Source organism: Paramormyrops kingsleyae, chromosome 6 (assembly GCF_048594095.1).
Source record: "Paramormyrops kingsleyae isolate MSU_618 chromosome 6, PKINGS_0.4, whole genome shotgun sequence".
Classification (NCBI taxonomy): Eukaryota; Metazoa; Chordata; class Actinopteri; order Osteoglossiformes; family Mormyridae; genus Paramormyrops; species Paramormyrops kingsleyae.
The window spans coordinates 40,962,810-41,034,898 of NC_132802.1; the positions used below are offsets into that span (position 1 = coordinate 40,962,810).

General features: G+C 43.9%; 2 protein-coding genes across 4 annotated transcripts; both read left to right on the top strand.

Annotated features, from left to right (window-relative positions):
• Positions 1 to 28,166: 28,166 nt before the first annotated feature.
• On the top strand, positions 28,167 to 30,574 carry LOC140591842 (zinc finger protein basonuclin-2-like). Its single transcript, XM_072713272.1, is given in 4 exon segments — positions 28,167 to 28,172; positions 28,642 to 28,696; positions 28,699 to 30,280; positions 30,376 to 30,574. Coding segments are annotated over 4 exon segments (1,842 nt in total).
• A 2,316-nt stretch (positions 30,575 to 32,890) lies between these two features.
• Positions 32,891 to 39,557, top strand: LOC140591728 (uncharacterized). 3 transcript variants are annotated; one of them, XM_072713200.1, is made up of 10 exons: positions 32,891 to 33,031; positions 34,044 to 34,167; positions 34,248 to 34,385; positions 34,519 to 34,664; positions 35,277 to 35,413; positions 35,514 to 35,607; positions 35,743 to 36,072; positions 36,185 to 36,371; positions 36,462 to 36,603; positions 36,734 to 39,557. In XM_072713200.1, exons 2-9 carry the CDS (start codon positions 34,086 to 34,088, stop codon positions 36,590 to 36,592), a joined length of 1,245 nt encoding a protein of 414 aa, XP_072569301.1. In that variant the 5' UTR covers positions 32,891 to 33,031; positions 34,044 to 34,085; the 3' UTR covers positions 36,593 to 36,603; positions 36,734 to 39,557. The 3 variants fall into 3 exon arrangements, with proteins under 3 accessions (XP_072569301.1, XP_072569302.1, XP_072569303.1); XM_072713201.1 differs by having other exon boundaries at positions 32,892 to 33,031; positions 36,543 to 36,603; XM_072713202.1 differs by lacking the exon at positions 34,248 to 34,385 and having other exon boundaries at positions 32,892 to 33,031.
• The last annotated feature ends 32,532 nt before the right edge of the window (positions 39,558 to 72,089 follow it).

The window sequence follows — 72,089 nt, forward strand, 5'->3', positions numbered from 1 at the left end:
ACGGCTTTTTCTCATTTTTAAAAACTTGGGCTAAAGTAGTTGTGCTTGTTTCACACTTTCTCTTGTTTCGCTTGGGTATGCCTCTACTTAAATATTGTGTCTCTAGTTAAAAGTTTTGGACCTGTGTCTCATTCACATAGGCTTTCACATATGCAAATTGCCACCCCTCTTCTGGGCTAATGCCGTACGCTCATTTTGACAACGAATTACCAGCGTTATTCGTTGATTTTTTTTGTCTAAAATGTTTATTATTCACATTGGTAGAAAAGTGCTTCAATACTTTAAAAAAAGGTCATGGTTTATTTGAAATAACTGGGCACTCCGTTTGTTGCTGCCATATTTTGAAATGGGTTGTCTAAGGAATCCTTATTCTTTGTTTGATGCCCGGTTTCGGGTAAACATCCGCGACGGTTTATGACTACACCACATGGCCAAAGTGGCCTGCGAACGGACGATCACCCTGATAACAAAATACAACTAAATACATCTTTGTCAGGATGTGGGGGGGGGGGAGGTCTATGACATTCGGGCTAAATGGGGGCAATAGCTTGGGGAGCCAGCCTATCTCAAAGCCTGTGGCCTGTTTGATTCTACCCCATGTTTCCTCCGTGTATGTCCGCTGTGATATGCTTAACAGACACGTTTGATGGCATTATTCTAACATAGCATGTTGCTAAATACCGCTCACTAGTTCCTACAGCTATTAAATGTATTTAAATGAAATCGGGGCATCTTGTTTAGAATAAAACTAAGAAAATACAGGAGATCGATCTTTCGCGTGTGTTGCTGCCGCCGCCATTTTGAAAGGCGCGTCTGCGTCACTGCGCATGCGCAAGCTTCGCATCCCATAAGGCAGTTATTTCGCCCGCATTGTTCAAACGGGTGGCACGCGCCTGGCCCTGCTCCTTGGATAATGGCAGCCTAGATCACGCTAGCTTTGTGCTACACTGACGGGACCCAGAGCCGCTATGGATGGATCTTCGCCTTTGGTGAAGTGTTTTTTTTTCTCTTTGACATTGAAATAAAACTGTTAAACTGATTACGGCTTTTTCTCATTTTTAAAAACTTGGGCTAAAGTAGTTGTGCTTGTTTCACACTTTCTCTTGTTTCGCTTGGGTATGCCTCTACTTAAATATTGTGTCTCTAGTTAAAATTTCCGGACTTGAAATGCCCTTAGATTCAGAACATGAGAAGGGTAACACATTGAATAGACTAAAATGAAATTTGAATAAATAAATCATGTATATATGTTTTGTTTTAGGGCGTAACACTAGAAAACGCAGACGGTACGTTTTGCTGCTAGGTTGTTTCTCTTTTGTTTCAGGGACCGCAGGTCTGGGCCTTATGTCCTAAAAATTATATGACAATATTGCAAAATATTTATCACAAATGCATATGTAGAAAACAGACTACGACAGGTGCTTTTGAGTTTTTCTGATTATGATGACCGAATTGTTTTATTAAGAGTTATGGAGTATGTGACCGATATATTATTAAATTACACCAACAACCTCAATGGTATTTATGTAAAAATAGTATATTATGATTGTTAATTATGCAGATGTTTAGGCTATATTATGATGCTCAGGATACTCAAGTTAATGCTGATGATATGAATGCTCTATAAGATATTTTATCGATATCACAGCCTGATAACCTTACAAGCTGCATTACTTCTGCATGCATGTTATGTTGTTAGAATGAGCGTGCACCTCAGAGTAACAGTAAGTTTACACAATGTTTTATTGTTTATGTTTTAAAGCATCCAACGCATTTACAGGCCAGTCCTGATGCAACATGGTTTTGCCTAGACGGTGTGTTCAGATGCCCATGCTGCACTTATGCAACTGACCAACAATTCAAATTTACAACACACATTCAGAGCCACGTGAGACATGCAGTACAGCATAGAGGTAATTCCTAATGATGTTTATTGGTCTATTGATTTTGGTGGTTTTAAAACATACACATGCTTAAATGTAGAATGCACTTCTTACAATCAAGATAGACAAAATGATGTGGAGTTCCTTAGTGGGAGTCCCTGAAGTCATGTGAATATTGGTAAGCTAATTTACCTATGTTTGTGTTTTGTTTGACACTGTAACTTTCTGATCAGCTACTCCTGACCTCACTCCCCCAGTCCCGTTCTGTGTATACCTTTCTTTTCTGTTGATAGCTTTGGTCTTCATGTTGCCGTCTTGCAGGTTTCTTCATCAGCAAATGCAACAATTATTGCAGACCCACAGGACACTTTCATTGTCTTTATTGCAGCCAAACAATAATACGCAAAGACCAGTTTAAACATCATGTATCCCAATGCATCAGTGAAACCAAGCCAACCACAACGGAAGCGCATCAGTCACCTCCCGCCTCTCCTGCTCCCTCCTTTACTGCTTCTGAAGCTGCATGTCCCCCTCCCCCAGTCCCCATCCTCCACCCCTCACTTTATTCATGTTCCTCTGATCCTGGCTCCTCAGCAGCACCAGCACTACCACCCTCTCACCCAAAGAAAGCAGAAAACAGTGAAGTGTACTAGCTGTGGCCTAATCCTTAATAGACGGAACCTACGGATACATCTTCGAAGACGTCACACTCCCATCAAAATGGACATTACGGCACAGAACCACCTCAGTGCTCAGTGTGTTGATTACACAAATGGAGTGTTTGCAGTAGCAAAGTCTTTTATAGCACCCAGCACACCAGTACGTGTCATTAAAAGGACATGGGGTCCTGAACAAAAAACAATGTGTGAGCTGGATATCTGCAGAATTAATGCAGAGTTTGCAGAGAGGTCAAACCTTCGTCCATTTGAGTGCCACCACATTCAGTCCCTCGTGTACTGCCCTCCAGCCAGAATGGACACTCCATCACTTACAGAGGATGTTTTGCAGGTGATGGTACATGACAAGTGGTTTGGGGAAGACAAAAAGGAAAGGTGTTTGGTACGTCAGAGAGAAGCAAATGATGCAGGAGTCCCGTTGTCCTGTCTGGTGACTGTGTGTGCACCCCCCTACAAAAAGCACATTTCTGTATACGAGTCAACTATCTCCTATTACAGCCGGCTTGGCAGAGTGGTGGTAAGGTACAATTCTAAAATCATTTCATGGCATTGTCCTTGCGCGAACCCAAGGCAGTCATGCATACCTAAATATGTTGCCAAGTGGCATTTATTTGAAACAGACCAGGCACTCTTCAGAAAAACCAGAAGTGTGGAGGAGAACATCACAGAACATTTTCCAATTGACATGGAAAGTTTTGACCTAGAAGAAGGAGCTCCATACTCACCTGAAGGCAAAAATCTGTCGCGGATGGTTCAATACATTTTTCATAAGAAGAAACTGCCTGCGATTTTCCCCTCAGACGTGGTCAAGACCATTCATTTCCCTGTGCACTTCATACCATCAGAAACCTTTTGCTCAGAATGTTTAGAGCCCACTCCTCTAAGCGAACCTGTGCTGATTACATCTAAGGCTAAAATCCTAACAATCACTGATGTCATAGAAGGTATGTTCTCTCTTTATTTAAATATTTATTATCGATATTTTAACATTTCATTACTCACTACATGTACTGTAAATGTCAGTGTAGCCATGACTTCCACTATCAGCAGCTTAGCCTCCTTCCCAGCAATTCACACTTGTATGCTTACTGAGATAATTTCATACACTGGCTTTTAGTACTGTGCAAAGTATAGAGACATGTCACAGTGTAAAATGGTGAAAGATAAATGTGTAACATTTACTGGTGCTTGTGTCCATTAGGAATTTCAGTGTACAGAAAATGGTGCTACAGGTGTGGTATGGCATATCGATACCAGGAGTGGACTGATGGTGTCCACAATTTCGATGACCACACACTTCTGTCCATATACATGTGCCATTTTCTACGCAATACACTTCAGGTAGGAACCATGTTCTGTTGTTTTAATCATTTAAAACAATTACGAATACTTTATCAAAATAATATATTGTAAAGCCTTTAAATGTCATACATCAATTTCACAGACTCATCAGGCAGTAGGGAGTGCCATGGATGTGTTGGAGAAGACCTCTGGTAAAACCTATCCATCCAGGGAAAGGGTCCTGCAGGCTTATTTAAGCTTTGAAGCACTGTCAGACCTCGGTTACACATATGCTTGTGTATCGTGTGGTTATCATCCAGTATCTGTTGTGATGGACCTTCATGAGAAGGGCGTTTTTAGCATGCCTGGTAAGTGAACACATTTATTCATTTTCTTAGTCTTACATTGTTTCAAGCACCACATATCCAGCTATGACTGTTTGGAACATGCTTACTTAAGTCTTGCTTTCCTTAGTGAGCAGCATTGAGGAACCATCTCAGACTTTTGATGGAAAGGTAAGTGTTGAAAATTTCTGGGAGATGGTTTCCCTTGAAATGATCAGCCGTGGGTTGGTCCCAAGTAAGTACAGTCCGCACAATGTTCTAGGTGGGATGACAGTATTCTAGCATTTACTTTGTTTATCGTGGAATAATGTACTGTTATGTTAATAATATTTTCTAACATCATTTAAAGGCAACAAGTCAAACCCATTTGTCGTCCATCCCAGTTACCATAGTTGGGCTCCGTGGATTGGTCCTCACACAAGAGATAGGGATGTTGTACTCAACACTGAATACAAAGAAGTGTATTCTGCTTGTAGTGCAAAGGAGGAATCTGAGTTTAACCTCACAGAGGACCGACTGACTGATGAACTTCTTAAGCTCAAGGTACTGAACTTAAGTCAATTTTTGTCAGTTTTGTCAAAGATGTGTGTTTTTGAACCACGCCAGACCAACTATACTAATGTTCATTATAGATGGAAGCTGTGCGTGCTCTGTGCCGACAGTGTGGCATAGACCCCAAAGGCTCACGGATGGACCTGGTAACGAGACTTCAACAAGAAATGAAGAACAGAGCGAGCTATGATAAGGTGTTTTCACAGATCTGGGGAGCTTCTGGTAAGTTGTGTTCTATTACTGAGAGACCGTTTTTACAGACAGTTCTTAGTTTCATTACTTGGAATGGTTGCACTCTGATTTACAGTTTCCTTAAACAGGTGGATGGGCTGTGGTCACCTGTCCTTGTGCTGTGGTGTATGGTGTTAAGTTCAACATAAGGGCTGAGAGCCCCCGGGACTTTGCTGACCTTTTATTGTCGATGAAACATTTTCCAAACATTGTATTATATGATTTTGCGAGAGGGTTGGCAACACATACCAACCTAAGAGATCCAGAATCATTACCCTTCAAACCTCATGGGGGTAGGTTACTTGAGCCTACTGAAGATAACATCAGATGTGCCACTACTGGACAGATAAAAGTGAGCTTGCCATGGCTAGTCACCAAGAAGCCAGTTCCTGATGAAAATGGCCACCCTATAACTGGATCGTCTGAGCATTATGCTCTTTATGATAGATTTCATGAGGCAAACTCAAAAGATGCCAGGGATGTCTTGCGAAAGGTGGAACTGGTCCCAGAGTTACGTGGTTGGATCAACAGCCCGTGTGCTGAACAGCTCTTTGCTGGAATGAGGAAAAACAATCATTTTCTCAACATGATGACTCCCTCATCGCATGTCTTTTTGATGCGAAATATTTTGTGTCACTACAACAATGCTAGAAATTCAAGAACCATAGAAAGCATGAAGAAGAGATTGGGCAAAGGAGTGGACATACAGTTAAATTCCAATGGTCAGACAGTTTTGGGTATGTATTCCACCCTCATTCTAAATTATTAGTGGTAATGTCATGTTTATGTCATGTTTATGTAATTTTGCTGTCCGGTGCCGTGAAGTTATATTTGTCTTTTAATTGTAGGTGATTCCTCATGTTTATTTTGCAATTTGAAAGATCATAAAGCTATAACTTACAAATCTGTCAGAAATGCTAGACAGCATAGCGTTGATGAGAAATGCATGCAGTACAACCGATTTAACTCATTCTAAATCATTTGGTTTAAAATGTGCTTTTTTGCAGCACCAGCTGAAGCACCAGCCGAACAAGCACAAACAACAACAGCAGCACCAGCTCATGGTATGACAACTGCAGCATCCCCTGGTATGAAGACAATATATATTTTTTGAGGGCCTGGTTGTACAACTTAATAAAAACCTTAACACATCCATGTTTTTTAGAATATGTATACTTATGTATGTTTGCAGTGGGTACTTGATCTGCAGCTAAATGTATACCAACCTTCAGCCACCCTAAGAAAGTGTTATATGCTTCATAAGATGGCTCAGTATCACAGAAATGTGGTGAAACACTTATTTGGTTAATATTTTCATGCATGGTCTGATATGTATGACAGGAGATCTACCAGTGTGCAGTGATGACTGCTGGGGACTACCACATCTGGAGCACACAAGTGCCCGATCGGAAATCAGAGACTCAGAGGTGCATGTTTTATGTTTTGTTCCTCCGTATTTGTTTGTTTGTTTATATATTGATTGACTCATTTGATTGATTGCCGCATGGGCTCTCTTAGTCGCAAATTTGGAAACCATTTAACAATTGGCAACCATTTCATGTAATACAGTTGTCATTGTTTATGGGTGTTATAACTTTTAACATCTAATGTATCGGTTATTATATTATTTATAACTTGGAAACAAACTATTCATTAATCAGTAATACAATTCCTTTTGTGTCATACTTTTTAAATATTTTCTGTGATGCCTCGTAGTGCATGGCATATAAGTGAAGTGATTAGTTGTCATTGACACACCACAGCACACAGTGCACAACAACAAAATGTGTACTCTGCATTTAACCTATATGACACCATGACATTGCAGAGGAGAGCAGTGCTTGGGGGTGGTACCTTGCTCAGGGTACTTCAGTGGCACCTTTCGATTACAAGTGCACTTCCCTATCCATTAGGCCACCACTGACCCTATTACAAACAGCAGCATAATTTAATGGAGTCAGATTAATTGGTCTTAGTGATCTGATCTGAAGGTGGGGATTAGGGTTGTAACGGTATGAGATTTTCACGGTATGATAATCGTCTCAGAAAATATCACGGTTTCGTGGTATACGGTATTAAACTATCATTATTATTAGTATAATCATCAGCTACAATGACCCTTAAATGAATAAAAAGAGATATGGTTTTTGGATGAACATGGTTTATTGTAACAAACTTTTTTTTAATGAAAATAAAAAAAACTTATGGAAGTATGAGTCTAACTTTTGGGGGAAAAATAAATAAAATAAAGCTGCGCATCTCCCATTTGAACAAAATAAGGAATAAGTTATTTCTCTTTATATTAGACAAGAATAAATCAAACTGTCCTTCCTCTTTAACAGCATATATGGGAGAGCAATATGTGCAGGGTCATGTTTGTTAATATTTTCCTGAGATTATCATAGCAGCATGCATTTCTTTGCTTTTTTTCAGGTCAGATTATGATGAAGAAATGTAAGCATGTTGAGATTTTCAGGGCTCAATCTTGACCGCTGAGGTGAGAGAATGTGTCCACTTGTACTAAACACCTATGAGTTTTCAGTTAGTGTATTTGATGATTATTCTTTTAAATAAAATTATAAAATGATCATTAAGTGTTCTCTTGAGAGTAGCTCTGGATATGTTCATGTGTTCACGTCTTCACATAGTGAATGAGACAGCAGACGCTTTAAAAACCATGACCATCATGCAGTGGCGGTTTTAGGCATGGGCGAACGGGGCAGCCGCCCGGGGCGGCACTTTTTCATGTCACGTGGGGGGCGGCACACGAACTTGGAGGAAAACAAAAATAATCTAAATAAAGCGTTTTTCTAGAGGATGGGCGAGCGGGGACGATAAGGGATGAAGTTGGGAGGGCGCCGGGAGGGATTCTATGGGGGGCGGCACACGAACCTGGAGGACAAAATAATCATCTGTGCCGCTGTGTGTGTGTGTGTGTGTGTGTGTGGGGGGGGGGGGGGGGGGGTAGTTGGTTAATGAGCAAGCGGCAGCCTTTTTGCGCTGTATATTCACAGACGCACATCGCGATTTAATTTGCTGCACAGCTATATTTTGATTTATTCATCCATCTATCTATCAAATCGGACATTTTACGTGGCATCTGAATTATACTGTAATTGACTCCAATTACATGACTGGATTCCGGGATTCCCTCTGCATCACAGAAATAATACGGCTTTAAGTTATAAATGGAACTTACCTTTATCTTCACGGAGGGATGGTGTTCGCGAATATGGGAGAACATGTTCGACGTATTTCCTCCTTTTGCGGCCACTGTTCGTCCACATTTCTTGCAAACTGGATATCCACCCCACGATCATTTTTCGGATACCCAAAATATTCCCATACTGCAGATTTTAATTTTTTTTTCGGCGGGAAATAGAGATTAGAATTTGCAGCCACTATCGGACATTTTCGCCGCTGTGCATTTATGGGTGGAGTCTAAGCAGTAAAGCGGAAAGAAGTTGCATATACACAGCAGCGCAGGTGAGATCTGGTTTCTTTTTTTTTTTTCCAAACCGCGGATAGGCAAATGTGCATGATATGATAATCGTACATGTCAATATCACAATAAACCGCCATACCGGTATACCGTTACAACCCTAGTGGGGATTGATACACCTTACAAAGTTGATGCTGTAATATTTATCACTCTGATGCATTGTTCTGACCCATATGCATATAAGCCTTTCAGTCTGACAAGCTGGTAGTATCATGACTGCCTTTTTCCAGGTCTGGTGCCCAACGTGATCAAATTGTTTTACACCTGTGCCCTCAGGTGGAGTCAACTCTATGTGATACCATTACAATATGTCATAGTTTTACAATAGTTGTGACAATATAATTTCTTTTAGGAAAATTCAATGTGTTGAAAGCACAGATGGTAGAGGAGGAGGAATGGGTTCCATCTCCATTGAACAGGTATTTATGTAGCTGATCTTACAGCTGAACCTGCTGTTTTTCTCTTTTTTTCTCTGTGCTTACTGTGCTGTACCCTACAAAAATGTGAAAACAATGAGCTTCATTTTAAGCAGTTGGAGTTGGAATGTAGAAGTCATGCTATTTTTGTCTGTTTTTGTTATATTACAGAACTATTGTAAAATAATATTTGCGTGCTTGTATGATTTCTTTCACAGATCCCCCTCGACGTCCTGGAGGATATCCTTTTAGAAGTAGTCCTGTTCGAGGGTGACAAAGCTTTTTTAAAGCTGTCACTTGTTTGTCACCTTTTTTTGGGACTTAGTCGGAAGGGAAACATTCCGTGCCCGAGCGCATTTTCAGTGGCTTGACAGTAGGTATAAAACATATTATGATATTTGAATACCCTTTGAGTTAGGATGTTTGTATTCCCATTAACAAGGGATTTTACTCTAATGAATCATTCTTAAATTTGAAACCTACAGGTGTAGTCCCATGGAAACTGTACAGTGCGGCCTATCAAGCACAATTCCGACGATTGTATCGCCTGGAATGCTGCCAGCACTGTCTAGAGACTTATAAGAACAGCTTACCAGGTATGCATACTGTGTAAGAATGTTGACAATTGTTGCTGAAGTCAGTGGTTGCAAAAAGAAAGTCACCAGAACAATTTATTGTGTGTCAGGTCCTGAATATTTTCTTGAAAGTATGCAATGAAAAACATTGTTGCTCTGTTTTGATACTAAGTATGCTTGCTTATTATTTATTGTCCCATAGGCTACATTGGGCGTGGAAGACGAGGGGAACTTCACACAGCCTGGGTTCTGCAGCGAGTTCTGCAAACACCTTACGGAAGACTTGGGTGTGTGAATGGGTGGGTGGGTCAGTGAGTGAGTGAGTGAATGGGTGGGTATGTAAGGAAAATAGCAAATTGGATGACTTTGGAATAAAAAAATAACAGCTACTATGCCTCTGTTTCCTTGTCTACACACAGACTACACACATGACCGAACCACATTTTAAGTTTTATCAGCTTTTCATTAAAAAGCACAGTGGCACCCAATTGTGATGAGTTACTGTATGTGGAAATGAGTGGCACCTCTGTATCATTTGTGAATAATTTGTCATCTCATATCGACATTAAATCATAAGTTTATTTAATTTTAATGTTGGCACAGAAATAAGTTACAGTGCCTTTGGAAATGCAATAAAATGCTCATTTGGAAAACGTTTAACTATCCTTTGTAATTGAGTAAAATTATGATAACTGAATACTTTTATAAGGCACTGTATACTTGATTGCAATGGGTTTTATTACTTTCCGGCTATATTAATACACCAATCAATATGTTAACCAATCATCACAGACAAGCATTACATCGATATCGGATTGAAACTATATTATGGCCATCCTACAGCTACATAAACAAGGGTAAATAGTCCTACTTTCACTGTCCTGGAGAGAGAGAGCGAGAGAGACAGAGATGTAAACATGTAAGCAGCAGCAGAATAAAATAGAAATATGATTTCAGAATGTTTTACTTACTGTATGCAAATGTCATTTTCGAGAAATGTTTGGCTCGCATTATCACCAAATTGATGACAATATCACCATTTACTACAAAACTTTGAACTCAATAATTAACAAAATAATATATAAGAAATAAATTGAGAAACTAAATTTCCTGTTACAGACAATTTATCTTAAAATAGTTTGATGTTCAGAATGCTCCTCACTCCACTTCACGCAACTTTAAAACACGCAAGGACCATGTTAGGCCAAAAGCTGAACAATGTTTGTGGGCAACACTCTTGATTTCCCCAGGAGATCTAGACATAGCATATATGCTCACCTAAAGGATTATTAGGAACACCTGTTCAATTTCTCATTAATGCAATTATCTAATCAACCAATCACATGGCAGTTGCTTCAATGCATTTAGGGGTGTGGTCCTGGTCAAGACAATCTCCTGAACTCCAAACTGAATGTCAGAATGGGAAAGAAAGGTGATTTAAGCAATTTTGAGCGTGGCATAGTTGTTGGTGCCAGACGGGCCGGTCTGAGTATTTCACAATCTGCTCAGTTACTGGGATTTTCACGCACAACCATTTCTAGGGTTTACAAAGAATGGTGTGCAAAGGGAAAAACATCCAGTATGCGGCAGTCCCGTTGGGCGAAAATGCCTTGTTGATGCTAGAGGTCAGAGGAGAATGGTCCGACTGATTCAAGCTGATAGAAGAGCAACTTTGGCTGAAATAACCACTCGTTACAACCGAGGTATGCAGCAAAGCATTTGTGAAGCCACAACACGCACAACCTTGCGGCGGATGGGCTACAACAGCAGAAGACCCCACCGGGTACCACTCATCTCCACTACAAATAGGAAAAAGAGGCTACAATTTGCACGAGCTCACCAAAATTGGACAGTTGAAGACTGGAAAAATGTTGCCTGGTCTGATGAGTCTCGATTTCTGTTGAGACATTCAAATGGTAGAGTCAGAATTTGGCGTAAACAGAATGAGAACATGGATCCATCATGCCTTGTTACCACTGTGCAGGCTGCTGGTGGTGGTGTAATGGTGTGGGGGATGTTTTCTTGGCACACTTTAGGCCCCTTAGTGCCAATTGGGCATCGTTTAAATGCCACGGCCTACCTGAGCATTGTTTCTGACCATGTCCATCCCTTTATGACCACCATGTACCCATCCTCTGATGGCTACTTCCAGCAGGATAATGCACCATGTCACAAAGCTCGAATCATTTCAAATTGATTTCTTGAACATGACAATGAGTTCACTGTACTACAATGGCCCCAACAGTCACCAGATCTCAACCCAATAGAGCATCTTCGGGATGTGGTGGAACGGGAGCTTCGTGCCCTGGATGTGCATCCCACAAATCTCCATCAACTGCAAGATGCTATCCTATCAATATGGGCCAACATTTCTAAAGAATGCTTTCAGCACCTTGTTGAATCAATGCCACGTAGAATTAAGGCAGTTCTGAAGGCGAAAGGGGGTCAAACACCATATTAGTATGGTGTTCCTAATAATCCTTTAGGTGAGTGTATGTGTGTATGTGCACAATGAATGAATGGAATAAGCTGCTACAGTTACATTGAACCATGTGCTTGTGCTCATGTGCACAAGCACACACACACACACACACACACACGCCGATGGGCTTTAGAGTTTAACTTTAGGTCTGTGAAAGCAGACATAATTATTTCTGTCAGGACCTCGATGTGTATCCAAGCCCCCAAAACACACTAACTCAGGCGTTCACGCAACTTATCGCGAAAAACCAGACAGAAATAGACTTGAAAATTTTAAAGAAAAGACATTAGCGGTTTTTGTTAATGTTTAAAGGTATAAAAAACCTTTGCTGCCTTTCTTAAATGGCTAGAGAACATTGGCTCAACACTATTAATAGTTTATATGAGGATGGGGTCTTTGCAACAGTCACAATCCTATCAGTCAAGTATAGCCTGCCAAAGAAACATCTGTTTCATTTATTTCAAAGCAGACACTTTGTGCAAAAGCTGTTTCCTCATTTCCCTAACGGCAACCAGAATTGGAGGGTCCTTAAAGACCTTTCATAAGACTTGGGGCCCTATCCTGAGGTTTATCAAAGACCAGGTTCTAACACTAGCGGAGACTGTTGCTGTTTAAGTACTAGATGGGAAGACCCCAGCAATGAAATTCGTAACATTTCAAGATGTATAGGTCGTAAAACTGCTTGTATTTTATACTTTTAAAGACTATTGACCAGCTTTGGTGCCTCCTTTAAAATGTACATGTGGTGAGCCAATTTTTGCCCATTTATGAATGGCAGCTAAAGTTTTTTATACCCATAAATATTTACAAAATCAGTTAATATCTTTTCTTTAAAATTTACAAGTCTATTTCTGTCTGGTTTTTCGCGATAAGTTGCGTGAACGCCTGAGTTAGTGTGTTATGGGGCTTGGACATACATCGCGGTCCTGTACTTTCACAGACCTGAAGTTAAACTCTAAAGCCCTGATAACAAAATACAACTAAATACGTCTTTTAAGTTATTTACTCGTTTTGATTAGCTATCCGTTGGTGAAATTAGCTAAATGTTGCTAAACAGTCGGGAGTTGTGGTGTGAGTCTGACTTTTATTTAAATTAGAAATTGCCATCATTAAAATGATGGTCCTGCCTAAAATCAATTACTTGTTCTCAATGATCCCTAATAAACCCTCTATGGCTTGGTTTAAATCACTAGACTCAAGCATCTCGTCATTTTTATGGAAGAACAAACCATCATGGATAAGCTTGAAAACTCTGCAAAAAGCCAAAGGTAATGGTGGTCTAGAACTACCAAGTTTCTATCACTACTTCTTAGCCAACAGACTGCAGTATATATCAAATTGGATCAAATCAAGCCCGGTAGATAGTCCATGGATGGACTTAGATCAAGCAATCTGCAGAGAAGTAAAATTGTCTGATTTGCCTTTTATAAGTCCTACTATTAAGCGGTATAAATGTTTTAAGAGCCTTAGTATTACCACCTCATTAATAGCCTGGTGGGAATTTTTAAAAATTACTAGGTCTCCACTTATTCCCTGCAAACTAACACCCATTTGGAACAATCCAGATATTTGCCAAAAAAAGATAACATTGAACTTTCCCTTATGGCATGATAAAGGGATTAGAAATCTTGAACATGATATTCAAAACAGGAAATTTATTTCATTCGACGAACTAGTCTCAAAATACGGAATTAGCAACAGTAAATTTCTTGAGTACCAGCAACTGAAGTCCATTATTCAGGCAAGGTTCAATCTTAATCAGTTTAACTTAGAAATACCTCCATGGCTGCTAGAATTTTTAAATCTTTCTAGCCCCAAATTATTGACAAAAATGTATAAGTTATTGTCAAAAATGGATGACTCAATTTCCCTTCCAATCTCAAAATGGGAGAAAGATCTATCCATCGATTCAGATCAAAACTTTTGGAAAGAAATATGTTTAAACACCTTCAAAATGACTAAAAACCCAAACTTACAGCTTATACAATACAAAACTCTGCATAGAACTCATTATACAGGACAAAGGATGTTCCAAATGGGCCTTATCCACTCAAACCTATGCACCCACTGCTCAGGTGAATTTGCGGAGAACTACATGCATGCCATATGGTACTGCACCCCAGTTCAGAAGTTCTGGCAAAGGATATGTGAGGATCTATCAATTTGGTTTAATTGCTATATCCCAACCTCACCTACATTGTGCATTTTAGGTGATGCAAGTGTATTAGATATGGAAGAAAATAAAGTGCACATGATCCTTACTGCCTTAGGCATTGCAAAGAAAACTATCTTCATGAACTGGAAATCAAAAAATAATTTATGTGTTACTCAGTATAGAAATTTAATTCTAGACCACATAAGTCTGCAGAGAATGTCTGATTCCCTCCAAAAAAATCAATTGGGCAAATTGGATTCTCTCTGGTCCATTCTGACCAATTCCATTACATAGGGGGGGTGGTCGGCTGTGGTCTCGTCTCCTCGGGGTTCTGGCGGGTGGCGGGGTTGGGCCCCCGGGCTATGGGCGGCTAGTGGCTTCTTGGAGCTGGGGGGGCTGTGGCTGCCGTCCTGTGATGTCTGGTTGTCTGCCCTGGCTGGTGGTGGTGGGGGGGGCTTGGACGGGTGCTGCTCGGCAGTCATGGGGCGTGGGGTCTGGGGCGCCGGTGGTAGCGGGGGCTGGCCCTGGGATGGGTGGTTGGCCTCTTCGGTGCGGGCTTGGGTGGGGGGGTCTGGGGCTCTGGTGCCTGGGGCCTGGCCGTTTCCTCGGTGGGTGCCTTCCTGCGCGGGGGTGGCCTGTGGTCCCTCCGGGGCGCTGCCAGGGGGGGTGGGTCGGTCCATGTCTGGGGGGCCAGCCTGCGCTGTTTGGGGGGTGGCATGTCTCGAGCCCGGGCTGGTCTGCCACTTTTTTGTCGTCGAATGAGTGGGTGACTGAGTGCGGGCTGCCCTTCGGGGTGGGGGTGGGGGGGGGCTAGCTCTTGGCGTCGGCACTGCTCCGGGGCATTGTCGCCGGGGGCTCCGGGTCCGCTCCATCCCATGCCGCGGTGGGGGGCTGGGGTGCCTAATGAGCCAGCTGGTTAGCTGGCTCTCTTCTGCCAGGGGGTAGTAAGCTCCCCCCTGGTATCATGAATCCCAGCCCCTCTCCCCCCTCACTCACATAACATGCCACGCACACATGTAGGATCTCGGGGTGGGAATGTGCCGCGCACGCTGCGGTGAGGGGGCCATCCACATGGCCTTACTCGCTGTGCTGTGCGGCCCTCTGCCTCCCCTTGTTTTAATTGTACTTTAGTCACCACATATCAGTATACACACAGGGCCTTGGGGGGTGGGGGCACTACTCAGAGGTTGGTGGGTGGGGCCGCTTAGGTGGTCTCACTTACCTCTTCACTGCTGCCCGCCCCTCAATTTTACTTACACCATATACATTGAGGGTCTTGGCGGGTGGGGGGGGGGTAATGGGGAGGAGAGCTGTGTGCAAGCAGCGCTCCTCCTCGCTTCCCCCGTCAATTTTAAATCCATCTTAAGTTTCTCAACAGTCATACTCATCCGGTACACCACATACACTCACAATCACCAACACATGCATCCAACACTTCACCTCTCACACAGGGGAGGAGAGTGGGCGGGTCTTCCTACACCCCTGCTCCCTGCCCGCGATGGTGGGGGGGCACTCGGGTAGTCGTCCGGCTGGCGGCGCCCTGGGGTTGCGGCTGGCGCTGGGGGGTGGCATCCGTTCCCCCGCATGGCGGAGGGCGGTCCAGAGTGGATGGGCTTATGTCTTTTTGTCTCTGTGTATGTGTCTGTTGTGTGAGTGGGTGTATGGTCTATGTGTATGGCTGAGAAGTGTGTCTGCGAGGTGTCTGTGTGGGCGGTGTGGGCCTGGGTCCGGGGCTAGCTGCTCCTTCCTGGGCGCGGCTGCCTCCTTGGCATGGTTGCTGTCCCTCCTCCCCGGGTGGTGGCCTGGGGGGGGCTCGGGCCTCTCCGGCGCGGGTGGGGCTCTCTGCCGGGGGCCGGTCGGCTCCCAGCCGCCTGGGGTCCTGGCCCGTGCGGGAGCGGCCGTCACCCTCGCGGGGTCGGCTGCCTGTTGCCTATGGTTCTCTGGGGCTCGTGCCCTTTTGGCTGCGGGGGCTGTGCCTGGGTCCTCCCTCCTCCTCCTGCTGGGGTGGGGACCCGGATGTCGTGGGCACGTGGGGCCTTGGCTCTTCCGTGCTCATGGGGGGCTGCGGACGCCTTGGGTCTCCTGGGCCTGTCTCCGCCGGCCTCTGGTTCTTGTGGGGTGTGGTTGCGGCCCCCCACCCTCGCTATCAAGTGCATTCCATGGAGAATTTCACATGCACCCAACACACGAATACATGTTCAAACACCTCCCCAAAACAGATGAACACACATGCTCCCTTCCAAGCACATGCTACAATTTTGTATGTCTGTATATCTGTTTTATTTTCTTTATTTCTGGTTGTGTCTTTGTATTTATGCTTTTTTGGTTGTATTTCAAATGCGTTTTTTTTTTCTTTCTTTTTTTTCTTGCCTTATGTGCTTTTTACGTTACTCCTGCCTTTCTTAGCCTCTCTGTCCCACTGTTGTCTCCGCCTTTGTTCGTGTTTGTTCGTCCTTATGTTTTTTTTTTTGTTTTTTTTCTCTCTCTCTCTCTCTCTCTCTCTCTTTCCTTCTTTCTCTTTCATTTCTCTCCCTACCCCTTTTCTTCACTCATTTTCCTAATCTATCACTTCCTTCCGGGCAGCACGGCAACTGTAATATTTTACATGTATTAAATAAGATACAATGAAATATACGAATAAAAAGAAATTGACCAATATGAAGGGCCTATACAGAGTTTATAGAGCCCCTCATGGTAAAGCAAATATGTCTGACACAGCAGTGCATTCAGACCATTATTCTGCTTGCAAAAGCTGCCGGACAGGACACATTAAAAAAAAAAAAAAACATTTAATTATTATAATATATTTGCTTTACATGGTAAAGTCTAAATATGACCTCACTAAATAAGTCAATTCTGAAAGGGTTGCATGAAGAAATCAGATAACATTGCAGTAGAGTATTATAGAAAAAAATGATAATTTAGACATATTCAAAAAACAGTAAGGATAACAAGGTGTGCAACTCTAAACCCAAAAACCTTACCACATAATAACCACATCCTCTTGCCAGATTGATTAATTAAAAAGAACACGACGACAATATTGTTTCTGGAACCTTACTGGGTATTACTAATAGACGGAATCTGAGACCGAAGACTTGAAAAATACTCCAGGAAGGGCCCCCATACCTTCTGAAATTCTTTGGTGGTATCACTAATCGAGTAGCGTATCTTTTCGAGGCTTAAACAGGACATAAGGTCCCTCATCCATTGAGCATGGGTGGGTGGAGCAGCACCTTTCCATCTGAGTAAGACTGCACGTCTGGCTAGAAGGGAAGCAAATGATAGTGTCCGGCGTTTCACCGGGGTCAGACATGTATCAGCATCACTGAGGCCAAAGAGCGCGATCAAAGGGTCGGGGTGTATAGGCTGTTTGAGGACTAAGGACAGGGTTTGAAATATCCCCCTCCAGTATTCTTCAAGACTAGGACATGGCCAGTACATGTGAATAAGCGAAGCATCCTCATTTCCACACTTGTCACAGCGGGGATCCAGATTCGGGTAAATACGCGATAGTTTGACTTTGGACATATGAACTCTGTGCACAACTTTAAACTGTAAAAGACAATGGCGGGCACATAAAGATGTTGAATTAACCAACTTAAATATTGAGTCCCAAGTGTCCTCACTCAATGAGCAGTTTTGATTCTATTAATAGAAGGACATTTCATACCAGCCAGTTTGTCATAAATAACGGATATTAACCCTTTGCGCGTTGGTTGCAAAGTAAGAAACATATCAGCTGCATTCATAACTGGTGACTCAGGGAAAGTCCGAATTAGAGATTTGAGAAAGTGTCTAATCTGCATATATCTAAAAAAAATGAGTATTTGGGAGATCAAATTTATCAGAAAGTTGAGTAAAAGATGCGAAGCTATTGTTGAAAAACAAATCATTAAAACACACAATTCCCTTTCTATGCCAATCATAAAATACAGGGTCGGATAAAGAGGGCTGAAAAAGATGATTTGATAAAATTGGACTCAAAAGAGAAAAACCAGTTAAATTGAAGTGTTTTCTCATCTGAGCCCATACTCTCACAGTATGCCAGACAACCGGATTATCAATTGACTTGTTTCGGGCTAAAGGAAGTGAGGATCCAAGAAGTGCCAAAACAGAAGATTCTTTAGCTGAATTCAATTCCAATGACACCCAGGATGGACAATTATCTTTGTTTTGGGAATAGAACCAAAACGCAATACAGTGTATATTAGCTGCCCAATAGTAATAACAGAAATTAGGCAAAGCCAGGCCTCCATAACGCCTAGATTTCTGGAGATGAGCTTTATTCAAACGGGGATGCCTTCCTCTCCATATATAAGAGGATATATCTGAATCTAAAGAAACAAAAAAAGATTTAGGGAATAAAGGTAGGTATTGACTGGAACAGATACAAAAATTAAGGTAGTACGTTCATTTTAACAGAATTTATTCTCCCCACTAAAGATACTTTAAAATGTTTTTAAATGAAAAATTCATACAAATTCATAAGATGACAGGCAGACTACAGTCACTCAGTGTCTCCACCCTCCGTTACTGCTTTTCCGCTACAGGATGTTGGGGAGCCTGTAACTGGGAACTGTGTATGTTTGCGCTGAAACTGGGCACTGTGTGTGTCTATGTGTGTGCGCTGAAACTGGGCACTGTGTGTGTCTATGTGTGTGCGCTGAAACTGGGCACTGTGTGTGTCTATGTGTGTGCGCTGAAACTGGGCACTGTGTGTGTCTATGTGTGTGCGCTGAAACTGGGCACTGTAACAAACACTGGTTTGTTACCAGATGTCTGCAATTATACTCCTGTCCTCTAAGGGTCAGTATAATTTAATAGAGGACTATAAGGACCAAGAGCCTATATAAGGGCAAGGGCAGCCATGTTTGTTGAGGCTCAGAATAAAGGAAGTAAGTCCTTATTTGAGGAACGGGAAGCGTTCATGGCTCAATGTAAGATGATTTTCTGAATGATATGGATGTATTGTTTGTTAAATTTAGTAACAATTATTTGAATGATATACATGTGTATTTGTTGGGTTTAGCAAAAAGTGGGATGTATGATTTTTTATTTTCAGAAAGGCCTTTTTTTCCCCCCCTGATTTACTTGCAACTGCCAACCTTCTCTTTCCGACTTCACATCCTACCATTGTTTGGACCATCCTCACCTGGAAGAGGACGTTTGGTGTCCACTTTGGACTGTGCTATTCATTTCAGTTGTATGGTTATCCATCTCAACACCAGTTTTCTTGAGTTATTGTTAATTCATTATTTACATGTACATTTGCTGCTCACCTTTGTTAGTAAATATTCTTTGGTCTGTGAACTGATGGTGTATTTCTCTTTACGCCACCCTGAAATGTCCCTCCCTACGTATAGTGTGTAATAGGTTGGTTCTGAGGCAGGAATCAGCAGTGTTACATAAGTGGTGCCTGAACAGGGACCAGGGTTTAACAATTCATTGTATCTTGCATTAGTAGTGGTGTTGCCATGACTAGCAGCAGCCCTCAAGTAGAACATAAGAAAGAACATAAGAAATTTACAAACGAGAGGAGGCCATTCGGTCCATCAAGCTCGTTTGAGGATAACTTAACTAATAGCTCAGAGTTATTAAAATCTTATCTAGCTCAGATTTAAAGGAGCCCAGGGTTTTAGCTTCCGCTACACTAGCAGGAAGACTATTACATACTCTAACTACACGCTGTGTAAAGTAGGGCTGTCGCGATAACCGCAATATTGTAATATCGCGCTATTGACAAGCCAACCGCAGAGGAAGGAAAGCAACCGCAGAAACCGCGGCAACCGCAGGGACAAGGTTAATTTTTTTTTCTTCTTCTTCATGAGGCTGTGGCCTTATTGTTTTACAATTCATCACCTGTATTGAATGTTAAATAAATTAATAATGATACCAGAGTGTTACGAGTGTCATTTTCCCGCGAACTGTTAATATCCGGGGTTTCGTTGATTTTGAATATTGAAACGATGGCAGGCGCTCTCATCCCAAAACCTAATGTCACGTCGCCAGTTTGGGAACATTTCGGCTTTCAACCCAATGAAAAGGGTGAGCCGGCAAATTTAGATGAACCGATTTGCAAAATTTGTGGCAAAAAGGTCCCTGTGACACGCGGCAATACATCTAATTTGCGGTGTCATCTCGCTAACTGTCATCCAGCCATTGAAGCGCAGCTGCCTCTTCCAGCATCAGGTCGCGGAGCAACATCAAAAAGAACAGCTGAGGCCGGTACTAGCCGACAGTTAGGAGTAGCTGAAGCCTTTGCGAAATCGGTCAAATACAACCGTGAAAGTAACCGGTATAAATGTCTTACAGCCGCTGTTACACAGTATCTAGTTGAGGAGATGGTTCCATTCAATACAGTGGAGAAACCTTTTTTCGTTTTTCAAATTGGAAAAAATAATTTCTTATTGTTTGTTTATTGTTAGCCTACTATAGAATGATTTGATTTCGTTTTTTAAATTGGAAAAGGCAAGTTCTTATTGCTGTTTGGCATTAAAAAAATAAACAAAAAATGTTTTGTCTCTCTGTCAGTTAAAAAGCAACAATATATGCTACATAACTCAGCAATAGAGCTTTGTATGCAGTAAAATCAAGATTTTTATTTATTTATTTATTTTTAAACGGCGGTAATACCGCATACCGCGCTATTGAGCCACCCATAAAAACCGCAAGGGAAATTTCCTAACCGCGACAGCCCTAGTGTAAAGAAGTGCTTCCTCAAATTTAATTTAAAATGTTCTCCCGCTGATTTCCACTTATGGCCACGAGTTCTAGTATTTAAACAAATATTGAAGTAGCCATTCGGCTGAACAGCATCCAGACCCGTTAGAATCTTATAGACCTGGATCATGTCCCCCCCCTTAGTCTCCTTTGCTCAAGGCTAAACAGATTCAGCTCAGCTAACCTCTCCTCATAAGACATTCCTCTAAGACCAGGAATCATTCCCGTAGCCCTCCATTGCACCTTTTCTAAGGCAGCAATGTCCTTCTTAAGGTATGGTGACCAAACCTGCACACAATATTCTAGGTGGGGTCTTACCAAGGAATTATATAAATGTGACATCACCTTCCTTGACTTAAACTCCACACACCTAGATATATAACCCAACATTCTGTTTATCTGTGTTAGAGACACGGGATCAGTTCCATGACTCAGACTTCACAGCTGGTCCATTTGTGACTCGACGAGAACCTTTGCAGAGGAGCATGCACAAGTGCCTCCTAAGGGAAAAGCACCTCTTGCTCCTTTTTCTCCAGAGCAGTTACAGGAGATGTTAACCCGGTTGCAGGTAGTGGAATCGTTGGTGGAGAAAATCAACTCTGACTTCAGCACTTTTCAAACTTCTCTAGACACTTGCCAGGTATATGTACAAGGAGTGGAGGACAAGGCAAAGGCAATGGAAGAAAGATTTCAGTAGAGATTGAGTACAGAGGTAGATAGAATAAAACAACTTGTGGACTTACAGATGCAAGAGCTAGGTCAGTCAGTCTATGGATTGTTTGCAGAGGAGAGATGGACAATTGAAGGCTTTAATACAGACACGTGTTCTGCCATCTTCTACACCTGTCCAGGTTTACCCATCTTTTTGTCATTCCCATCCATCTGGCTGCCAAGGGCGTCATTTTAAAACGGCCATTAAGATTGAGTTTCCACATTTTGGCCAGGAATCAGATGAAGATCCAGTGGCATATATTAAGAGGTGTGAAGAATTCTTAGCTGTTAGACCAATGAGCGATGTGGAAGTACTAGCTACAATGTCATCTGTTCTGTCAGGTACTGCTAAAGATTGGTGGTTGGCAGAGAGAAGAGCCATTGGAACATGGAGTCAATTTAAGGATGCTTTCCTAAGATCTTTTCTTTCTGAGGATTATGAAGCAGAAGCAGAGAGAAGAATCCATGAGAGGAAACAAGGACCCCAAGAGACCATCCATAACTTTGCTTTCCAGTACAGGGCACTGTGTCTGCGATGGAAGAATGACATGACAGAGAAGGATGTGGTACATGCTATTCTGCGTAATTATAATCCCTGTCTGGCAAGCCTACTGAGAGGTACTGCTAAAACTGTGGAAGAGTTAGTGAGAGTGGGAACACTGATTGAACAGGATTGGCAGGAAGTCAAATGCTATCTTAATCAGTTCAACCACCCAAGAGCTGACCAACAACATAAACAAACTTCGAGTAAGGTTAGCCATACAAACACCTTACAGATGCAAGGAAGGGTGTCCATTACTTTCAAAGCGCTCACATTACCAATCACCATCAGGGGGCAGCAGTTTTTGGCAATGGTAGATACAGGCAGTTCTCTTTCATTAATACAGTGTGTGTGTTTGTGTGTGTGTGTGTGCGCGCTGTAACTGGGCACTGGGTGTGTGTGTGCTGTAATGGGGCACTGTGTTAGTGTGCGTGAGCTCTAACCGGGGGCTCTGTGTGTTTGTGTGTGTATGCTGTAATGGGGCTCTGTGTCAGTGTGTGTGAGCTCTGACCGGGGGCTCTGTGTATGTGTGTGTGCTCTAAGTGGGCGCTGTGTGTGTGTGTGTGTGTGTGTGTTCGTGTTCTAAGTGGGCGCTGTGTGCATGTATGTGCTGTAACAGGGCTCTATGTGGGTAGTGTGTGTTTGTGTGTGCTGTAACAGGGCACTGTGTGTGTATGTGTGCACGCTCTGTAACAGGGCACTGTGTGTGTGTGTGTACTACATGTGGGGACTGTGTGTGTGTGCACGCGCTGTAACTGGGCACTCTGTGTGTGTGTGGGTTTGCATAGGTCGCATTTGATAAAATTGTCCCCAAAGTGTAGTGAAACACACACATACACACAGACAAACAAATACACAATAAATTTACCTTGTGAATTATCCTGGCCGAATATAAGTATTGCAATTACCAGAAAATATCATTTTGATGTTTTTAAATGGTAGTACTCAATTTTGGCCACCAGACGGCAGCATAAAATGTGCCTGTGCTGTAACAGGGCACTGTGTCTGTGTGTATGCACTATAACAGGGCACTGTGTGTGCGTGCGTGCGTGCGTGTGTGCGCTAGCTGGGGGCTCTGTGTGTGTGTGTGTGTGTGTGTGTGCTGTAACAGGGCACTGTGTGAATGTGTGTGAGCTCTGACCGGGGACTGTGTGTGTAACTGGGCACTGTGTGTGTGCTGTAACTGAGTCCTGTATGTGTGTGTGTGCTGTAACAGGGCACTGTGTGTGTGTGTGTGTGTGCGCGTGAGCTGTGACCGGGGGCGTTCTGTTTGTTTGTGTGTGTGTGCGTGCATGTGTGTGCTGTAACAGGCCTCTGTGTCTGTGTGTGTGGGCTGTAACAGTGCACAGTGTGTGTGTGTGCGCTGTAACTTGGCACAGTGTGTGTGTGTGTGTGCGCTGTAACTTGGCACAGTGTGTGTGTGTGTGCGCGTGAGCTGTGACCGGGGGCGTTCTGTTTGTGTGTGTGTGTGTGCGTGCATGTGTGTGCTGTAACAGGCCTCTGTGTCTGTGTGTGTGGGCTGTAACAGTGCACAGTTTGTGTGTGTGCGCTGTAACTGGGCACTGTGTGTGTGTGTGTGTGTGTTGTGTGTGTGTGTGTGTGCTGTAACAGGGCACTGTGTGAATGTGTGTGAGCTCTGACCGGGGGCTCTGTGTGTGTGTGTGTGTGTGTGTGCTCTAAGTGGGCGTTGTGTGTGTGTGTGCTGTAACTGGGCACTGTGTGTGTGTGTGGGTTTGCATAGATCACATTTGATAAAATTGTCCACTATGTGCAGTAAAACACACACATAAACACACACACATACACAATAAATGTGCCTTGTGAATTATCATAATAACCGTGGGAAAATTATTTTTCTATTTTCTTGCTGCCATCTCCTGGCCGAATGCAAGTATTGCAATTACCAGAAAATATCATTTTAATGTTTTTAAATGGTAGTACTCAATTTTGGCCACCAGACGGCAGCATAATATGTGTGTGTGCAGTAACAGGGCACTGTGTCTGTGTGTGTGAGCTCTAGCCGGGGGCTGTGTGTGTGTGTGTGTGTGTGCTGTAACAGGGAACTGTGTGAATGTGTGTGAGCGCTGACCGGGGGCTCTGTGTGTGTGTGTGTGTGTGTGCTCTAACTGGGCGCTGTGTGTGTGTGCGTGTGTGTGTGCTGTAACAGGGCACTGTGTCTGTGTGTGTGTGTGTGTGGGCTGTATCAGCACACAGTGTGTCAGTGTGTGTGCTGTAACTGAGTCCTGTATGTGTGTATGTGTGTGTTCCCTGTAACTGGGCATTGTCTGTGTGTGTGTGTGTGTGTGTGTGTTTGTGTGTGTGTGTGTGTGTGAGCTCTAGCCGGGGGCTGTGTGTGCTGTAACAGGGCACTGTGTGAATGTGTGTGAGCTCTGACCGGGGGCTCTGTGTGTATGTGTGTGTGTGTGTGTGTGCTCTAAGTAGGCGTTGTGTGTGTGTGCGCTGTAACTGGGCACTGTGTGTGTGTGTGGGTTTGCATAGATCACATTTGATAAAATTGTCCCCAAAGTGCAGTAAAACACACACATACACACACACACAATAAATGTACCTTGTGAATTATCGTAATAACCGTGGGAAAATTATTTTTCTATTTTCTTGCTGCCATCTCCTGGCCGAATGCAAGTATTGCAATTACCAGAAATGATCATTTTTAATGTTTTTAAATGGTAGTACTCAATTTTGGCCACCAGACGGCAGCATAAAATGTGTGTGTGCAGTAACAGGGCACTGTGTCTGTGTGTGTGAGCTCTAGCCGGGGGCTGTGTGTGTGTGTGTGTGTGTGCTGTAACAGGGAACTGTGTGAATGTGTGTGAGCTCTGACCGGGGGCTCTGTGTGTGTGTGTGTGTGTGTGTGTGTGTGTGCTCTAAGTAGGCGTTGTGTGTGTGTGCGCTGTAACTGGGCACTGTGTGTGTGTGTGGGTTTGCATAGATCACATTTGATATAATTGTCCCCAAAGTGCAGTAAAACACACACATACACACACACACAATAAATGTACCTTGTGAATTATCGTAATAACCGTGGGAAAATTATTTTTCTATTTTCTTGCTGCCATCTCCTGGCCGAATGCAAGTATTGCAATTACCAGAAATGATCATTTTTAATGTTTTTAAATGGTAGTACTCAATTTTGGCCACCAGACGGCAGCATAAAATGTGTGTGTGCAGTAACAGGGCACTGTGACTGTGTGTGTGAGCTCTAGCCGGGGGCTGTGTGTGCTGTAACAGGGAACTGTGTGAATGTGTGTCAGCTCTGACCGGGGGCTCTGTGTGTGTGTGTGCTGTAACAGGGAACTGTGTGAATGTGTGTGAGCTCTGACCGGGGGCTCTGTGTGTATGTGTGTGTGTGTGTGTGTGTGTGTGCTCTAAGTAGGCGTTGTGTGTGTGTGCGCTGTAACTGGGCACTGTGTGTGTGTGTGGGTTTGCATAGATCACATTTGATAAAATTGTCCCCAAAGTGCAGTAAAACACACACATACACACACACACAATAAATGTACCTTGTGAATTATCGTAATAACCGTGGGAAAATTATTTTTCTATTTTCTTGCTGCCATCTCCTGGCCGAATGCAAGTATTGCAATTACCAGAAATGATCATTTTTAATGTTTTTAAATGGTAGTACTCAATTTTGGCCACCAGACGGCAGCATAAAATGTGTGTGTGCAGTAACAGGGCACTGTGTCTGTTTGTGTGAGCTCTAGCCGGGGGCTGTGTGTGTGTGTGTGTGTGCTGTAACAGGGAACTGTGTGAATGTGTGTGAGCTCTGACCGGGGGCTCTGTGTGTGTGTGTGTGTGTGTGTGTGTGTGTGCTGTAACAGGGCACTGTGTGTGTGTGCGTGCCGTAAGTAGGCGCTGTGTGTGTGTGTGTGCTGTAACAGGGAACTGTGTGAATGTGTGTGAGCTCTGACCGGGGGCTCTGTGTGTATGTGTGTGTGTGTGTGTGTGTGTGTGCTCTAAGTAGGCGTTGTGTGTGTGTGCGCTGTAACTGGGCACTGTGTGTGTGTGTGGGTTTGCATAGATCACATTTGATAAAATTGTCCCCAAAGTGCAGTAAAACACACACATACACACACACACAATAAATGTACCTTGTGAATTATCGTAATAACCGTGGGAAAATTATTTTTCTATTTTCTTGCTGCCATCTCCTGGCCGAATGCAAGTATTGCAATTACCAGAAATGATCATTTTTAATGTTTTTAAATGGTAGTACTCAATTTTGGCCACCAGACGGCAGCATAAAATGTGTGTGTGCAGTAACAGGGCACTGTGTCTGTGTGTGTGAGCTCTAGCCGGGGGCTGTGTGTGTGTGTGTGTGTGTGTGTGTGTGCTGTAACAGGGAACTGTGTGAATGTGTGTGAGCTCTGACCGGGGGCTCTGTGTGTGTGTGTGTGTGTGCTGTAACAGGGCACTGTGTGTGTGTGCGTGCCGTAAGTAGGCGCTGTGTGTGTGTGTGTGTGTGTGCTGTAACAGGGAACTGTGTGAATGTGTGTGAGCTCTGACCGGGGGCTCTGTGTGTGTGTGTGTGTGTGTGTGTGCTCTAAGTAGGCGTTGTGTGTGTGTGCGCTGTAACTGGGCACTGTGTGTGTGTGTGGGTTTGCATAGATCACATTTGATAAAATTGTCCCCAAAGTGCAGTAAAACACAAACATACACACACACACAATAAATGTACCTTGTGAATTATCGTAATAACCGTGGGAAAATTATTTTTCTATTTTCTTGCTGCCATCTCCTGGCCGAATGCAAGTATTGCAATTACCAGAAATGATCATTTTTAATGTTTTTAAATGGTAGTACTCAATTTTGGCCACCAGACGGCAGCATAAAATGTGTGTGTGCAGTAACAGGGCACTGTGACTGTGTGTGTGAGCTCTAGCCGGGGGCTGTGTGTGCTGTAACAGGGAACTGTGTGAATGTGTGTGAGCTCTGACCGGGGGCTCTGTGTGTGTGTGTGCTGTAACAGGGAACTGTGTGAATGTGTGTGAGCTCTGACCGGGGGCTCTGTGTGTATGTGTGTGTGTGTGTGTGTGTGTGCTCTAAGTAGGCGTTGTGTGTGTGTGCGCTGTAACTGGGCACTGTGTGTGTGTGTGGGTTTGCATAGATCACATTTGATAAAATTGTCCCCAAAGTGCAGTAAAACACACACATACACACACACACAATAAATGTACCTTGTGAATTATCGTAATAACCGTGGGAAAATTATTTTTCTATTTTCTTGCTGCCATCTCCTGGCCGAATGCAAGTATTGCAATTACCAGAAATGATCATTTTTAATGTTTTTAAATGGTAGTACTCAATTTTGGCCACCAGACGGCAGCATAAAATGTGTGTGTGCAGTAACAGGGCACTGTGTCTGTGTGTGTGAGCTCTAGCTGGGGGCTGTGTGTGTGTGTGTGTGTGTGTGTGTGTGTGCTGTAACAGGGAACTGTGTGAATGTGTGTGAGCTCTGACCGGGGGCTCTGTGTGTGTGTGTGTGTGTGCTGTAACTGGGCACTGTGTGTGTGTGCGTGCCGTAAGTAGGCGCTGTGTGTGTGTGTGTGTGTGTGTGCGTGCCGTAAGTAGGCGCTGTGTGTGTGTGTGTGTGTGTGTGTGCCGTAAGTAGGCGCTGTGTGTGTGTGTGTGTGTGTGTGCGTGCCGTAAGTAGGCGCTGTGTGTGTGTGTGTGTGTGCGTGCCGTAAGTAGGCGCTGTGTGTGTGTGTGTGTGTGTGTGCACTGTAACAGTGCCCTGAGTGTGTGTGAGCTCTAACCGGGGACTCTGTGTCTGTGCTGTAACTGGGCACTGTGTGTGTGTGTGGGTTTGCATAGGTCGCATTTGATAAAATTGTCCCCAAAGTGCAGTAAAACACACACATACACAGACATACACAATAAATTTACCTTGTGAATTATAATAACCGTGGGGAAATTATTGTTCTATTTTCTTGCTGCCATCTCCTGGCCGAATGTAAGTATTGCAATTACCAGGCATTACTTAAAGCTTCTGCAACCTGAGAAATGCTTCCACAGGTGGCTGGGGCTTGAGTGTGGACCAATACGGGGGTGAGGTTCAGCTAGGGTAGCATAATGCAGGTAGGTAACTATCACAGAAGTGTAACAGGACCGTTGCAAAACCATAACACACCGGTTAGAGGTCAGTCTTCCTCCTCTGTTGTGGCAGTCATTGTATTTGTATTTCTGTGAGGCATTTCTATGGATCAGCTGAGAAACAATAGACTTTGAGGTGTATCACAGGGACTGACTAATAGCAGTGCCCCAAAGCCCTAGGTTGTTTTTACGGTTGACAAGATTGAAAACGTTCCTGTTCTCTATCCATGAATGTAATGACTTCCTGCATGGTGACACAGGAGAAGAAGACTGAAAGGGAAGCTAGGAGAAGGAGGGTGTGTGCGGTGTCGCTCTGTTAAGATCTACGAGGTCTTTGCTCCAGGAGGCCTGGACATTGCAGGCAGGCAGCTATTTACCTTTAATCAGCTGTGCCAATTATGCAGAATCAATGACTTATTGTGGTGTCCTTTGTTCCCCTTGATATGGCCTTCAGGATGCTGCAGGCAAGGTTCTGGACCACTGGACTATCATGTCCCGGGAGGAGGAGATCTGTCCATCTAGGAGAAAGAAGGCCAGGCCATCGCAGTGCCCTCATCAAAGACTGACTCTGACATCAGGACTTTCATCGAGAGCAACAACTGCTCTCGTAGCCCCAGCCTGCTGACGCACCTCGAGAACAGCAGTCTCTCCACTATACACCACTTTCAGAACATCCCCAACAGCCTGGCCTTCCTGCTTCCTTTCCAGTACATCAACCCAGTGTCTGCCCCCATGCTGGGTCTGCCCCAAAATGGGCTCATGCTGGAGCAGCCAGGTCACAGGCCACGGGAGTCCAGTCTGCCAAACCTGAGTGACCCCAACGAGAGCAGTGAGTCGGAGGTGTCTCTCTCACCGTTCCGCTATGGGCAAAGCCCAGGCCTGGGGGGCACCGGTGTCACCGTGGCGATCGAGCCTAAGCCTGAGCCTGCTAGCGTAACAACCATCTCCCCGACCCCCACCTCCCAGCAGCCTCAACAGCAGCAAGCACCAATGCAGCAGCAGCAGCTGGCTGGACTGAGTGAGCAACATGCATTTGTTAAGAGTGAGCAAGCCAAGAGCATCGTTACCTCGTCCTTCTCCTCCAAGATGCATCGCATGCGGCGCATGGGTTCTATCTCACGCAAGGGCCGAGTGTGCTGCAACGCATGCGGCAAGACCTTCTATGACAAGGGCACCCAGAGGATCCACTACAATGCTGTGCACCTGAAGATCAAGCACCGCTGCACTATCGAGGGCTGCAACATGGTGTTCAGCTCCCTGCGCAGCCTCAACCGGCACAGCGCCAACCCTAACCCCCGACTACACATGCCCATGCTGAGGAACAACCGTGACAAGGACCTCATCCGCTCCAGCGTTGGCTCTGGCACATCTGTCATCTCCAGCACCAAAAGCAGTTTGACTCTGACCAGCCTGGGACGGCCACCTCTTGGCTTCACTACCCCACCGCTCGAGCCCATGCTGCAGTCTCCCCTGCAAAGTTCTCTGATCTTCCCATCCTTGAAATCAGTCCAGCCAGTACAACCGATACCCCCATTCTATTGTGCGCTGTTGTCCCCTGGGGATCTTGTCAGTTCATCGGTCTCCCTGCCCACCAGCTCCATACTCCCTCCGGCCTCTAACAACATGTCTCTCATGGAGCAGCAGGCCTCGGCCTCTGGCTCCCGCAATCCTCTAGTGGCCGAGGCAGGGCTTGTCAGCCACAAGCTGCCTGGTACTGGCATCCAGGAACATTTTGTTGACCCCACACCCAAGAAGAAGCCCCGCAAATCCAGCATGCCAGTGAAAATTGAGAAGGAGGTCATCAGCGTGGCTGATGTGTTCGACGACAAAGAGGAGGAGGAGGAGGATGAGGAAGGGGTCAGGGTCCTGAATGGAATGACTAGCACCCAGGGATGCCACCATCCACATTCCCACCTTTACAACAACAGCAACCACAGTGGGGGCAGCAGCCAAGCATCTCCCAGCCGGGATGAGGTGAGCCCTGGGCTGGCACTGAGGAGCATTCTCCAGCTGGAGCAGGATGAAGCTCGGACTACCAGCAAGAGGTGGAGGGGGCCAGCGAAGGGGAGGGTGGCTCAAACAGGGCAGACTGGGTGAGGGGTGGTGCCAGGGAGGGGTTCCCAGAGCTGCCGGGCCAGGGGGTCGACCCGAGTGCTGTCCTGTGCATGCTGTGCCACAAACCATACAGCTGCAAGGGCACTCGCTTCAAGACGGTACATCTGCACCAGATGCAGCGCCGCAAGGTTCCGGGCTGCAGCCTCACATTCTCCTCGACGCGGAGCTGCAACCAGCAGAGCAGAACCCCAGCCTGCGCCGGCATGTGGCCAAATGACTGCCCCCCACCCCCAGGCCTCCTACTTTCACACTGTACTTGTGGAAGTCTCTAGACGCGCTTGGATGGGTAGCTCTGCTGCTGCTGCATCCCTGTGGCCCCAACACGTCCTGTCACTTCCATGGAAACCCTCGTCCATCTCCAAAGAAACTGTTCGGACACTTCTTTTGTGACTGTTGCTCGCAGAAATGGTAGTAATAAGAAGAGAGCCTTCTCGGTGTATTATTAGTGTAATAATAGCTTTTAAATGACCCATTAAGAGAGCATGACAGCCTCATCTGTAAATAACATCCCAGAGGGTTCTTTATGTAAAAAATGTACTGAGGGTGTCAGTGCCCATGCTTGTTTCATTTCATGGCACCTCCAGCTCTCAGACTGAAGGAAAATGTAGCCTCTAGCTCATTTGATTTCTTTATTTTCACTTTGATGCACACTTCAGACTTAAAAAAAAAGCTCAAATTCTTTTATAAATGTACCAATGCAGAGAAGGCCTGCATGCTTTTGGCTTCTGAACATAGGATTTGTTCTTTGTGTTGCCACATTTGTATGTTGACCCAGTCTTGCACTTTTCAAGTCTACAAGGGCAGACTGGGTGAGGGTGTAATATTATGTGTGTCTTGAGGTCACATGCCTCTAAGGTGTTTTAAGAAAATGCTGATGACATGATTTTCTGCTTTCCATTTGAAACTACCATTGAGTCTTAGCGCAATAGCAGATAAGCAGAGTAATATTAATCTCTGCTTTTAGCTCTCATAAGAGCAGCCCAAGTGCTGTTCAAGGTATTGTTCAGAGAAAGATCTCTGAGGTGTTCCCAGGGAGTGATCTCTGAGGTATCATCCAGAGTGTGATATCCAAGCTTACTGTAGTTGTTACTTCATTAATGTTCCTTCCAGAAGTTGACAAGATTTCTGTATCTCTATATTATTTACATTTTAATGCTTCATTTAAGGTGATCCAGGTGCTTTCTGAAGACTGCATAAATCAAGCATGTATTTGAACTTAACTGTGACGAAAAACAAATGAAGTGTTTTCATATTTCAGGCTGGGGACACAAGCGTAAGACACGAGTTTTAAGTTTGCTCTCCAGAAAATCTGGCCACAAGTCACTTTGGGTCCTCACTTAGTGTTCTGATGTGCTGTACCGTCACTAGTGGTGCATAAGTATAGGTAGCCACTGGAGACAAACTTCACCAGATCATTCAGCATTTGGATATACACTCACCTAAAGGATTATTAGGAACACCTGTTCAATTTCTCATTAATGCAATTATCTAATCAACCAATCACATGGCAGTTGCTTCAATGCATTTAGGGGTGTGGTCCTGGTCAAGACAATCTCCTGCGGTCTGTTTCACAAAGCAGGATTACTTGCTTAGCCGGATAACTTGCCAGATTTAAGGTAGTCTGAGCTAAATAGACCTTATTTTCATCAACTTACATTTAGCCCAGGCTACCTTACCTTAGTATTTCACAATCTGCTCAGTTACTGGGATTTTCACGCACAACCATTTCTAGGGTTTACAAAGAATGGTGTGCAAAGGGAAAAACATCCAGTATGCGGCAGTCCTGTGGGCGAAAATGCCTTGTTGATGCTAGAGGTCAGAGGAGAATGGGCCGACTGATTCAAGCTGATAGAAGAGCAACTTTGGCTGAAATAACCACTCGTTACAACCGAGGTATGCAGCAAAGCATTTGTGAAGCCACAACACGCACAACCTTGAGGCGGATGGGCTACAACAGCAGAAGACCCCACCGGGTACCACTCATCTCCACTACAAATAGGAAAAAGAGGCTACAATTTGCACGAGCTCACCAAAATTGGACAGTTGAAGACTGGAAAAATGTTGCCTGGTCTGATGAGTCTCAATTTCTGTTGAGACATTCAAATGGTAGAGTCAGAATTTGGCGTAAACAGAATGAGAATCCATCATGCCTTGTTACCACTGTGCAGGCTGGTGGTGGTGGTGTAATGGTGTGGGGGATGTTTTCTTGGCACACTTTAGGCCCCTTAGTGCCAATTGGGCATCGTTTAAATGCCACGGCCTACCTGAGCATTGTTTCTGACCATGTCCATCCCTTTATGACCACCATGTACCCATCCTCTGATGGCTACTTCCAGCAGGATAACGCACCATGTCACAAAGCTCGAATCATTTCAAATTGGTTTCTTGAACATGACAATGAGTTCACTGTACTAAAATGGCCCCCACAGTCACCAGATCTCAACCCAATAGCGCATCTTTGGGATGTGGTGCACAGCAAATTCAAAAGTGTTGAAATCATGGTGTTAGAGCTTTTAGAGTTACAGTGTTCAGGTTTCAGAGTTAAATGTGGCTGCACTAACGTCACATAGTGTTACTACACTGTTAAACACGGCGTTCTATTCCGGTGATCCCGGTTTCTGACACACTACGTCGTCAGTCTCTACATCCGGGAATTTTTCCCGCTTACTCGGCTTTTCAGTTTGAAGGCGCCAAGTTCATATGTCGTGAAGCGAAGCGTAGCGAAATTGGTGAGTATTACTTACTTAAATAGTTCATCTTTTGGTATTTAGCTTGCCATTTCGTCATATACAGTATGTTTATTATACTCATATAGGCTATCAAAATACATATGGTTGACGGGTTTTTGCTTTTTTTTTTTTTTTACCAACTAATATATTAGAAAACGTAGCCGAGTAAGCGGTTAGCCTGTTCGTCTCTGGCACATGAGGCAATGTTAATAGACTCGAATATTTTAGTAGACTATGCGATTTTACAGTGTTTCAGTTGTTTTTTTTTTCCAAACTACGGTTAGATTCCCGTTATCTATACTGTTGTGCGATATCTGTTTAGCCTCTGCAATTTGCCTTATACAGTAAGTTTTTTTCTTGATTGGCGGGTTTTCTCCGCAGCGTTCACTTGCATAGCTTAAAACGTTTAAAAGTAAGGGAATTTACTATTTAAATTACGAAGGTTTTACCTTTTTACTGGTGCATACAGTTACTTTTAACATTAAGGTAGATATTACGTTTAAGATTAAGGTACATATTTTAGCTTGGCTTTAATGACATGGGCCATTTTTGGCCACGCTTGAATTGCTCCTAGCGCCTGATTCACAATATGGCTAAAGGTCCTGTCCACGCGGGCGTTTGAGTCTAGGATAAATGAAATCACTCTGAGCGACCTATGCATTTTATTTGCGTTTTGTAGTGGTGCCTGGCTGACGTTCTTTTCCCTCTGTTCAAGGCCAACCTGCAGCCCATATCGTAGTTTCCAGATTGTAGTTTTGTGTGTTGACCAGTAATCATGCATTCAACCATGTTTAAAGCGTCAAAAAGCAGCTGTCGCTATTCTGCGTTTTCTTTTGCCAAAACACTAGCAATCATTATATCATAGGGCATATTCGGTCCGTCAGATGCTATGTACAGTAAACGCAATATGGCACATCTGACCGAAGGCAGGTCATGAGAGTGTATACATTCACTTGAAACAGGAGCTACGAAGTTAATATTTTGTGTTGTATACTGTGATTCTTTTTTCTAGGGAGCAGTGTCCACGGCAGTTGTTTTGCCTTTACAGCTTATAATGATTGTAAAAGTGCAATACCAGACGATCAGAAAATACATCAAAATCCCCAAAGCTTCCTTTGAGGACTTTATCACAGAAGGTATTTTTTTTTGCAAAGTAATTTTGAAATGTAAATGTGAAGTAAATAATACTTAAATATGTAATCATTTTCTTTTTTAGTCAAAGTAAAATTCACTATACCATCTAACAAAGTGGTAAAAGTTACTGATGACACTGGGACAGAAGTTGATGAAGATGTATTTGCTGATCTTCTGACGTCAAAGGACATATGCTTTGTCATCTTGGATGACAGTGATGGTAACCAATTTATCTTTGTGTTGCACAGGCTTGTAAAATTAGTTGTGTATTTATTTAAATAGTTGTGTGAACAGAGGTCACATATGCTCTACTGTATTAGGCAATTCAGCTAAACGTGCGTTTATGTATTCAGGTATTTCCACTAGCAATTCCTCAACCACCTTGACAGACACAACGTCCTTGTCCTCCTCAAGCAGAGAGAGTGACAGTGAAAGTTGTAACCCACAGAAACGGGTAAGAAGAGAGGAGGAGGTGTTGCAGTGTTCAGCAGCCAAAGACGTAAGATCATGTTTTGCACCTATCAGATTGATGCACTTTGTCTGTACTAGAGCCATCACAATACTTAAGAAAATACTTTACCATTTTGATACCAATGATAAATGTAGGAGAATTTTTTAGAATAAAACAATTAAAAATGTCATTATCACTATTTTTCAAGTTATCTGACATAGTGCATAGCAATATGTTCTTTTTGCAGAGCTTTAGAGTACATTTGTACAGTACATTAAGTACATTTACCATAAATTGAGAGAAATTATAAACCGTGAGTAAACTGTTGGTTAGAAAGTTTTTCATTTTAAAAAGTTAAAACAGATCGTCTGACCCAAGTATTTTGATTAAATGTAATGCATGCTTTTTTTGTTTATTTTTAGTTTTACAACAAAAATGGCATACTCTTTGTTAAACATCAAGATATGACAAACTTGTTCTTGGCTTTGCATTTTAGACACACTGTCAGGACAGCATGGATAGCTTAAAACAGGCAAAGCCAGTACTGATGATGATATGGTATTGGTACTGTTGCAAATCTAATGTGATAGTAATTTTGTTAATATCTAAGGCACCATAACCTAGTTTTTGGTCTATAACTCGTCTTTTACTTATGTTTAGATGGTGTACAAGATTCTCCTCTCAAAACCTGGAGGGATAGCAGTGCTTACAGAATATGAGGAGACAGGAACAATTTGTGACAGCTCAAGAAGGCAAATGGTGAACATCCTTGCTGCACAAATGACAGAATCAGAAGGGTACGTGCTTATGTATTATCATGTATTATCTGTGCTTATGTATTATCATGCATGGTCTAATATGTAAGTGGAGTATATAATTTAGATATTTTTTTCTTAGGAGGATTCCACAGCGAATTACAAAGGAAAAATATGCTCTTGGAATAATCACTTTGTTTCCAGCACTTAAAGATCCTTTTTCAAAAAAAGGATATGTAAGTTAAAGTTTGTTGCTTTATCCATGTTTTATTTCTGCTCAACAGCTGTATTAAAATCTTAGAGTTAATATTTCTATAGGGTTTAGCTACTTTTTGGCAATTTTGATATTCAGGCAGACTTTTCTCTGTCAGGAGCATTTCTATGACAGTCAAAGTGGATCTGGCTTCTTGGCGTGGCGCATAAAAACCATTCAGCGAAAGACAAAGCTTCCTGTGAAGTCATCTCAACCACCAGTTGAAACAACTGGAGGCGCCACTCTTGATAGGAACATCCACCACCTTCAGTCGTCAGAAGAGTCCTTCCAGGAGGCAATAGCATTAATGAACCACATCAGTGACAGAGAGACTATATTGCTGAAAATGCGCGAGACGTTTGAATATAGGCAGCGGCTTGTCCATAATCCTGAGACATCTGGTACAGTACTCTCAGTGTTCCCTCGGCTGTTAGATACACAGGGATTGGTAAGTTAAATGTTAAAGCTAAATTGTTGGTATGTCTTGTGTAATGTAGCCTTGAATGTTGATGTTTAGTGAATTTGTTTGTACAATCAAATTTACTTGATTTGTATCTCAGATACTTCAAGACTTCAGTCTTCTCTTTGGTGATGAAATAGCAGTCAGACTCCTGGAGAAATGGCATACTTCATTCAAGGCAAAGGTGATTAAAGAAGCAGAGACCCTTACATGCACCCCCCTCATACAACGGCTACTGAGATCAGCCAAGGACCAGCAAGGAGAGCAAACAGTCGATTATTCTGCAGGTACTTGAAGTAGCTGAATTAATTTTAAACATTGAAGTTCATTATGAGCTTGCAAGCTAAGAATTGTCTGTTTTTTATCCTATTTCTTAGAGTGGGATAGTGACATGGCATCACTCCTTCTCTTGTTGCACATCTCCCCCATCTTGTTGCACCACCCCCATCTCATGGGAGGAAGAAAATGCAGAGGATCAGTGCATGCCAAGCTGTGGACCATGTGGTGATGTTTCACAAAGTATGTGGCATATCTTCCCTAAGCTTTCATATATGGCTTTTATTGGTGGAAACATCACTAATTTACAGTGCCTGTCTTTTTAGACAAGTCTAGATCAACAGATTGATTAGTTTCTTACTTTTACCTACAGTCCTGCAGAAGTTTGGATGAACACCTGAGGATGGAAGGACCTCGTCAGCCATATCTGCTTGCTTCAGGAACCAACAAACGGGCAATTAGCAACTTCTACATCGTTGTGGACAAGAAGCTTGTACCTTGTGAGGGAAGGACCACATTGGCGGCCTTTGATGAACTTTTCAAGGTTCATTTTGTTTTTGGTGTAAAATATGATGAGTCGCTCAGCAGTTTGTACACTTTCCTCCAGACAACTGTGTACAATATTGATGTCGGTGTTACAAAAGAGAGCCCAAAAGTTAAAGAATTGAGAGCAAAATTTATGAACAATGTATAAATGTTACATTTGCCATTCATTGCATGATATGCCTGGCACTTTGGTTCAACATCTTAAGCTGTTGCATGGTCTGTATCCTGGGAAGAAGTTTAATTTGGTATGTGCTCAGGATGGTTGTTTTTTACAGTTCAAAAGTTTTGCTGGTTTCAGGAAGCACTTGAAAGTTGTTCATAAACCAGGCACTGTCTGTGCCACATTAGGTGATAGGGATTCTGTTGATGCCACCTTAGACAATAATAACAGCCCCCAGCAGTCTGATAGCTTGGCTTTAAATGCAGGAAACGAGGTGCTCCAGCTTAAAACATATCAACAGCCAGCTAAGGAAATGTGTGCTTCCGTATTTGCCAAACTACAGGGTAGTGGGGTTGCCAACAGTGTAATTTTGTCTGTAGTGGAAAGCATGGAAGAATTAGTTAATGATGTTCACACATCTATTAAAAACCAGGTATTGCAGGTGGTCCCCTCTGAAAGTCCCAGCAGAAAGGCTGTAGAAGATGTTTTTGGAAATCTTTATAATCCTTTCTGTGACCTAAATACAGATTCTAAGTGGAGGAAATACTTTGGTGAGAAGTGGGGCGTTGTGGAACCCATTGAAATTAATTTAGGTGTGAGATATGATTCAAGAAAAGACAGAGTTTCTGGAATGTATGAACAGGTACCAGTCAATGACACTTTCATTTATATACCACTAATGAAGACTTTAGAGTTCATTTTTAAGAATGAGGATGTTTGCAATCACATTGTGTCATCCAGTGAGAGAGATTGCTACCATGATTTTTGTGATGGAAACTACTACAAAAAGCACCCACTATATTCTCGATATAAGAATGCGCTGCAAATTCAACTTTATTATGATGATTTTGAAATGGGAAATCCTTTGGGATCTAAACTAGGGATTCATAAACTTGGATGTTTATATTTTACACTCAGAAACCTCCCACCAAACCTGAATTCTTCTTTGATGAATATTCATCTCATTTCCTTGTTTCACTCACAAGATGTGAAAAAGTATACGATCGACGCAATATTAAGCCCCTTTATTAAAGATATAAAAATGTTGGAAAGCGATGGAATGAAAGTGTCATTCTCTGAGCAACCTATTTATGGCACTATTTCACAGATTACAGGAGACAATTTGGGGTTAAATGGTATTCTTGGCTATGTGGAATCATTCAGTGCTAGCTATTACTGCAGAAGGTGTCTTACAGACAAAGTCACTGCTCAGACAGTGTTTAGTTCGGATGATCCACGTGTTATTTTGCGGACCCAAGAAACAAATGAACAGCATTATAGCATCCTTAATCAGAATGCTGGAGAAGGTTCATGCTATGGAATCAAACGAAGCAGCATTCTCAATAGTTTGACTTATTTCAATGTGGCAGATAATTTCGTTTTTTAACATTATGCATGATATCTTGGAGGGGGTGGGACAATATCAAATCAAACTGCTTTTTGAGTATTTGGGCCAAAACTTCATTTCAATGGAAAACATTCTTTTACGTGTTTATGCATTCAACTATGGCTATTTGGACAAAAAAAACAGACCAACTAAGATAACTCTTCATGGCAATAGTGTGGGACTCAGTGCCAGTCAAACAATGTGCCTTATTAAGAACATTCCACTCATATTTGGTGATGTTGTCCCAGAAGGAAACAGACACTGGCATTTGTTGTTACTCCTGTCAAACATAATTAATATTGTGTTTTCTCCTGCAATTACAGATGGAATGACTGTCTATTTAAAGCATCTTATAGCAGAGCACCATTCTTTATTCACAAAGCTATACCCTCAAAATAATCTCATTCCAAAACACCACTTCATGATTCATTACCCAGAATGTATTCGCCAGATTGGTCCTTTGGTTCACGCATGGACTATGAGATATGAAGCCAAGCATAAATTTTTTAAATCCAGTGTAAAAAACTTCAAGAATCTGACAAAGTCCCTTGCACGAAAACACCAAGTAGCCATTGCTTATCACTGGGAATCATTGGCTATCAAAGGCATTGAATCTGGACCGGTTAAAACACAAACGCTGAATGAGACAGAAAACGGTCCATTGATTTCAGAGTATTTTCAGTTGGATATGTCCACTGAAATAAGTCAAACAAATTGGGTCAAATGTGTTGGCACTGAGTTTCGCACTGGTCTTATTGTTTGCACTGATGTAGTAGATGAGATGCCAGTGTTCTGTAAAGTTGTTCATATACTTTTGAGAAGTGATGTATATTTTGTTGTGTCAAAGATGGAAGCAACATTTACTGAGCACCTTCATGCATATTGTATAACTGAACAAGACCTGCAGCTCTCTATAGTCAAACAGGTAGAATTGAGGCATTTTTAACCTTTTGACTTTCAAATGGCATATGGCAGTGACAACTTTTTTTATATCGTCACTGACTGTTGTATTTTTTAAGTCCAGGTATACATGCAGATGTGGATGATATGGATTTGTTGCACTGATAATTTTGTGAAAGTCTGAATAAAGGGCTTTTGTTACAATTTATTGTGTTTATTAAGTCATTAGTTCAATGTATCTGTGTTTATAGCACTAACATATATATATATATATATATATATATATATATATATATATTATACATATATGATCTTAACTTCAGTTAACTAGTAACACTAAGGAGGACTAAAGCAGCACCTTAAGCAGTGTAAAAATGTTATACTTTATGGGTGTTATATAGGACAGCACTTTGGAAAGTGTTAAATCAACACTTTTGTGGTGGTTCCCATATGTACACTTGGAAAGTGTTAGATTTAACTCTAATAGTGTTAATTCTGATAATGGAAATTTGCTGTGTGGAACGGGAGCTTTGTGCCCTGGATGTGCATCCCACAAATCTCCATCAACTGCAAGATGCTATCCTATCAATATGGGCCAACATTTCTAAAGAATGCTTTCAGCACCTTGTTGAATCAATGCCACGTAGAATTAAGGCAGTTCTGAAGGCGAAAGGGGGTCAAACACCGTATTAGTATGGTGTTCCTAATAATCCTTTAGGTGAGTGTATGTTGTATCTGTATGAATTTTGGTGTCGGACTGCAGCAGTAACTTGATGCCAGTCATTATCATGGCCACCTGCTTGCTGCGTATGAAGGTGTAGGTGCCGCATGAGGCTGCTGCAGTGGCGTCCCCGCTGTTATGAGTGCAGCTGTGCAAAGTGGAAATGAAGCCCAGCCCCCCCCACATATAATACTCCTGTCTTATGAAATAAAACGATTCTTACAAAAGCCAGGGGCAGTGATCATGGCAATCATAGGAGGCAGTCACATGATCATGTCAGTCATAGGAGGCAGTAATGTGATCATACCAAAGGAGGCAGTTACACAATCGAGCCAGTCACATGATCACACCACTCTCTGGAGGCAGTCACATGGTCATTGGAAGCAGTCATATGATCGCACCAAACACAGGAGGCAGTTGTGCAATCATTCCATTCAAAGGAGGCAGTCATATGATCACAGGAGGCAGTTACATGATCATGCCAATCACAACAGGGAGTCACATGATGGCGCCAAACACAGGAGGCAGTTGTGCAATCATGCCATTCACAGGAGGCAGTCATATGATCACAGGAGGCAGTTACATGATCATGCCAATCACAACAGGGAGTCACATGATCGCGCCAAACACAGGAGGCAGTTGTGCAATCATGCCATTCACAGGAGGCAGTCATATGATCACAGGAGGCAGTCACATGATCATGCCAATCACAACAGGCAGTCACCTGAGCACACCAATCACAGGAGGTATTCACAAATCAGGCCAGTTCCAGGAGGCAGTGACATGATCATGCTAACCACAGAGCTGACACTGAAAAGACTCCCTGTCAAATATTTATTTAAAGGATTGAGGACACCAACAGTGATTCTACTTAAACTTTAATTCACTTACTTTAATTAAAGTGTGGTATAAATCAACCTCTCTGATAACACATTGACGTATTGTCCCTGAATCACTGAAAATACTTGGTTAACATATGATTAGTATGATTAACATGATTACTTATGCCATAAATTGCGTAACAACAACTACTTTATTAAGCTATAACTTTTTGTGCAGCAGTTGGGGCGGCTTCGAGTCTCTTCCTGCAAGTGGTTTCTCCCCCCCTTTGCTCCACTGTCTGCCTCTCCAAGGTCCGAGCTTCACACAGTATTCAAAACAATCTCTTCTTGCCTAAGGCATAAAACATAACAGACCCAATATGCCTCCCCTCCCGGGCCTACTAATGTCCAATTTTACTTCCACACTCCCCCCTTTTGAACACGCAAAATCCACGCTGTTCACACAGAATCAGAGTTCACAGCAAAGTAATACTGCGGACAAAAGCGCAGTGGGGCGATGGGCGCTGGCAGCGGTTGGATGGACCACGAGTCATTAGTAGCAACACTACAAGCAAAATCAATATACTAAAAACTAAAGGTTTAAACACCCCGGATAAACCCGGAATCAGTGAGGAGAACCAATTGTCCCAGCTGTACTCAAACAGGCCATGCTCCTTATGTATCGCAGACATCCGTTTGTGCACCACGTCCTCCAGATCTTGCACAACCTCAGAGGAATCAGGGATGTACGTGCAACATTCTCTCCCCACTATAGCACAAACACCGCCTTTCTCAGCCAATAGAATATGCAATGCCATACGGTTTTGCAGAGCCACCTGCTTAACCGCGGATAATTCACCCTGAACGGCCTTTACAGTATCAAGTGTCTGATTGGCCAGTTTCTCCACTGCAGTCTGCAGGGCAGCCACCTCAGTCTGAAGGTCTGACACTCCATGGGATGGAATAAACACCCCAAACCATTGTTCAGTCCAACTTAGCGACCGCTTGCTGCGCGAATATGCACGCACAGCCAAAGATATCTGCTCCTTGGGCACTACGCGAATAGGAGGAACAAGATAAGCCAGATAACAATACCAATCAACCTCCGCCGCCGAAAGAGACAAAACAATGTAACCCTTAAGAGAGTCTGTGTGGCCACAGATAAAAGCAGAACGTGGTGGTGCCACTAGCAAGACATCACCAAGGACAGAGAAGTTGACATAAGCCCTACAGTGCAGAGGTGGGGAGGAAGGGGATAGCGACTGGGCCGAATTAAACAGACGGAAACACACAGTCTCATTCACAGGGATGACAGCCAAGCCATCCTCAGGCAGGGTCTTCCCCTTCGCCCTCACATGTGTGTCCGATGGACAGGACACAGCAGAATAAGTACAGTTATCAGGGCTTCGTCGACACTGCAGAGCAGTTACAGTCAGTTCTTGCACCCGCGCCCCGTAGCGGTCAGGGTCCTCAGCCTCCCATGCTCTATCAGCAGCCCATGTGATCATTACCTGGGCCAAACAAACCCATCCCTCACCTGTACTATTCACGCCTACTAGCAAATGAACTGTAGTGAAACCTCAGTGATTGGACTCATCAGCCTGAGTCAGATAGAGGACTGGATTGTTCCCAGCAAACTCTTGTTGTAATCGGTCATGTGTGGCCTTAAGGGGCTCCTCCACTGCCCGCGACTTAACATGTATGTAATAGTTTGGGGTCTATTTCTTTTCTTTTTTGCTTAAAGGTTTTCTACCTGACTACGTTATCTGGTGGCAACATTGGTTACCTTGCTGAGATCCAAATAAAAGGAAAATAAGGATAAAAGAAATAGTGGGTTTGCTTAGTCTGTCGAGTGGAATCCAGTTATACCTCCAAGTGGATGTTGTTATTCCTTTCAAGTTGGGGAAATTGCACAAAAGGAAAAGGGACAACTTGACAAGCACTCAGGTGTGGTCATAAAGAGATGGACATGGTCAGCAGCAGCACTCAGGTAGACTGGTCATAAAGGGATGGACACGGTCAGCAGCAGAACACAGGTAGACTGGTCATAAAGGGATGGACACGGTCAGCAGCAGAACACAGGTAGACTGGTCATAAAGGGATGGACACGGTCAGCAGCAGAACACAGGTAGACTGGTCATAAAGGGATGGTCACGGTCAGCAGCAGCACTCAGGTAGACTGCGGTCATAAAGGGATGGACACGGTCAGCAGCAGCACTCAGGTAGACTGGTCATAAAGGGATGGACACGGTCAGCAGCAGAACACAGGTAGACTGGTCATAAAGGGATGGTCACGGTCAGCAGCAGCACTCAGGTAGACTGGTCATAAAGGGATGGACACGGTCAGCAGCAGAACACAGGTAGACTGGTCATAAAGGGATGGTCACGGTCAGCAGCAGCACTCAGGTAGACTGGTCATAAAGGGATGGTCACGGTCAGCAGCAGAACACAGGTAGACTGGTCATAAAGGGATGGACACGGTCAGCAGCAGAACACAGGTAGACTGGTCATAAAGGGATGGTCACGGTCAGCAGCAGCACTCAGGTAGACTGGTCATAAAGGGATGGTCACGGTCAGCAGCAGAACACAGGTAGACTGGTCATAAAGGGATGGACACGGTCAGCAGCAGAACACAGGTAGACTGGTCATAAAGGGATGGACACGGTCAGCAGCAGAACACAGGTAGACTGGTCATAAAGGGATGGACACGGTCAGCAGCAGAACACAGGTAGACTGGTCATAAAGGGATGGTCACGGTCAGCAGCAGCACTCAGGTAGGCTGGGGTCATAATGTGATGGTCACGGTCAGCAGCAGCACTCAGGTAGACTGGTCATAAAGGGATGGACACGGTCAGCAGCAGAACACAGGTAGACTGGTCATAAAGGGATGGACACAGTCAGCGGCAGCACTCAGGTAGACTGGTCATAAAGGGATGGACACGGTCAGCGGCAGCACTCAGGTAGACTGTGGTCATAAAGAGATGGACATGGTCAGCAGCAGAACTCAGGCAGACTGTGGTCATAATGGGATGGACACGGTCAGCAGCAGCACTCAGGTAGGCTGTGGTCATAAAGGGATGGACACGGTCAGCGGCAGCACTCAGGTAGACTGGTCATAAAGGGATGGTCACGGTCAGCGGCAGCACTAAGGTAGACTGGTCATAAAGGGATGGACACGGTCAGCGGCAGCACACAGGTAGGCTGCGGTCATAAAGAGATGGATACGGTCAGCAGCAGCACTCAGGTAGGCTGCTGTCATAAAGGGATGGACACGGTCAGCGGCAGCACACAGGTAGGCTGCGCTCATAAAAGGATGGACACGGTCAGCGGCAGCACTCAGGTAGGCTGCGGTCATAAAGGGATGGACACGGTCAGCGGCAGCAGCCAGGTAGACTGTGGTCATAAAGAGATTGACACGGTCAGCGGCAGCACTCAGGTAGACTGTGGTCATAAAGAGATTGACACGGTCAGCGGCAGCACTCAGGTAGACTGCGGTCATAAAGGGATGGACACGGTCAGCGGCAGCACTCAGGTAGGCTGCGGTCATAAAGGGATGGACACGGTCAGTGGCAGCACTCAGGTAGGCTGCGGTCATAAAGGGATGGACACGGTCAGCGGGAGCACTCAGGTAGGCTGCGGTCATAAAGGGATGGACACGGTCAGCGGCAGCACTCAGGTAGGCTGCGGTCATAAAGGGATGGACACGGTCAGCGGCAGAACTCAGGCAGGCTGTGGTCATAAAGGGATGGACACGGTCAGCGGCAGCACTCAGGTAGACTGCGGTCATAAAGGGATGGACACGGTCAGCGGCAGCACTCAGGTAGACTGTGGTCATAAAGAGATGGATACGGTCAGCAGCAGCACTCAGGTAGGCTGCGGTCATAAAGGGATGGACACGGTTAGCGGCAGCACTCAGGTAGGCTGCGGTCATAAAGGGATGGACACGGTCAGCGGCAGCACACAGGTAGGCTGCGGTCATAAAGGGATGGACACGGTCAGCGGCAGCACTCAGGTAGGCTGCGGTCATAAAGGGATGGACACGGTCAGCGGCAGCAGCCAGGTAGACTATGGTCATAAAGAGATTGACACGGTCAGCGGCAGCACTCAGGTAGACTGCGGTCATAAAGGGATGGACACGGTCAGCGGCAGCACTCATGTAGGCTGCGGTCATAAAGGGATGGACACGGTCAGTGGCAGCACTCAGGTAGGCTGCTGTCATAAAGGGATGGACACGGTCAGCGGCAGCACTAAGGTAGACTGCGGTCATAAAGGGATGGACACGGTCAGCGGCAGCACTAAGGTAGACTGGTCATAAAGGGATGGACACGGTCAGCAGCAGCACTCAGGTAGGCTGCGGTCATAAAGGGATGGACACGGTCAGCGGCAGCACTAAGGTAGACTGCGGTCATAAAGGGATGGACACGGTCAGCGGCAGCACTAAGGTAGACTGGTCATAAAGGGATGGACACGGTCAGCAGCAGCACTCAGGTAGGCTGCGGTCATAAAGGGATGGACACGGTCAGCGGCAGCACTAAGGTAGACTGCGGTCATAAAGGGATGGACACGGTCAGCGGCAGCACTCAGGTAGACTGGTCATAAAGGGATGGACACGGTCAGCGGCAGCACTAAGGTAGACTGGTCATAAAGGGATGGACACGGTCAGCAGCAGCACTCAGGTAGGCTGCGGTCATAAAGGGATGGACACGGTCAGCGGCAGCACTAAGGTAGACTGCGGTCATAAAGGGATGGACACGGTCAGCGGCAGCACTAAGGTAGACTGGTCATAAAGGGATGGACACGGTCAGCAGCAGCACTCAGGTAGGCTGCGGTCATAAAGGGATGGACACGGTCAGCGGCAGCACTAAGGTAGACTGCGGTCATAAAGGGATGGACACGGTCAGCGGCAGCACTAAGGTAGACTGCGGTCATAAAGGGATGGACACGGTCAGCGGCAGCACTCAGGTAGACTGGTCATAAAGGGATGGACACGGTCAGCGGCAGCACTCAGGTAGACTGGTCATAAAGGGATGGACACGGTCAGCGGCAGCACTCAGGTAGACTGTGGTCATAAAGGGTTGGACACGGTCAGCGGCAGAACTCAGGTAGACTGTGGTCAAAAAGAGATGGACACGGTCAGCGGCAGCACTCAGGTAGGCTGCGGTCATAATGTGATGGACATAGTCAGCGGCAGCACTCAGGTAGGCTGTGGTCATAAAGGGATGGACACGGTCAGCGGCAGCACTCAGGTAGACTGGTCATAAAGGGATGGACACGGTCAGCGGCAGCACTAAGGTAGACTGTGGTCATAAAGGGATGGACACGGTCAGCGGCAGAACTCAGGTAGACTGGTCATAAAGGGATGGACACGGTCAGCGGCAGCACTCAGGTAGACTGGTCATAAAGGGATGGACACGGTCAGCGGCAGCACTCAGGTAGACTGTGGTCATAAAGGGATGGACACGGTCAGCGGCAGAACTCAGGTAGACTGTGGTCAAAAAGAGATGGACACGGTCAGCGGCAGCACTCAGGTAGACTGGTCATAAAGGGATGGACACGGTCAGCGGCAGCACTCAGGTAGGCTGCGGTCATAAAGGGATGGACACGGTCAGCGGCAGCACTAAGGTAGACTGGTCATAAAGGGATGGACACGGTCAGCGGCAGCACTCAGGTAGACTGGTCATAAAGGGATGGACACGGTCAGCGGCAGCACTCAGGTAGACTGTGGTCATAAAGGGATGGACACGGTCAGCGGCAGCACTCAGGTAGGCTGCGGTCATAAAGGGATGGACACGGTCAGCGGCAGCACTAAGGTAGACTGGTCATAAAGGGATGGACACGGTCAGCAGCAGCACTCAGGTAGGCTGCGGTCATAAAGGGATGGACACGGTCAGCGGCAGCACTAAGGTAGACTGGTCATAAAGGGATGGACACGGTCAGCGGCAGCACTAAGGTAGACTGCGGTCATAAAGGGATGGACACGGTCAGCGGCAGCACTAAGGTAGACTGGTCATAAAGGGATGGACACGGTCAGCGGCAGCACTAAGGTAGACTGCGGTCATAAAGGGATGGACACGGTCAGCGGCAGCACTCAGGTAGACTGGTCATAAAGGGATGGACACGGTCAGCGGCAGCACTAAGGTAGACTGGTCATAAAGGGATGGACACGGTCAGCAGCAGCACTCAGGTAGGCTGCGGTCATAAAGGGATGGACACGGTCAGCGGCAGCACTAAGGTAGACTGCGGTCATAAAGGGATGGACACGGTCAGCGGCAGCACTAAGGTAGACTGGTCATAAAGGGATGGACACGGTCAGCAGCAGCACTCAGGTAGGCTGCGGTCATAAAGGGATGGACACGGTCAGCGGCAGCACTAAGGTAGACTGCGGTCATAAAGGGATGGACACGGTCAGCGGCAGCACTCAGGTAGACTGGTCATAAAGTAATGGACACGGTCAGCAGCAGCACTCAGGTAGGCTGCGGTCATAAAGGGATGGACACGGTCAGCGGCAGCACTCAGGTAGACTGGTCATAAAGGGATGGACACGGTCAGCGGCAGCACTCAGGTAGACTGTGGTCAAAAAGGGATGGACACGGTCAGCGGCAGAACTCAGGTAGGCTGCGGTCATAATGTGATGGACATGGTCAGCAGCAGCACTCAGGTAGGCTGCGGTCATAATGTGATGGACATGGTCAGCAGCAGCACTCAGGTAGGCTGCGGTCATAAAGGGATGGACACGGTCAGCGGCAGCACTCAGGTAGACTGGTCATAAAGGGATGGACACGGTCAGCGGCAGAACTCAGGTACACTGGGGTCATAAAGGGATGGATACGGTCAGCGGCAGCACTCAGGTAGACTGCGGTCATAAAGGGATGGACACGGTCAGCGGCAGCACTCAGGTAGACTGGTCATAAAGGGATGGACACGGTCAGCGGCAGCACTCAGGTAGGCTGTGGTCATAAAGGGATGGACACGGTCAGTGGCAGAACTCAGGTAGACTGTGGTCATAAAGGGATGGACACGGTCAGTGGCAGAACTCAGGTAGACTGTGGTCATAAAGGGATGGACATGGTCAGCGGCAGCACTCAGGTAGACTGGTCATAATGTGATGGACATGGTCAGCGGCAGCACTGAGGTAGACTGCTGTCAAAAAAGGGATGGACATGGTCAGCAGCAACACTGAGGTAGACTGCGGTCATAATGGGATGGACACGGTCAGCAGCAGAACTCAGGTAGACTGGTCATAAAGTGATGGACACGGTCAGCAGCAGCACTCAGGTAGACTGTGGTCATAAAGTGATGGACACGGTCAGCAGGAGCACTAAGGTAGGCTGTGGTCATAAAGGGATGGAAACGGTCAGCAGGAGCACTCAGGTAGGCTGTGGTCATAAAGGGATGGACACGGTCAGCGGCAGCACTCAGGTAGACTGGTCATAAAGGGATGGACACGGTCAGCAGCATCACTCAGGTAGACTGGTCCTAAAGGGATGGACATGGTCAGCGGCAGCACTGAGGTAGACTGCGGTCATAAAGGGATGGACACGGTCAGCAGCAGCACTGAGGTAGACTGCGGTCATAATGGGATGGACACGGTCAGCAGCAGAACTCAGGTAGACTGTGGTCATAAAGTGATGGACACGGTCAGCAGCAGCACTCAGGTAGACTGTGGTCATAAAGTGATGGACATGGTCAGCGGCAGCACTCAGGTAGACTGTGGTCATAAAGGGATGGACACGGTCAGCGGCAGAACTCAGGTAGGCTGCGGTCATAATGTGATGGACACGGTCAGCAGCAGCACTCAGGTAGGCTGCGGTCATAATGTGATGGACATGGTCAGCGGCAGCACTCAGGTAGACTGTGGTCATAAAGGGATGGACACGGTCAGCAGCAGCACTGAGGTAGACTGCGGTCATAATGGGATGGACACTGTCAGCAGCAGAACTCAGGTAGACTGGTCATAAAGTGATGGACACGGTCAGCAGCAGCACTCAGGTAGACTGTGGTCATAAAGTGATGGACATGGTCAGCGGCAGCACTCAGGTAGACTGTGGTCATAAAGGGATGGACACGGTCAGCGGCAGAACTCAGGTAGGCTGCGGTCATAATGTGATGGACACGGTCAGCAGCAGCACTCAGGTAGGCTGCGGTCATAATGTGATGGACATGGTCAGCGGCAGCACTCAGGTAGACTGGTCATAAAGGGATGGACACGGTCAGCAGCAGCACTCAGGTAGACTCGTGGGGTGACGTAGGGTAGGCCCTCCTGCTGGCTGCAGCCAGGTATACTTGGCAACACGTGGCATAAGCATCTTTGATACCAATTGGCCAAAAATCCCTCGACCAATCAGAACAACGGATGCGCCCACAGTCTAATGCCAAGGTATTTTAGACAGATTTCACAATAAAAGTGAACTTTACATTTTGATGAACTTGCAAATTCTTCGTGGAAAAGGTAATGTGAAGATGGGATAAGATCAGGCAACATTATGTTAAACATTTCTAATAAGTGAATCAGGGATTCACTGGTTAAAATATGTCGTAACAGACTGGACATCAATATACTGTATTTTCTCCTTTTGAAAGAGGTACACCAGGATACAGCGGCTTGTAAGCTATACTTTCACTGTCCTGGAGAGAGTGAGAGTGAGAGAGAGAGAGAGAGAGAGAGATGTTAACATCTAAGCAGCAGCAGAATAAAATAGAAATATAATTTCAGAATGTTTTACTTATGCAAATGTCATTTTCGAGAAATGTTTGGCTCACATTATCACCAAATTGATGGCAATATCACCATTTACTACAAAACTTTGAACTCAATAATTAACAAAATAATATATAAGAAATAAATTGAGAAACTAAATTTCCTGTTATAGACAATTTATCTTAAAATAGTTTGATGTTCAGAATGCTCCTCACTCCACTTCACGCAACTTTAAAACACGTAAGGACCATGTTAGGCCAAAAGCTGAACAATGTTTGTGGGCAACACTCTTGATTTCCCCAGGAGATCTCGACATAGCATATACACTCACCTAAAGGATTATTAGGAACACCTGTTCAATTTCTCATTAATGCAATTATCTAATCACAGGGCTCTAGAGTGCGACCTAATTTCTCAATGGTGTGACAAAAAAAATCAAAGGTTGCACCGGTGCGACCAGCCATTCGAGGGGGAAAAAAAACGAAACTCCGTGACTCTTAAAGTCTCCCTGTTGTTCAACAACAGACACACATTAGGCCCATATCGTGGTCTAAACCAATCAGAGATAGTGAAGGGCGGATCCCGCCCCCCCTCTGATTGGCCGTGGTCCAGATATTCCTGTACGTGTGTGTACGTTTGAAAATGCATGTGATGTAGTCAGACAGAGAGAGGTGAGTATCCCATCAGGTAAACAGTGGATGTAGCCGCGGATTATGAGAGAAGATGAAAAGAACGATTGACAGCTTTTTCGTTAAGAATGTTAAGTTAGGGCCTGATCCGTCCGAAAATCATAACCAATGCTCTGACACGGAGCCATCAACCTCCCAAGTTATAGCAAGCCCTGGTCCGGAGACGGCATTAGATAATGAGCCACATACGATCGAGTCCGAGCCCACTGAAATTAAAAGGGGTAAAGTGTATACATTTCGAAAAGAGTGGCTTGACCAGTTTCCCTGGCTAAGATACAGTAAAGCCGATAATATAATGCACTGTATTTACTGTAAAGAGTGTGGGAAGACCATGCCCGGCAGTAGTGCATTTGTGACTGGTTCTAATACATTTAGAATTGAAAAGCTGAAAAAGCACAATGGCATGGTTGTTGGTGCCAGACGGGCCGGTCTGAGTATTTCACAATCTGCTCAGTTACTGGGATTTTCACGCACAACCATTTCTAGGGTTTACAAAGAATGGTGTGCAAAGGGAAAAACATCCAGTATGCGGCAGTCCTGTGGGCGAAAATGCCTTGTTGATGCTAGAGGTCAGAGGAGAATGGTCCGACTGATTCAAGCTGATAGAAGAGCAACTTTGGCTGAAATAACCACTCGTTACAACCGAGGTATCCAGCAAAGCACTTGTGAAGCCACAACACGCACAACCTTGAGGTGGATGGGCTACAACAGCAGAAGACCCCACCGGGTACCACTCATCTCCACTACAAATAGGAAAAAGAGGCTACAATTTGCACGAGCTCACCAAAATTGGACAGTTGAAGACTGGAAAAATGTTGCCTGGTCTGATGAGTCTCGATTTCTGTTGAGACATTCAAATGGTAGAGTCAGAATTTGGCGTAAACAGAATGAGAACATGGATCCATCATGCCTTGTTACCACTGTGCAGGCTGCTGCTGGTGGTGTAATGGTGTGGGGGATGTTTTCTTGGCACACTTTAGGCCCCTTAGTGCCAATTGGGCATCGTTTAAATGCCACGGCCTACCTGAGCATTGTTTCTGACCATGTCCATCCCTTTATGACCACCATGTACCCAACCTCTGATGGCTACTTCCAGGAGGATAATGCACCATGTCACAAAGCTCGAATCATTTCAAATTGGTTTCTTGAACATGACAATGAGTTCACTGTACTACAATGGCCCCAACAGTCACCAGATCTCAACCCAATAGAGCATCTTCGGGATGTGTTGGAACGGGAGCTTCGTGCCCTGGATGTGCATCCCACAAATCTCCATCAACTGCAAGATGCTATCCTATCAATATGGGCCAACATTTCTAAAGAATGCTTTCAGCACCTTGTTGAATCAATGCCACGTAGAATTAAGGCAGTTCTGAAGGCGAAAGGGGGTCAAACACCATATTAGTATGGTGTTCCTAATAATCCTTTAGGTGAGTGTATGTGTGTATGTGCACAATGAATGAATGGAATAAGCTGCTACAGTTACATTGAACCATGTGCTTGTGCTCATGTGCACAAGCACACACACAGACGCCGATGGGCTTTAGAGTTTAACTTTAAGTCTGTGAAAGCAGACATAATTATTTCTGTCAGGACCTCGATGTGTATCCAAGCCCCCAAAACACACTAACTGAGGCGTTCACGCAACTTATCGCGAAAAACCAGACAGAAATAGACTTGAAAATTTTAAAGAAAAGACATTAGCGGTTTTTGTTAATGTTTAAAGGTATAAAAAAACCTTTGCTGCCTTTCTTAAATGGCTAGAAAACATTGGCTCAACACCATTAAACACGGAATCCGCTGTTTGTAAACGGTCCGCATTTTACCCTCACCCCTAAAATAGTTGTGCTTGTTTCACATTTTCTCTTGTTTCGCTTGGGTATGCCTCTACTTAAATATTGTGTCTCTAATTAAAAGTTTGGCACCTGTGTCTCATTCACATAGGCTTTCACATATGCAAATTGCCACCCCTCTTCTGGGCTAATGCCGTACGGTCATTTTGACAACGAATTACCAGCGTTATTCGTTGATTTTTTTTGGTCTAAAATGTTTACTTTATTATTCACATTGGTAGAAAAGTGCTTCAATACTTTAAAAAAACGTCATGGTTTATTTGAAATAACTGGGCACTCCGTTTGTTGCTGCCATATTTTGAAATGGGTTGTCCAAGGAATCCTTATTCTTTGTTTGATGCCCCGGTTTCGGGTAAACATCCGCGACGGTTTGACTACACCATATGGCCAAAGTGGCCTGCGAACGGACGATCACCCTGATAACAAAATACAACTAAATACATCTTTCTGTCAGGATGTGGGGGGGTCTATGACATTCGGGCTAAGTGGAGGCAATAGCTTGGGAAGCCAGCCTATCTCAAAGCCTGTGGCCTGTTTGATTCTATCCCATGTTTCCTCCGTGTATGTCCGCTGTGATATGCTTAACAGACACGTTTGATGGCATTATTCTAACATAGCATGTTGCTAAATACCGCTCACTAGTTCCTACAGCTATTAAATGTATTTAAATGAAATCGGGGCATCTTGTTTAGAATAAAACTAAGAAAATACAGGAGATCGATCTTTCGCGTGTGTTGCTGCCGCCGCCATTTTGAAAGGCGCGTCTGCGTCACTGCGCATGCGCAAGCTTCGCATCCCATAAGGCAGTTATTTCGCCCGCATTGTTCAAACGAGTGGCACGCGCCTGGCCCTGCTCCTTGGATAATGGCAGCCTAGATCACGCTAGCTTTGTGCTACGCTGACGGGACCCAGAGCCGCTATGGATGGATCTTCGCCTTTGGTGAAGTGTTTTTTTTTCTCTTTGACATTGAAATAAAACTGTTAAACTGATTACGGCTTTTTCTCATTTTTAAAAACTTGGGCTAAAGTAGTTGTGCTTGTTTCACACTTTCTCTTGTTTCGCTTGGGTATGCCTCTACTTAAATATTGTGTCTCTAGTTAAAAGTTTTGGACCTGTGTCTCATTCACATAGGCTTTCACATATGCAAATTGCCACCCCTCTTCTGGGCTAATGCCGTACGCTCATTTTGACAACGAATTACCAGCGTTATTCGTTGATTTTTTTTGTCTAAAATGTTTATTATTCACATTGGTAGAAAAGTGCTTCAATACTTTAAAAAAAAGGTCATGGTTTATTTGAAATAACTGGGCACTCCGTTTGTTGCTGCCATATTTTGAAATGGGTTGTCTAAGGAATCCTTATTCTTTGTTTGATGCCCCGGTTTCGGGTAAACATCCGCGACGGTTTATGACTACACCACATGGCCAAAGTGGCCTGCGAACGGACGATCACCCTGATAACAAAATACAACTAAATACATCTTTGTCAGGATGTGGGGGGGGGGAGAGGTCTATGACATTCGGGCTAAATGGGGGCAATAGCTTGGGGAGCCAGCCTATCTCAAAGCCTGTGGCCTGTTTGATTCTACCCCATGTTTCCTCCGTGTATGTCCGCTGTGATATGCTTAACAGACACGTTTGATGGCATTATTCTAACATAGCATGTTGCTAAATACCGCTCACTAGTTCCTACAGCTATTAAATGTATTTAAATGAAATCGGGGCATCTTGTTTAGAATAAAACTAAGAAAATACAGGAGATCGATCTTTCGCGTGTGTTGCTGCCGCCGCCATTTTGAAAGGCGCGTCTGCGTCACTGCGCATGCGCAAGCTTCGCATCCCATAAGGCAGTTATTTCGCCCGCATTGTTCAAACGGGTGGCACGCGCCTGGCCCTGCTCCTTGGATAACGGCAGCCTAGATCACGCTAGCTTTGTGCTACGCTGACGGGACCCAGAGCCGCTATGGATGGATCTTCGCCTTTGGTGAAGTGTTTTTTTTTCTCTTTGACATTGAAATAAAACTGTTAAACTGATTACGGCTTTTTCTCATTTTTAAAAACTTGGGCTAAAGTAGTTGTGCTTGTTTCACACTTTCTCTTGTTTCGCTTGGGTATGCCTCTACTTAAATATTGTGTCTCTAGTTAAAAGTTTTGGACCTGTGTCTCATTCACATAGGCTTTCACATATGCAAATTGCCACCCCTCTTCTGGGCTAATGCCGTACGCTCATTTTGACAACGAATTACCAGCGTTATTCGTTGATTTTTTTTGTCTAAAATGTTTATTATTCACATTGGTAGAAAAGTGCTTCAATACTTTAAAAAAAAGGTCATGGTTTATTTGAAATAACTGGGCACTCCGTTTGTTGCTGCCATATTTTGAAATGGGTTGTCTAAGGAATCCTTATTCTTTGTTTGATGCCCCGGTTTCGGGTAAACATCCGCGACGGTTTATGACTACACCACATGGCCAAAGTGGCCTGCGAACGGACGATCACCCTGATAACAAAATACAACTAAATACATCTTTGTCAGGATGTGGGGGGGGGGAGGTCTATGACATTCGGGCTAAATGGGGGCAATAGCTTGGGGAGCCAGCCTATCTCAAAGCCTGTGGCCTGTTTGATTCTACCCCATGTTTCCTCCGTGTATGTCCGCTGTGATATGCTTAACAGACACGTTTGATGGCATTATTCTAACATAGCATGTTGCTAAATACCGCTCACTAGTTCCTACAGCTATTAAATGTATTTAAATGAAATCGGGGCATCTTGTTTAGAATAAAACTAAGAAAATACAGGAGATCGATCTTTCGCGTGTGTTGCTGCCGCCGCCATTTTGAAAGGCGCGTCTGCGTCACTGCGCATGCGCAAGCTTCGCATCCCATAAGGCAGTTATTTCGCCCGCATTGTTCAAACGGGTGGCACGCGCCTGGCCCTGCTCCTTGGATAATGGCAGCCTAGATCACGCTAGCTTTGTGCTACACTGACGGGACCCAGAGCCGCTATGGATGGATCTTCGCCTTTGGTGAAGTGTTTTTTTTTCTCTTTGACATTGAAATAAAACTGTTAAACTGATTACGGCTTTTTCTCATTTTTAAAAACTTGGGCTAAAGTAGTTGTGCTTGTTTCACACTTTCTCTTGTTTCGCTTGGGTATGCCTCTACTTAAATATTGTGTCTCTAGTTAAAAGTTTTGGACCTGTGTCTCATTCACATAGGCTTTCACATATGCAAATTGCCACCCCTCTTCTGGGCTAATGCCGTACGCTCATTTTGACAACGAATTACCAGCGTTATTCGTTGATTTTTTTTGTCTAAAATGTTTATTATTCACATTGGTAGAAAAGTGCTTCAATACTTTAAAAAAAAGGTCATGGTTTATTTGAAATAACTGGGCACTCCGTTTGTTGCTGCCATATTTTGAAATGGGTTGTCTAAGGAATCCTTATTCTTTGTTTGATGGCCCGGTTTCGGGTAAACATCCGCGACGGTTTATGACTACACCACATGGCCAAAGTGGCCTGCGAACGGACGATCACCCTGATAACAAAATACAACTAAATACATCTTTGTCAGGATGTGGGGGGGGGGGGGAGAGGTCTATGACATTCGGGCTAAATGGGGGCAATAGCTTGGGGAGCCAGCCTATCTCAAAGCCTGTGGCCTGTTTGATTCTACCCCATGTTTCCTCCGTGTATGTCCGCTGTGATATGCTTAACAGACACGTTTGATGGCATTATTCTAACATAGCATGTTGCTAAATACCGCTCACTAGTTCCTACAGCTATTAAATGTATTTAAATGAAATCGGGGCATCTTGTTTAGAATAAAACTAAGAAAATACAGGAGATCGATCTTTCGCGTGTGTTGCTGCCGCCGCCATTTTGAAAGGCGCGTCTGCGTCACTGCGCATGCGCAAGCTTCGCATCCCATAAGGCAGTTATTTCGCCCGCATTGTTCAAACGGGTGGCACGCGCCTGGCCCTGCTCCTTGGATAATGGCAGCCTAGATCACGCTAGCTTTGTGCTACGCTGACGGGACCCAGAGCCGCTATGGATGGATCTTCGCCTTTGGTGAAGTGTTTTTTTTTCTCTTTGACATTGAAATAAAACTGTTAAACTGATTACGGCTTTTTCTCATTTTTAAAAACTGGGGCTAAATTAGTTGTGCTTGTTTCACACTTTCTCTTGTTTCGCTTGGGTATGCCTCTACTTAAATATTGTGTCTCTAGTTAAAAGTTTTGGACCTGTGTCTCATTCACATAGGCTTTCACATATGCAAATTGCCACCCCTCTTCTGGGCTAATGCCGTACGCTCATTTTGACAACGAATTACCAGCGTTATTCGTTGATTTTTTTGTCTAAAATGTTTATTATTCACATTGGTAGAAAAGTGCTTCAATACTTTAAAAAAAAGGTCATGGTTTATTTGAAATAACTGGGCACTCCGTTTGTTGCTGCCATATTTTGAAATGGGTTGTCTAAGGAATCCTTATTCTTTGTTTGATGCCCCGGTTTCGGGTAAACATCCGCGACGGTTTATGACTACACCACATGGCCAAAGTGGCCTGCGAACGGACGATCACCCTGATAACAAAATACAACTAAATACATCTTTGTCAGGATGTGGGGGGGGGGGAGGTCTATGACATTCGGGCTAAATGGGGGCAATAGCTTGGGGAGCCAGCCTATCTCAAAGCCTGTGGCCTGTTTGATTCTACCCCATGTTTCCTCCGTGTATGTCCGCTGTGATATGCTTAACAGACACGTTTGATGGCATTATTCTAACATAGCATGTTGCTAAATACCGCTCACTAGTTCCTACAGCTATTAAATGTATTTAAATGAAATCGGGGCATCTTGTTTAGAATAAAACTAAGAAAATACAGGAGATCGATCTTTCGCGTGTGTTGCTGCCGCCGCCATTTTGAAAGGCGCGTCTGCGTCACTGCGCATGCGCAAGCTTCGCATCCCATAAGGCAGTTATTTCGCCCGCATTGTTCAAACGGGTGGCACGCGCCTGGCCCTGCTCCTTGGATAATGGCAGCCTAGATCACGCTAGCTTTGTGCTACACTGACGGGACCCAGAGCCGCTATGGATGGATCTTCGCCTTTGGTGAAGTGTTTTTTTTTCTCTTTGACATTGAAATAAAACTGTTAAACTGATTACGGCTTTTTCTCATTTTTAAAAACTTGGGCTAAAGTAGTTGTGCTTGTTTCACACTTTCTCTTGTTTCGCTTGGGTATGCCTCTACTTAAATATTGTGTCTCTAGTTAAAAGTTTTGGACCTGTGTCTCATTCACATAGGCTTTCACATATGCAAATTGCCACCCCTCTTCTGGGCTAATGCCGTACGCTCATTTTGACAACGAATTACCAGCGTTATTCGTTGATTTTTTTTGTCTAAAATGTTTATTATTCACATTGGTAGAAAAGTGCTTCAATACTTTAAAAAAAAGGTCATGGTTTATTTGAAATAACTGGGCACTCCGTTTGTTGCTGCCATATTTTGAAATGGGTTGTCTAAGGAATCCTTATTCTTTGTTTGATGCCCCGGTTTCGGGTAAACATCCGCGACGGTTTATGACTACACCACATGGCCAAAGTGGCCTGCGAACGGACGATCACCCTGATAACAAAATACAACTAAATACATCTTTGTCAGGATGTGGGGGGGGGGAGAGGTCTATGACATTCGGGCTAAATGGGGGCAATAGCTTGGGGAGCCAGCCTATCTCAAAGCCTGTGGCCTGTTTGATTCTACCCCATGTTTCCTCCGTGTATGTCCGCTGTGATATGCTTAACAGACACGTTTGATGGCATTATTCTAACATAGCATGTTGCTAAATACCGCTCACTAGTTCCTACAGCTATTAAATGTATTTAAATGAAATCGGGGCATCTTGTTTAGAATAAAACTAAGAAAATACAGGAGATCGATCTTTCGCGTGTGTTGCTGCCGCCGCCATTTTGAAAGGCGCGTCTGCGTCACTGCGCATGCGCAAGCTTCGCATCCCATAAGGCAGTTATTTCGCCCGCATTGTTCAAACGGGTGGCACGCGCCTGGCCCTGCTCCTTGGATAATGGCAGCCTAGATCACGCTAGCTTTGTGCTACACTGACGGGACCCAGAGCCGCTATGGATGGATCTTCGCCTTTGGTGAAGTGTTTTTTTTTCTCTTTGACATTGAAATAAAACTGTTAAACTGATTACGGCTTTTTCTCATTTTTAAAAACTTGGGCTAAAGTAGTTGTGCTTGTTTCACACTTTCTCTTGTTTCGCTTGGGTATGCCTCTACTTAAATATTGTGTCTCTAGTTAAAAGTTTTGGACCTGTGTCTCATTCACATAGGCTTTCACATATGCAAATTGCCACCCCTCTTCTGGGCTAATGCCGTACGCTCATTTTGACAACGAATTACCAGCGTTATTCGTTGATTTTTTTTGTCTAAAATGTTTATTATTCACATTGGTAGAAAAGTGCTTCAATACTTTAAAAAAAAGGTCATGGTTTATTTGAAATAACTGGGCACTCCGTTTGTTGCTGCCATATTTTGAAATGGGTTGTCTAAGGAATCCTTATTCTTTGTTTGATGCCCCGGTTTCGGGTAAACATCCGCGACGGTTTATGACTACACCACATGGCCAAAGTGGCCTGCGAACGGACGATCACCCTGATAACAAAATACAACTAAATACATCTTTGTCAGGATGTGGGGGGGGGGAGAGGTCTATGACATTCGGGCTAAATGGGGGCAATAGCTTGGGGAGCCAGCCTATCTCAAAGCCTGTGGCCTGTTTGATTCTACCCCATGTTTCCTCCGTGTATGTCCGCTGTGATATGCTTAACAGACACGTTTGATGGCATTATTCTAACATAGCATGTTGCTAAATACCGCTCACTAGTTCCTACAGCTATTAAATGTATTTAAATGAAATCGGGGCATCTTGTTTAGAATAAAACTAAGAAAATACAGGAGATCGATCTTTCGCGTGTGTTGCTGCCGCCGCCATTTTGAAAGGCGCGTCTGCGTCACTGCGCATGCGCAAGCTTCGCATCCCATAAGGCAGTTATTTCGCCCGCATTGTTCAAACGGGTGGCACGCGCCTGGCCCTGCTCCTTGGATAATGGCAGCCTAGATCACGCTAGCTTTGTGCTACGCTGACGGGACCCAGAGCCGCTATGGATGGATCTTCGCCTTTGGTGAAGTGTTTTTTTTTCTCTTTGACATTGAAATAAAACTGTTAAACTGATTACGGCTTTTTCTCATTTTTAAAAACTTGGGCTAAAGTAGTTGTGCTTGTTTCACACTTTCTCTTGTTTCGCTTGGGTATGCCTCTACTTAAATATTGTGTCTCTAGTTAAAAGTTTTGGACCTGTGTCTCATTCACATAGGCTTTCACATATGCAAATTGCCACCCCTCTTCTGGGCTAATGCCGTACGCTCATTTTGACAACGAATTACCAGCGTTATTCGTTGATTTTTTTTGTCTAAAATGTTTATTATTCACATTGGTAGAAAAGTGCTTCAATACTTTAAAAAAAAGGTCATGGTTTATTTGAAATAACTGGGCACTCCGTTTGTTGCTGCCATATTTTGAAATGGGTTGTCTAAGGAATCCTTATTCTTTGTTTGATGGCCCGGTTTCGGGTAAACATCCGCGACGGTTTATGACTACACCACATGGCCAAAGTGGCCTGCGAACGGACGATCACCCTGATAACAAAATACAACTAAATACATCTTTGTCAGGATGTGGGGGGGGGGGAGAGGTCTATGACATTCGGGCTAAATGGGGGCAATAGCTTGGGGAGCCAGCCTATCTCAAAGCCTGTGGCCTGTTTGATTCTACCCCATGTTTCCTCCGTGTATGTCCGCTGTGATATGCTTAACAGACACGTTTGATGGCATTATTCTAACATAGCATGTTGCTAAATACCGCTCACTAGTTCCTACAGCTATAAAATGTATTTAAATGAAATCGGGGCATCTTGTTTAGAATAAAACTAAGAAAATACAGGAGATCGATCTTTCGCGTGTGTTGCTGCCGCCGCCATTTTGAAAGGCGCGTCTGCGTCACTGCGCATGCGCAAGCTTCGCATCCCATAAGGCAGTTATTTCGCCCGCATTGTTCAAACGGGTGGCACGCGCCTGGCCCTGCTCCTTGGATAATGGCAGCCTAGATCACGCTAGCTTTGTGCTACGCTGACGGGACCCAGAGCCGCTATGGATGGATCTTCGCCTTTGGTGAAGTGTTTTTTTTTCTCTTTGACATTGAAATAAAACTGTTAAACTGATTACGGCTTTTTCTCATTTTTAAAAACTGGGGCTAAATTAGTTGTGCTTGTTTCACACTTTCTCTTGTTTCGCTTGGGTATGCCTCTACTTAAATATTGTGTCTCTAGTTAAAAGTTTTGGACCTGTGTCTCATTCACATAGGCTTTCACATATGCAAATTGCCACCCCTCTTCTGGGCTAATGCCGTACGCTCATTTTGACAACGAATTACCAGCGTTATTCGTTGATTTTTTTGTCTAAAATGTTTATTATTCACATTGGTAGAAAAGTGCTTCAATACTTTAAAAAAAAGGTCATGGTTTATTTGAAATAACTGGGCACTCCGTTTGTTGCTGCCATATTTTGAAATGGGTTGTCTAAGGAATCCTTATTCTTTGTTTGATGCCCCGGTTTCGGGTAAACATCCGCGACGGTTTATGACTACACCACATGGCCAAAGTGGCCTGCGAACGGACGATCACCCTGATAACAAAATACAACTAAATACATCTTTGTCAGGATGTGGGGGGGGGGGAGGTCTATGACATTCGGGCTAAATGGGGGCAATAGCTTGGGGAGCCAGCCTATCTCAAAGCCTGTGGCCTGTTTGATTCTACCCCATGTTTCCTCCGTGTATGTCCGCTGTGATATGCTTAACAGACACGTTTGATGGCATTATTCTAACATAGCATGTTGCTAAATACCGCTCACTAGTTCCTACAGCTATTAAATGTATTTAAATGAAATCGGGGCATCTTGTTTAGAATAAAACTAAGAAAATACAGGAGATCGATCTTTCGCGTGTGTTGCTGCCGCCGCCATTTTGAAAGGCGCGTCTGCGTCACTGCGCATGCGCAAGCTTCGCATCCCATAAGGCAGTTATTTCGCCCGCATTGTTCAAACGGGTGGCACGCGCCTGGCCCTGCTCCTTGGATAATGGCAGCCTAGATCACGCTAGCTTTGTGCTACACTGACGGGACCCAGAGCCGCTATGGATGGATCTTCGCCTTTGGTGAAGTGTTTTTTTTTCTCTTTGACATTGAAATAAAACTGTTAAACTGATTACGGCTTTTTCTCATTTTTAAAAACTTGGGCTAAAGTAGTTGTGCTTGTTTCACACTTTCTCTTGTTTCGCTTGGGTATGCCTCTACTTAAATATTGTGTCTCTAGTTAAAAGTTTTGGACCTGTGTCTCATTCACATAGGCTTTCACATATGCAAATTGCCACCCCTCTTCTGGGCTAATGCCGTACGCTCATTTTGACAACGAATTACCAGCGTTATTCGTTGATTTTTTTTGTCTAAAATGTTTATTATTCACATTGGTAGAAAAGTGCTTCAATACTTTAAAAAAAAGGTCATGGTTTATTTGAAATAACTGGGCACTCCGTTTGTTGCTGCCATATTTTGAAATGGGTTGTCTAAGGAATCCTTATTCTTTGTTTGATGCCCCGGTTTCGGGTAAACATCCGCGACGGTTTATGACTACACCACATGGCCAAAGTGGCCTGCGAACGGAGATCACCCTGATAACAAAATACAACTAAATACATCTTTGTCAGGATGTGGGGGGGGGGGAGGTCTATGACATTCGGGCTAAATGGGGGCAATAGCTTGGGGAGCCAGCCTATCTCAAAGCCTGTGGCCTGTTTGATTCTACCCCATGTTTCCTCCGTGTATGTCCGCTGTGATATGCTTAACAGACACGTTTGATGGCATTATTCTAACATAGCATGTTGCTAAATACCGCTCACTAGTTCCTACAGCTATTAAATGTATTTAAATGAAATCGGGGCATCTTGTTTAGAATAAAACTAAGAAAATACAGGAGATCGATCTTTCGCGTGTGTTGCTGCCGCCGCCATTTTGAAAGGCGCGTCTGCGTCACTGCGCATGCGCAAGCTTCGCATCCCATAAGGCAGTTATTTCGCCCGCATTGTTCAAACGGGTGGCACGCGCCTGGCCCTGCTCCTTGGATAATGGCAGCCTAGATCACGCTAGCTTTGTGCTACGCTGACGGGACCCAGAGCCGCTATGGATGGATCTTCGCCTTTGGTGAAGTGTTTTTTTTTCTCTTTGACATTGAAATAAAACTGTTAAACTGATTACGGCTTTTTCTCATTTTTAAAAACTGGGGCTAAATTAGTTGTGCTTGTTTCACACTTTCTCTTGTTTCGCTTGGGTATGCCTCTACTTAAATATTGTGTCTCTAGTTAAAAGTTTTGGACCTGTGTCTCATTCACATAGGCTTTCACATATGCAAATTGCCACCCCTCTTCTGGGCTAATGCCGTACGCTCATTTTGACAACGAATTACCAGCGTTATTCGTTGATTTTTTTGTCTAAAATGTTTATTATTCACATTGGTAGAAAAGTGCTTCAATACTTTAAAAAAAAGGTCATGGTTTATTTGAAATAACTGGGCACTCCGTTTGTTGCTGCCATATTTTGAAATGGGTTGTCTAAGGAATCCTTATTCTTTGTTTGATGCCCCGGTTTCGGGTAAACATCCGCGACGGTTTATGACTACACCACATGGCCAAAGTGGCCTGCGAACGGACGATCACCCTGATAACAAAATACAACTAAATACATCTTTGTCAGGATGTGGGGGGGGGGAGGTCTATGACATTCGGGCTAAATGGGGGCAATAGCTTGGGGAGCCAGCCTATCTCAAAGCCTGTGGCCTGTTTGATTCTACCCCATGTTTCCTCCGTGTATGTCCGCTGTGATATGCTTAACAGACACGTTTGATGGCATTATTCTAACATAGCATGTTGCTAAATACCGCTCACTAGTTCCTACAGCTATTAAATGTATTTAAATGAAATCGGGGCATCTTGTTTAGAATAAAACTAAGAAAATACAGGAGATCGATCTTTCGCGTGTGTTGCTGCCGCCGCCATTTTGAAAGGCGCGTCTGCGTCACTGCGCATGCGCAAGCTTCGCATCCCATAAGGCAGTTATTTCGCCCGCATTGTTCAAACGGGTGGCACGCGCCTGGCCCTGCTCCTTGGATAATGGCAGCCTAGATCACGCTAGCTTTGTGCTACACTGACGGGACCCAGAGCCGCTATGGATGGATCTTCGCCTTTGGTGAAGTGTTTTTTTTTCTCTTTGACATTGAAATAAAACTGTTAAACTGATTACGGCTTTTTCTCATTTTTAAAAACTTGGGCTAAAGTAGTTGTGCTTGTTTCACACTTTCTCTTGTTTCGCTTGGGTATGCCTCTACTTAAATATTGTGTCTCTAGTTAAAATTTCCGGACTTGAAATGCCCTTAGATTCAGAACATGAGAAGGGTAACACATTGAATAGACTAAAATGAAATTGGGTATGCCTCTACTTAAATATTGTGTCTCTAGTTAAAATTTCCGGACTTGAAATGCCCTTAGATTCAGAACATGAGAAGGGTAACACATTGAATAGACTAAAATGAAATTTGAATAAATAAATCATGTATATATGTTTTGTTTTAGGGCGTAACACTAGAAAACGCAGACGGTACGTTTTGCTGCTAGGTTGTTTCTCTTTTGTTTCAGGGACCGCAGGTCTGGGCCTTATGTCCTAAAAATTATATGACAATATTGCAAAATATTTATCACAAATGCATATGTAGAAAACAGACTACGACAGGTGCTTTTGAGTTTTTCTGATTATGATGACCGAATTGTTTTATTAAGAGTTATGGAGTATGTGACCGATATATTATTAAATTACACCAACAACCTCAATGGTATTTATGTAAAAATAGTATATTATGATTGTTAATTATGCAGATGTTTAGGCTATATTATGATGCTCAGGATACTCAAGTTAATGCTGATGATATGAATGCTCTATAAGATATTTTATCGATATCACAGCCTGATAACCTTACAAGCTGCATTACTTCTGCATGCATGTTATGTTGTTAGAATGAGCGTGCACCTCAGAGTAACAGTAAGTTTACACAATGTTTTATTGTTTATGTTTTAAAGCATCCAACGCATTTACAGGCCAGTCCTGATGCAACAAGGTTTTGCCTAGACGGTGTGTTCAGATGCCCATGCTGCACTTATGCAACTGACCAACAATTCAAATTTACAACACACATTCAGAGCCACGTGAGACATGCAGTACAGCATAGAGGTAATTCCTAATGATGTTTATTGGTCTATTGATTTTGGTGGTTTTAAAACATACACATGCTTAAATATAGAATGCACTTCTTACAATCAAGATAGACAAAATGATGTGGAGTTCCTTAGTGGGAGTCCCTGAAGTCATGTGAATATTGGTAAGCTAATTTACCTATGTTTGTGTTTTGTTTGACACTGTAACTTTCTGATCAGCTACTCCTGACCTCACTCCCCCAGTCCCGTTCTGTGTATACCTTTCTTTTCTGTTGATAGCTTTGGTCTTCATGTTGCCGTCTTGCAGGTTTCTTCATCAGCAAATGCAACAATTATTGCAGACCCACAGGACACTTTCATTGTCTTTATTGCAGCCAAACAATAATACGCAAAGACCAGTTTAAACATCATGTATCCCAATGCATCAGTGAAACCAAGCCAACCACAACGGAAGCGCATCAGTCACCTCCCGCCTCTCCTGCTCCCTCCTTTACTGCTTCTGAAGCTGCATGTCCCCCTCCCCCAGTCCCCATCCTCCACCCCTCACTTTCTTCATGTTCCTCTGATCCTGGCTCCTCAGCAGCACCAGCACTACCACCCTCTCACCCAAAGAAAGCAGAAAACAGTGAAGTGTACTAGCTGTGGCCTAATCCTTAATAGACGGAACCTACGGATACATCTTCGAAGACGTCACACTCCCATCAAAATGGACATTACGGCACAGAACCACCTCAGTGCTCAGTGTGTTGATTACACAAATGGAGTGTTTGCAGTAGCAAAGTCTTTTATAGCACCCAGCACACCAGTACGTGTCATTAAAAGGACATGGGGTCCTGAACAAAAAACAATGTGTGAGCTGGATATCTGCAGAATTAATGCAGAGTTTGCAGAGAGGTCAAACCTTCGTCCATTTGAGTGCCACCACATTCAGTCCCTCGTGTACTGCCCTCCAGCCAGAATGGACACTCCATCACTTACAGAGGATGTTTTGCAGGTGATGGTACATGACAAGTGGTTTGGGGAAGACAAAAAGGAAAGGTGTTTGGTACGTCAGAGAGAAGCAAATGATGCAGGAGTCCCGTTGTCCTGTCTGGTGACTGTGTGTGGACCCCCCTACAAAAAGCACATTTCTGTATACGAGTCAACTATCTCCTATTACAGCCGGCTTGGCAGAGTGGTGGTAAGGTACAATTCTAAAATCATTTCATGGCATTGTCCTTGCGCGAACCCAAGGCAGTCATGCATACCTAAATATGTTGCCAAGTGGCATTTATTTGAAACAGACCAGGCACTCTTCAGAAAAACCAGAAGTGTGGAGGAGAACATCACAGAACATTTTCCAATTGACATGGAAAGTTTTGACCTAGAAGAAGGAGCTCCATACTCACCTGAAGGCAAAAATCTGTCGCGGATGGTTCAATACATTTTTCATAAGAAGAAACTGCCTGCGATTTTCCCCTCAGACGTGGTCAAGACCATTCATTTCCCTGTGCACTTCATACCATCAGAAACCTTTTGCTCAGAATGTTTAGAGCCCACTCCTCTAAGCGAACCTGTGCTGATTACATCTAAGGCTAAAATCCTAACAATCACTGATGTCATAGAAGGTATGTTCTCTCTTTATTTAAATATTTATTATCGATATTTTAACATTTCATTACTCACTACATGTACTGTAAATGTCAGTGTAGCCATGACTTCCACTATCAGCAGCTTAGCCTCCTTCCCAGCAATTCACACTTGTATGCTTACTGAGATAATTTCATACACTGGCTTTTAGTACTGTGCAAAGTATAGAGACATGTCACAGTGTAAAATGGTGAAAGATAAATGTGTAACATTTACTGGTGCTTGTGTCCATTAGGAATTTCAGTGTACAGAAAATGGTGCTACAGGTGTGGTATGGCATATCGATACCAGGAGTGGACTGATGGTGTCCACAATTTCGATGACCACACACTTCTGTCCATATACATGTGCCATTTTCTACGCAATACACTTCAGGTAGGAACCATGTTCTGTTGTTTTAATCATTTAAAACAATTACGAATACTTTATCAAAATAATATATTGTAAAGCCTTTAAATGTCATACATCAATTTCACAGACTCATCAGGCAGTAGGGAGTGCCATGGATGTGTTGGAGAAGACCTCTGGTAAAACCTATCCATCCAGGGAAAGGGTCCTGCAGGCTTATTTAAGCTTTGAAGCACTGTCAGACCTCGGTTACACATATGCTTGTGTATCGTGTGGTTATCATCCAGTATCTGTTGTGATGGACCTTCATGAGAAGGGCGTTTTTAGCATGCCTGGTAAGTGAACACATTTATTCATTTTCTTAGTCTTACATTGTTTCAAGCACCACATATCCAGCTATGACTGTTTGGAACATGCTTACTTAAGTCTTGCTTTCCTTAGTGAGCAGCATTGAGGAACCATCTCAGACTTTTGATGGAAAGGTAAGTGTTGAAAATTTCTGGGAGATGGTTTCCCTTGAAATGATCAGCCGTGGGTTGGTCCCAAGTAAGTACAGTCCGCACAATGTTCTAGGTGGGATGACAGTATTCTAGCATTTACTTTGTTTATCGTGGAATAATGTACTGTTATGTTAATAATATTTTCTAACATCATTTAAAGGCAACAAGTCAAACCCATTTGTCGTCCATCCCAGTTACCATAGTTGGGCTCCGTGGATTGGTCCTCACACAAGAGATAGGGATGTTGTACTCAACACTGAATACAAAGAAGTGTATTCTGCTTGTAGTGCAAAGGAGGAATCTGAGTTTAACCTCACAGAGGACCGACTGACTGATGAACTTCTTAAGCTCAAGGTACTGAACTTAAGTCAATTTTTGTCAGTTTTGTCAAAGATGTGTGTTTTTGAACCACGCCAGACCAACTATACTAATGTTCATTATAGATGGAAGCTGTGCGTGCTCTGTGCCGACAGTGTGGCATAGACCCCAAAGGCTCACGGATGGACCTGGTAACGAGACTTCAACAAGAAATGAAGAACAGAGCGAGTTATGATAAGGTGTTTTCACAGATCTGGGGAGCTTCTGGTAAGTTGTGTTCTATTACTGAGAGACCGTTTTTACAGACAGTTCTTAGTTTCATTACTTGGAATGGTTGCACTCTGATTTACAGTTTCCTTAAACAGGTGGATGGGCTGTGGTCACCTGTCCTTGTGCTGTGGTGTATGGTGTTAAGTTCAACATAAGGGCTGAGAGCCCCCGGGACTTTGCTGACCTTTTATTGTCGATGAAACATTTTCCAAACATTGTATTATATGATTTTGCGAGAGGGTTGGCAACACATACCAACCTAAGAGATCCAGAATCATTACCCTTCAAACCTCATGGGGGTAGGTTACTTGAGCCTACTGAAGATAACATCAGATGTGCCACTACTGGACAGATAAAAGTGAGCTTGCCATGGCTAGTCACCAAGAAGCCAGTTCCTGATGAAAATGGCCACCCTATAACTGGATCGTCTGAGCATTATGCTCTTTATGATAGATTTCATGAGGCAAACTCAAAAGATGCCAGGGATGTCTTGCGAAAGGTGGAACTGGTCCCAGAGTTACGTGGTTGGATCAACAGCCCGTGTGCTGAACAGCTCTTTGCTGGAATGAGGAAAAACAATCATTTTCTCAACATGATGACTCCCTCATCGCATGTCTTTTTGATGCGAAATATTTTGTGTCACTACAACAATGCTAGAAATTCAAGAACCATAGAAAGCATGAAGAAGAGATTGGGCAAAGGAGTGGACATACAGTTAAATTCCAATGGTCAGACAGTTTTGGGTATGTATTCCACCCTCATTCTAAATTATTAGTGGTAATGTCATGTTTATGTCATGTTTATGTAATTTTGCTGTCCGGTGCCGTGAAGTTATATTTGTCTTTTAATTGTAGGTGATTCCTCATGTTTATTTTGCAATTTGAAAGATCATAAAGCTATAACTTACAAATCTGTCAGAAATGCTAGACAGCATAGCGTTGATGAGAAATGCATGCAGTACAACCGATTTAACTCATTCTAAATCATTTGGTTTAAAATGTGCTTTTTTGCAGCACCAGCTGAAGCACCAGCCGAACAAGCACAAACAACAACAGCAGCACCAGCTCATGGTATGACAACTGCAGCATCCCCTGGTATGAAGACAATATATATTTTTTGAGGGCCTGGTTGTACAACTTAATAAAAACCTTAACACATCCATGTTTTTTAGAATATGTATACTTATGTATGTTTGCAGTGGGTACTTGATCTGCAGCTAAATGTATACCAACCTTCAGCCACCCTAAGAAAGTGTTATATGCTTCATAAGATGGCTCAGTATCACAGAAATGTGGTGAAACACTTATTTGGTTAATATTTTCATGCATGGTCTGATATGTATGACAGAAGATCTACCAGTGTGCAGTGATGACTGCTGGGGACTACCACATCTGGAGCACACAAGTGCCCGATCGGAAATCAGAGACTCAGAGGTGCATGTTTTATGTTTTGTTCCTCCGTATTTGTTTGTTTGTTTATATATTGATTGACTCATTTGATTGATTGCCGCATGGGCTCTCTTAGTCGCAAATTTGGAAACCATTTAACAATTGGCAACCATTTCATGTAATACAGTTGTCATTGTTTATGGGTGTTATAACTTTTAACATCTAATGTATCGGTTATTATATTATTTATAACTTGGAAACAAACTATTCATTAATCAGTAATACAATTCCTTTTGTGTCATACTTTTTAAATATTTTCTGTGATGCCTCGTAGTGCATGGCATATAAGTGAAGTGATTAGTTGTCATTGACACACCACAGCACACAGTGCACAACAACAAAATGTGTACTCTGCATTTAACCTATATGACACCATGACATTGCAGAGGAGAGCAGTGCTTGGGGGTGGTACCTTGCTCAGGGTACTTCAGTGGCACCTTTCGATTACAAGTGCACTTCCCTATCCATTAGGCCACCACTGACCCTATTACAAACAGCAGCATAATTTAATGGAGTCAGATTAATTGGTCTTAGTGATCTGATCTGAAGGTGGGGATTAGGGTTGTAACGGTATGAGATTTTCACGGTATGATAATCGTCTCAGAAAATATCACGGTTTCGTGGTATACGGTATTAAACTATCATTATTATTAGTATAATCATCAGCTACAATGACCCTTAAATGAATAAAAAGAGATATGGTTTTTGGATGAACATGGTTTATTGTAACAAACTTTTTTTTAATGAAAATAAAAAAAACTTATGGAAGTATGAGTCTAACTTTTGGGGGAAAAATAAATAAAATAAAGCTGCGCATCTCCCATTTGAACAAAATAAGGAATAAGTTATTTCTCTTTATATTAGACAAGAATAAATCAAACTGTCCTTCCTCTTTAACAGCATATATGGGAGAGCAATATGTGCAGGGTCATGTTTGTTAATATTTTCCTGAGATTATCATAGCAGCATGCATTTCTTTGCTTTTTTTCAGGTCAGATTATGATGAAGAAATGTAAGCATGTTGAGATTTTCAGGGCTCAATCTTGACCGCTGAGGTGAGAGAATGTGTCCACTTGTACTAAACACCTATGAGTTTTCAGTTAGTGTATTTGATGATTATTCTTTTAAATAAAATTATAAAGTGATCATTAAGTGTTCTCTTGAGAGTAGCTCTGGATATGTTCATGTGTTCACGTCTTCACATAGTGAATGAGACAGCAGACGCTTTAAAAACCATGACCATCATGCAGTGGCGGTTTTAGGCATGGGCGAACGGGGCAGCCGCCCGGGGCGGCACTTTTTCATGTCACGTGGGGGGCGGCACACGAACTTGGAGGAAAACAAAAATAATCTAAATAAAGCGTTTTTCTAGAGGATGGGCGAGCGGAGACGATAAGGGATGAAGTTGGGAGGGCGCCGGGAGGGATTCTATGGGGGGCGGCACACGAACCTGGAGGACAAAATAATCATCTGTGCCGCTGTGTGTGTGTGTGTGTGTGTGTGTGTGTGTGTGTGTGTGGTGTGGGGGGGGGGGGGGGGGGTAGTTGGTTAATGAGCAAGCGGCAGCCTTTTTGCGCTGTATATTCACAGACGCACATCGCGATTTAATTTGCTGCACAGCTATATTTTGATTTATTCATCCATCTATCTATCAAATCGGACATTTTACGTGGCATCTGAATTATACTGTAATTGACTCCAATTACATGACTGGATTCCGGGATTCCCTCTGCATCACAGAAATAATACGGCTTTAAGTTATAAATGGAACTTACCTTTATCTTCACGGAGGGATGGTGTTCGCGAATATGGGAGAACATGTTCGACGTATTTCCTCCTTTTGCGGCCACTGTTCGTCCACATTTCTTGCAAACTGGATATCCACCCCACGATCATTTTTCGGATACCCAAAATATTCCCATACTGCAGATTTTAATTTTTTTTTCGGCAGGAAATAGAGATTAGAATTTGCAGCCACTATCGGACATTTTCGCCGCTGTGCATTTATGGGTGGAGTCTAAGCAGTAAAGCGGAAAGAAGTTGCATATACACAGCAGCGCAGGTGAGATCTGGTTTCTTTTTTTTTTTTCCAAACCGCGGATAGGCAAATGTGCATGATATGATAATCGTACATGTCAATATCACAATAAACCGCCATACCGGTATACCGTTACAACCCTAGTGGGGATTGATACACCTTACAAAGTTGATGCTGTAATATTTATCACTCTGATGCATTGTTCTGACCCATATGCATATAAGCCTTTCAGTCTGACAAGCTGGTAGTATCATGACTGCCTTTTTCCAGGTCTGGTGCCCAACGTGATCAAATTGTTTTACACCTGTGCCCTCAGGTGGAGTCAACTCTATGTGATACCATTACAATATGTCATAGTTTTACAATAGTTGTGACAATATAATTTCTTTTAGGAAAATTCAATGTGTTGAAAGCACAGATGGTAGAGGAGGAGGAATGGGTTCCATCTCCATTGAACAGGTATTTATGTAGCTGATCTTACAGCTGAACCTGCTGTTTTTCTCTTTTTTTCTCTGTGCTTACTGTGCTGTACCCTACAAAAATGTGAAAACAATGAGCTTCATTTTAAGCAGTTGGAGTTGGAATGTAGAAGTCATGCTATTTTTGTCTGTTTTTGTTATATTACAGAACTATTGTAAAATAATATTTGCGTGCTTGTATGATTTCTTTCACAGATCCCCCTCGACGTCCTGGAGGATATCCTTTTAGAAGTAGTCCTGTTCGAGGGTGACAAAGCTTTTTTAAAGCTGTCACTTGTTTGTCACCTTTTTTTGGGACTTAGTCGGAAGGGAAACATTCCGTGCCCGAGCGCATTTTCAGTGGCTTGACAGTAGGTATAAAACATATTATGATATTTGAATACCCTTTGAGTTAGGATGTTTGTATTCCCATTAACAAGGGATTTTACTCTAATGAATCATTCTTAAATTTGAAACCTACAGGTGTAGTCCCATGGAAACTGTACAGTGCGGCCTATCAAGCACAATTCCGACGATTGTATCGCCTGGAATG

Bases quoted from the DNA above. Each gene is read 5' to 3' on its own strand.
- LOC140591728 (XM_072713200.1), top strand. From the start codon at position 34,086: ATGATTGTAAAAGTGCAATACCAGACGATCAGAAAATACATCAAAATC. The intron at 34,665-35,276 runs GTAAGATCATGT...ACTTATGTTTAG, and splicing joins AGTGTTCAGCAGCCAAAGAC to ATGGTGTACAAGATTCTCCT. The intron at 35,414-35,513 runs GTACGTGCTTAT...TTTTTTTCTTAG, and splicing joins CAAATGACAGAATCAGAAGG to GAGGATTCCACAGCGAATTA.